Source organism: Malania oleifera, chromosome 2 (assembly GCF_029873635.1).
Source record: "Malania oleifera isolate guangnan ecotype guangnan chromosome 2, ASM2987363v1, whole genome shotgun sequence".
Lineage (NCBI taxonomy): Eukaryota > Viridiplantae > Streptophyta > Magnoliopsida > Santalales > Ximeniaceae > Malania > Malania oleifera.
The window spans coordinates 27,092,405-27,164,493 of NC_080418.1; the positions used below are offsets into that span (position 1 = coordinate 27,092,405).

The window sequence follows — 72,089 nt, forward strand, 5'->3', positions numbered from 1 at the left end:
AGGGTCTTGTCAACGAGGGCATGTTTCGTCGACGAGAAGATACTAAGAGGTTGTTCTCTAAATTCTGAAATTCGTCGATGAGGAGATTGTGTTTTTCGATGAACTTTCTTCGTGACCTCATCAACGAGATGATATGGCTCATCGACGAAGGCCGCAGTATAAATAGTGTTAAACTCAATTTTCTCACAGGAAATCCACCGAACTCACTCTCTCTCTCCTCTCTACATATTCTCCTCCCTCTCTCCTCGATTTCGGCCCCATCGACTGCCAGATTGATGATCTTAGGCCACCACGACGCTCCTAGGGAAGTTCTCCCTAAGTCTGCTAGAACAGATCGTCGGTGGGACGAAGTTGGATTTCATCTTAGATTTAGGGTAAGATCTTTTTGTTGAAATTTGGCTTTTCAGCAGTTGTAGGAAATGCAGTAGATGTAGAAATAGTAATATTTTGTTCTGAGATATATGGTTTTCAGGGTGTTGAGTGGGAAGCCCTTCGGGTGTAGGACCCGATACAGTAGGGGGTTTTAGCCAGAACCAGGTAAGGGAAATAAGTTATGCTAAACTTGTTTTGATTCCGTATAAATTATATGTTTTTCTGCAAATTATTATTCAGATTATTTGTGCGATTTCAGAACTTGATAATATTAATGTTTAATTGTGTGGCATGAGTTTATTATTAGCCAGTACAAGGTTTTCATAATTTTCAAAATACCATGATTTTCAGCACACGCACAGAAACTTGTATTTTACAGCATTTCTGAGAATATTATGATATAGCCATTTCAAAACCATAACATTCAGTTTATACAATTAAACAGAAAATTCAGGTATTCAGTTATGCAGACATATCAGCTATCCAGTTATTATAGTTTATTCAACTCAGTATTAATTGTGTTATGGTTATTTCAGCTGTTACAAAATCATGGTAAAAACAGTATTTTAGAAATATCAGTTATGTATATAGTATCAGACCCTGATGGACCATATTTAGTAGCAGAGCACAGTATCGTAGCTATATTCAGTTTAGAGTGCAACCCCTATTTATATAATAGGTGGTATTCAGAAGTCGGTCATGCCTATGTTGTGGACAGGCTCCCCATCAGATATGGGTTGAGGGGGCACGATCTGACTGTCGGAGTTCAGTTAACTATCCTGGTCGACCAGCCAGGTTAGGTCCCGCCTTCAGGCCACATAACCCTGTTATGGAGGGTTAATTCATGACTTCAATTATCTATCTAGGGAATTTTCTCAGTTATTATATATATATATATATATGAGCAAATTTACAGAAAATAGACATACTTCAGTTTTTGTTAAGCAACATAGGTATGATGTATTTTGCAGCAGGTATACAGGTTTCATTTAGTTATGTTATTTATGGTATTTTTCTAAATCAGATTTTGCAAGCATGCAGCTCATCTGCCACACACTAGCAATAGCATGTTTCTTCTTACTAAGCGTCGCCTCATCCCATTTAACTTATATTTTTCAAATGATCCAGCGAGGCGAGCAGATCAGGCTCGTCGTTAGAGGGTTTCAGTGCTGCCTATTGATAGGGTGAGTATTTTTTTTTTGGGAAAGGTTTTCTTTGTGAAGTTCTAGTATGTCATGAGAGACTGTGGAGATACAACCTTATATGTATATTCAGGGGAGTATTTTAGCACTTTGGTATTGTACATATTTATATATGGTGGTGGTTATGTGATTTTAGCTTCCTGCTGCTTAGGTGGATGGTTAGTTTTATATATGAAGGTATCAGAGCAATGGAATTTCACAGTAATTATTATGAAAAAAAAAAAAGAAATCTAAATTAATTTAGCAAGAAGTTGCATGCATTCCTTTGGATTGATAAGTTATAAAACGTTCCCAACCTACCGTATGGAAAAACGACAAAATGGCGGGAGAGTCATCTCTAAAGAATGTAGTATCTAAGACCTTACCAAAAATGGGTTCAGTAGATCAAAGATGGTCCCAATAAAGTTGCTTGGTATGGAGTGTCATTAGCCATTTCTCGTTATTGGTGTTGTCATCTTTCCCAGAGGTAGAACCATGAATCGTCGTTTGCTTTGTTCTTGGCATGACTTTGGAGAAAATGAACGGTGAAATACTTGAAAATAAAGTGGGAATGAAGTAGGAGGATGTATTTCAAAGATTAATCGGAAGAAATTTCATGTGGGATCACTTGTGGCTGAATGAGAGAGGATTTAGAAGAGAAGAGAAATAGAGTCAGTAGATTGAGTAGTGAAAAATTAGGGTTTTTATGAACATTTCATATTTATACCGCCGCTGGTCAGTCAACTATGCTCGAAGAGTCAGTCACCTGACTTGTGTATTTCTTCGAAATTTCACAAACTAGGAGTGAGTCAATCGACTATGCCTCAAGGAGTCAGTTGACTGATGAGCCTGATCTTGAAGAACTAGTAAGTCAGAGAGTGACTAGTCAACTGAGGGTAAGTTTTCAGTCGCATGTCCTTTAGTATTTTGACTTACTTCCTAATTCAAACACTCATTCTTTTTCCTTTTCAAATTACTTCTCTACTATGCAATAAGCCTAGTTCTCGTCTTATTGAGATGAATCTATCCTCTGAAAGATGTTTTGTAAAAATGTTAGCCCATTGATCATCTGTATTTATGAACTCAAGTATGATATCTTCTTTTTGCACACGATCTCTTAAAAAGTGATGTCTAATATCGATATGCTTGGTCCTAGAATGAGAGATAGGATTTTTAGAAATATTGATGGCGCTGCTATTATCACATTTAATTGTTACGACCGAATATTCCAAATTGAAATCTTTTAACTGTTGTTTCATATAAAAAGTTTGTGCACAACAGCTACTTGCTACCACGTACTTTGCTTTTGTAGTGGATAATGCCATAGAATTCTATTTCTTAGAGAACCAAGATACCAGAGATTGTCCTAGAGAGTGGCAAGTACCACTCGTACTTTTTTTATCAATTTTACATCCTGCATAATTTACATCCAAATAGCTAATCATCTCAAAGCTTGTATCTTTAGGATATCATAGACCTAAGTCAATAATACCTATCAAATATCTTAAGATCCTCTTGACAGCTATTTGGTGAGATTCTTTAGGAGCTGCTTGAAAATGGGGGCACATGTAGACACTAAACATAATGTTCAGTCTACTGGCTGTCAAATAGAGCAGACTACTTATCATGCCTCAGTAGTATTTTATATCTATTGGTTTTCCTTACTTATCTTTATCAAGGCTTATAGAAGTGCTCATAGGGGCCCCAAATGGCTTTTCACCTTCTATATCAAATTTCTTAAGCAAGTCTCTTATATATTTTGACTGATTTATGAAAGTCTCAGTTTTAACTTGCTTGATTTGAAGACCAAGGAAATATGTCAATTCGCCCATCATGCTCATCTCAAACTTGTCTTGCATGCATTTTGCGAAATATTTGCATAAATCTTCATTTGTAGCACCAAAGATGACGTCATCCACATATATATGAATGATGAGCATATCTTTGTATTTAGACTTAATAAACAGAGTGTTATCCATTTTTCCTCTAAAAAAGTCATTTTCTAACAAAAAGCCACTTAGTCGCACATACCAAGCTCTAGGAGCTTGTTTTAGTCAGTATAAGGCTTTTTTCAGTCTAAACACATGATCAAGACAATGAAAATCCTCAAATCCTAGAGGTTGTGCTACATATACTTCTTCCTTTATAAATACATTTAACAATGCACTCTTCACATCCATTTAATAAAGTTTAAAATCTTTGTGAGATGCATAGGCCAGTAGCATTCTTATTGCTTTCATTCTAGCTACGGGAGCGAAGGTTCATCATAATTTATTTCTTCTTCTTGATTGTAACCTTGAACTACTAGTTTAACCTTGTTACGTACTACAGTACCATTCTCATCCTTCTTATTCATAAACACCCATTTGGTGCCGATTATTGAGTGATTAGTGGGTCTAGGAACTAACTTCCAAACTTCATTTCTCTCAAATCGATTGAACTCTTCTTGCATGGCTACTATCCATGAGTCATCATTTAATGCTTCGTTTATGTTCTTGGGTTCATCTTGAGATAAGAATGCACAATGATTACACATATTCTTCAATGAAGACCTAGTGGATACTACTCATGAAGGTTCATCAATGATTTGATCCTTTTGGTGATTCCTTACAAATTTACATTCTTTGGGTAATTCAAATTGATCTAGAGGGCTATCATCTAAAGATGAACTTGATTTCTTACTCTCATCTTTTACTTCTTGAATTTCTAAGTCTTCTAGTCTTTGTTTAATTTCAGTTTCCTCAATATTAGATGGTTTAGAGAATGGATTTGCTTCATCAAAAGCTACATGGTTTGATTCTATGATTGAAAGGGTCCTTTTGTTGTAGACTCTAAAGGCTTTACTATTCAACGCATATCCTAAGAAGATTCCTTCATTTGATTTTGCATCAAATTTTATTAAGTCCTCTTTATCATTCAATACAAAACACTTACATCCAAATACGTGAAAGTAAGATATGTTTGGTATTCTTCCTTTACAAAGTTCATAGGGGGTCTTCTTTAGGCTTGTCCTAAGGGAGACTCTATTCATCACATAACGTGTAGTATTTACCCTTTAGCCCAGAAATACTTAAACAAATTATGTTCATTTAGCATGATTCTAGCCATTTCTTGAAGGAACATATTCTTCCTTTTAACAACTCCATTTTGTTGAGGAGTACAAGGTGCTGAAAAGTTGTGAGTTATTCCATATTCCTCAAAGAATTTCTCAACGTCTTTATTTTTGAATTCTCTATCTCGATCACTTCTGATATTTAGAACTCCGTATCCCTAATCGTTTTGGAGCTTCTTGCATAAGTTGATTAACATCTTACACACCTCGTCTTTGAAGGATAAGAAGAGTACCTAGGTAAACCTAGAGTAGTCATCGACAATGACAAATGCATATTGTTTTCCTCCTAGACTCAGTGTTCTAATGGGGACAAATACTAAGTGAATAAGTTCTAAAGGCCTACTAGTGAAGATATGCTTCTTCTTTTGAAAAATTGTCTTGGTTTGCTTCCCAAGTTGACAAGCATCACATATCTTGCCCTTTACAAACTTAGTGCTCGGTAGACCTTTGACTAAGTTCTATTTAGTTAATTCGGACAATAGATCCATACTAGCGTGTCCTAATCTCCTATGCCACAACCAGCTGACTTCATTTAAGGCTGTGAAGCATGTGACTTCCTGAGATATCAGGTTTTCAAAATTTATGTAGTATACATTGTCAACCCTATTTGCAATGAACAAGGTGTCATGCTTTTCTCTATATTCAACTATGCATTTGTCTTGTTTAAATGTTACATCAAATCCTTTATCACTCAATTGACTAATGTTAAGTAGATTATGTTTTAACCCTTCTACCAATAAAACATCATCAATAATTAATGAGGGTTCTTTACTGAATTTTCTTATGATGATTATTTTGCCTTTAGCATTGTCTCCGAATGTGACATGTCCACCATCTTTTAGCATCAATGAGGTAAACTTGGACTTGTCTCCAATCATATGTCTTGAACATCCATTATCCAAGTACCATTTTTCTTTCAATGGAGTGGACCTAAAACATACCTACAAGAAGGGTTTCAAGGTGTTACGTTTGGTACCCAAGCCTTCGTAGGTCTTTTTGATTCAGTTTTAGTTTCAGTTTTGACTCTTCATACCTTCTTGATTTTGACATTTTTTTCCTCTTATATGGACATTCAAACTTTATGTGTCTTTTTTGCTTACATAAGAAACACGTAGTGTGTTCATATGCATTTATGGAAGATATGCTAGTAAAGTGTTTTGAAGCTTTTACAAAGTATCCCATGTAGAGGTTTTTTTTCTTCTTATTTTCAACCCCATTGAATCCTATTCCTTCATTATACAAGGGAATTCTTTGCGATCCAACCCATTTATCAAAATTTTCCTTCCCTCTAGTGAAATTGTAGATGAATTTGGTTTGATCATCAATTTTACTCTTAAGATCACATATTTCTGAGTCCTTTATATTTTTACCATTCACTTGCAGCTTTACTAGGTCTTGAGACAACTTGTTGATTTTACTCATGAGTTCATCAATAATTGAGTCCTTTTATTTTTCAACTGATGTTGATGTCTCTAGTTGGTTCTTTAGCTTTTCATTCTGTTCTTTCAGTGCTATGTTTTGTTTGGATACTTTTATGAACCTGTTATGTAATGAAAATAATTTAGCTTGCATTTCTCTATATGAAGGCATACTCTCACATGAGTCACTACATGATTCATCACTAGATTCTTCATGTGAGTTAGAGTAGGAATTTACCTTGTCGTCTCTCACCATGAAGCACAAGTTTGCTACGTCTTGATCACTTGATTCATTTTCTGATTTAACTTGAGCTTAAGTCATCCCATGTGGTTGCTTTATCGCTTTCTTTTTCTTCTTCTTGGCATCTTTCTGAAGGAGGTTCATTATTTGTTTCCTTCTTGTTTGTTTCTTCTTTGTCAGTTTTTGAGCCTCTGAGTTTTTGAGCAAATCTCTTGTTATTTTTAAAGAATTTTCCTAATCTTCTAGTGAAGAAAGCTATGTTATCGTTGTCTAATTCATTGTCTTCTTCTTTACTAGAACTTCCTTTTGCTTCTTTTAGAGTTATTGACTTCTTTTGCTTGCTACCTTCAGTGTTTCTTTCATTTATTGCTATCTCATATGTGAGGAGTGATTCTATTAATTCATCTAAGGAGGTATTTTTCAGATTTCTGCCTTCTGTTATGGCAGTGGCCTTAGGTTCCCAAATCAGTGGAAGTCCTCTAAGGATTTTTCAAATCATCTCATAATTAGAATAGTTTTCCCTAATGCATTAAAAAAATTTATTATGTGGGTAAACCTAGTAAATATACTACTGATAGTCTCTTCAGGGTTCATCCTAAATGCCTCATACTCGCTGGTGAGCATGTCAATTCTACTATGTCTCACGTCAACCATTCCTTCATAAGTAACTTCAAGCTTATCCTAGATTTCTTTTTCTGATTTACATCCCATGATCCAATTGAATTCATTTGCATCTAAGGCACAATATAGTGCATTCATTGCACTTGAATTTATTTGCAACATCTTCATAACATTGTCAGTCAATTCTTTTTCTTCCTAAGGTATTTCCTTGTTATCTATATTTTTAGTGGGAATAAGATCACCATGTGTGACTACTTTCCAGAACTTCCAATCCATGGTTTGTAAAAATATTCTCATTCGCTGTTTCTAGAAGGTATAATTAACACCGTAGAAGATAGGTGGTCTAGATGAAGATTGACCTTTGCCAAATAGGGATACACCTACGTGTGCCATAGGGATCTTTATGTAACTTCTAGTTTAAGATTTACTACAGCCCAAGGCTCTGATACTAATTAAGATTTAAAGGTGTACTCCCAAGATGGGGTGAATTGGGTTTTAAAATTTTCTTAATAACTTTAGTTTAGTATAACCCTTTTCAATTTAATTTGATAATCACACAATCACAAATTCTTATCAACCAGCAACAATCCAATGTATATATGATATTACAAATTCAACTCTCAGCATTTCAATAGGTAAATTTCAAGGTCAAATTTTCTTTTCAACGAATATCAAAGACAATATCAATTTCATAAAATTTATCTTAAGTGCCCTGCAATTTTCCTTCAATAAAATAATCTATTTCACAAGATATCCCTCAATTGTGATATTTAGCAATTCAGTATTTAAGCTTTATCTGAATTTTCAATTCAACAAAATCAATATAGTTCCTTTGATCAAAATCAGTATTCCAGCAAATCCCCAATACCCAACTAGTTCTCAACAATTAAATAAGCATACACACAATTTATAAACTTGCAAGAATGTAAAAAGATTAAGGGAAGAAGAGAGGAACACCATATTTTTTATAAGGTTCGACCAGCGGCCTATGTCCTTGCCTCAAGCAACACATTGTGAGTATTCCCTTTCCACTTCATTACCAGGTGAAGTAAGCCTCTCTCCTTTCAAGGTGGATATACCTATTTAACGAGAACAACACTCTCGCTAAGCAATGATTCAACAATCTTGAATCGTCAAAAATAGAAACAAGAAACAAATTTTCTTTGTACAATGAAATACTCTCAAATGAGTTCATTTGTACAATGTTAGAATCAATATACTTCAATCAAAATTAATAAAGAGATTGAAACTTAGAATAATATCACCAGGGTTCTTATTTAAGAGTGAAGAAATAAAGAGATTGAATCAGAATTTTAGTTGGAACTTCAGCAAGGGCACAACAACTATTTCAGAAACTTTTAGCAATATAATTTCAGAAATATGATTTGTATGTGTGTTGTATGTTCTGATAATTTGTGAAAATATCAAGTATATATAAAGTAATAAAGTTTCTTACCGTTTTCCCCAAGTTTTCTCTAAGTTTGGAAGCCAAGAAAGCATTTTTGGAAACTTTAACATAGTTGTTTAAAAGTTATAACATGTGCTTCAGTTGACTAAGGCCCGAGGGTCAGTCACCTGATCTTTTAAAATTTAGCGTATTCTGAAAACCAGTGCTGAGTGAGTCGACTAGATTTTAAGGGGTTAGTCGCCTGTTTCGGTTTTGTTTGCTTATAAACAATTAAAGCAACATGTCAGTCGCCTGATGATAAATTATCAGTCACCTGTCCGTCTTGCTACTTCTTTGTTTTTCAAATTTGATTTCAAAACTTAGCTTTAAATTTGTAAAACTTATTTGAGACTTTATGAAGATATTTTCTAAGTCGATGATATTTCCTAAGAGCTTCAAACGTCTATATTGAAATTGTGAAATACTTACATGAGACTTTTATAAAATAAAACTTTTTAAGCACTAAGTCTTCATACTTTAGCTTCCATTTTTTGTCCATCTTGAACTCTTTCTTCAATATGCTTTAATTTCATCATTACTCATGGCTTCAAGCACAAGCTTCATTCAAGCTCTTTAAACACTCGAACTTGATCTTATGATAACATTTAAGCCCTGAAACTTTACTTAAACAAACGTGTTAAGTATTCTTGATTTGTTATCATAAAAAAGAGATTAAGCCTTGTTAAGCCAACAAAATTTTCAATAATCTCCCTCTCATTTGTGAGTTCGAACCACTTTTCCTAAGTAGGAGTCATTCTTGATCATTCCATGTCATGCAAACAACAAAGAGCCTTTACTCAATCATGGGAAAATCCAAAAATTAACCATGAGAGTTCCTTCTTCTTTGGGATTAACATCCATAAAATTCACCATTCCTTTTCCACGAGATTAACATTCGTTAGAACATAAACATAACACTTGAGCCAAATTCAAACCATAAGCTCTAATCCATTTGTTAGGACCGAAGGAGTCCTCATAGGTGAGCTTAAGTTACATGAGTGAGCACCAACATGACTCAAAACTTTAAGTCATTAGATATTTAGCTCAACTATGTATATGAGTACCCATCATCTTTTCAACTTTTCTAATGTGAGACAAACTGACAAGTGAAGTTTTCAATAATCTTTCCCTCACTTGTAAGTTCCAGCCACCCTCCCTTGAATGGAAGCTCATGTTATGCAATCAAAGTCCAATCATATATGAGGTTATCATTCGTAGGTTCCACTGTTCTTCTTCCACAAGATCAACATCCGTAAGAATACATGCATGAATACTTAAATTAAACTCAAACTTTCTGCTCTGATAACACTTAATAGGGTTAGAGAAGTGGAATTCTTAAAAAAAACTCACAAGTGAAAATTTTAACATATCCACTTATTATGATTATTAGGAGAGATTGCTAGGGTTGCCCAAATGCCTAATATATTATTGCACCATTTTTGCCATGGAAGCTATGCCTTTCTGTTTTATTTTCCTTTGCATCAATAACATTAAAAATAAAATTTATTCTAAAATAATAAAAAATTAAGAAAAAAATGTTAATAATGTGTAAAGTCAAATTTGTACTCATTTCTTTGATACATTTTTTGATTTCTTTCTTAATTCCCTTTGATAAACAAACTGTTGGCTTAAGTGGCAACCCAAAAGAGGAGTAAATTAGGTTTAATAAAATTAATGAGTTTGATGCAAAATTTAAATCAAATTAAAAAAACCAAACAAATCACACAATATTAAAGCAATTTTAAGAGAGAAGAGAAGAGAAATTGCAAACTCTTTTTATAGTGATTTGACTATCCCAATCTATGTCCACTTTCTCATCTTGGGGTTCCACTAATTCCTATTATTTTAATGGAAACCAAGGAAACCAATACAATCTCTTGTTTTTCTGAGACAAAGCAACCAAATTACAACCTCTGTTTCCTACAGAGACAAGGAAGCCAATACAAGAGAACTTACATAACAGATTCCTCATAAGGAATTAGTTTATAAATTAATACTCACAAAAGAAACTCTCAAAGAATATGTAAGATTATGACATAAGAGTTTTCCAAAATTTCCCTTAAGGATTAGCAATTTAGAGCACAAATAGAATAAGAGAGATTAAGAGAAAATTGAAAGGTAGAGTATTTGGATACTCAATATGAGTATGTTCTCTAACATTCTTAAAACTTTAGAGGGCATATGTATAGAGATTGGGAAAAAAAAAAAACACACTTTATTTTCAACCAATTGAAAACCTTTTTAGATCAGGTCGGTCGATTGCTTACTGGGTTCAGAGGACTGCTTATTAGCATTAGAGAGAACGAAATGACCATAATAGACAAAACTTGTTAGACTGATTAGCTGCCTCTAGTTTCTGCTTAAATTGTCCAATCATCCGTGGCTATAATGCTAAGTTTCATCTTTCTTTGTTTCTAATTCTCTAGTTTTAGTTCATTTATGTCATGCCTTTAATATTCTCAAAGTTTTACAAGTTAAAACACATTACAATTGAGAGAATAAAAGTACAAAATAAATCAATTTAAGTCTTTATAATATTTTCTCAATTCTTTAACTTTAATGGACTGATCCTATTGGAAACAACTTAAGCACAAAACTATTAGTACATAATAATTTATTATCATCAAAATCAAGTCAATAAAACTTGGGCTAATTCAAACATGGAAGGTGGATTCCTTCTTAATTTTCTTTTCTTTTTCTTATATTTTCGAAGTACAAAGCATATACTCTTAGGGTTTATGGGTTTGTCTAGTTGTGAAAAGTGGTTTCATTTTTCAATTTTAATTTTCAAAATAATTATAAAAATACCTTATGTTGTGATTTTTCAAAATTTGTATTGCAAAGATGAAAAAAATATGTTTTGTTGTGGAAAATAGTGCCATGTAAGTAGTGTGCTCTACACAAGCTTACATTTTATTAGGTAGATCAGTTATGCTAGCATGTAAAGTTATATTCGATTCACGAAATATTTTTTTTCTAAGAATAAGATTAAATACAATGCGAAGGAATATATTTTTCACATGATAAAATTTATAAATACTTATTTCTTATGGATTTCTTATTATGGATTCATAAATATTTTGAAATGTTATTTGCTTTATGGTAATAAGGAATATATATTTTTGTAATTTGTCAAATTCCTTTATTATAATTATTCAACTCTTAAGAATAGTGATTACACAAAGTGTTGTGAATCAATTTTGAGTTGGATTTGAACCTTTTATTGAATTTAAATACTGAATAATTTTAATTATTCCGTATTTAATATCTAAACATGTATTATTTTTCAATTTTAACCTTTTTTTGTCTCCACTTTTAAAAAATAAATGTTTGATTAAATTAATAAATAATTGTATAAACAAAAAATTTAATTCAATACAAATAATATTTTTCTTATTATATATTTAATTAATAATTAGAAATAAAAATAAGATAATTTATTTTAATAAAAATAGTGATTACTATCTAAATTTAATTAGTAGTCGAGTGTTGAATTTTTTTTTTTTGTCTTTTTTAATTTTTAGAAGAGATAAAATTGAAAAGTGATTTTGTATTTAGGCATATTTTCAAGTATGATTTTGTTAAATAATTTTTTTAAAAGAAGTTAAAATATCACCATTATTTAGAGGCTGTCTAAATTAAATAAACTCTTATATTTAAAATATGAATAAAACACATTTACCTCTTTTGAGATTTGTCAAAAAAATATGAATTTTTGTAAGGTTTCAAAAATTTCATTAATCTCTTTTGAGATTTTAAAATTATTATATATCTCTTTTAAGATTTGTCAAAAAAGAATTTAACAACAATCTTAATAGTGATTCTTAAAATTTTTAAAATCTAAGTAAAATTCAATATTTTTTTTCTTGGTCAAAATCTCGTGTTAACCTTAAAATATAGATTTAGAGAAATGGATCTTTTTAGTTGAGAAAGAGTTGGCTTAGCGTAGGCCATGCGAGTTGCGAGCTCCGTGTCATCGCCGCACAGTGCATCGGAATCCGGGAGTCTCCCTTTCTCTATAGACTTTGCGACGATTCGGCGAGGCTCTCTCCGTCGCGTTGTGCGAACCCTGCTCACAGCCGCAGTTTTATGTGGCATTTCTTCTTCCATAGATCTCTTCAATGTATAGCTTCTAGGGGTTTAAGGAGGCATTTGTTTTGGTCCAATGGGGCTACGGCTTGTCGCATTGCTGAGAGCGGCATGGTTCCCGGGCACGTTGCCCATACTCATAGCTTCGCCTTCTTCTCTGCTTGGTTCCTTTCCCGCCCTTATGCTGGGGTTTGCAAAAAGAGGGAAGATCATTCAATTGTCGTCTCATGTGAGTTAATGATTGTTCAATTCGAGTTTTCTGTTCCTTCCTTGTACTAGTAATTTGATATTTATTGGATTTCGTATGGTTGGTGGCAAATGAAGCTGAAATTGAATATAGTTGTGCATTGCGACTCTCATTACAATTAAGTGGAATTGCTTAATTTTTTCTGAAAGGGAAGAAACGGAGAGGAATTCATTTGAATTTCGTAATATATTATCCAAGAAACTAGGTGTTAGTGCCGGGTTTGAAAGACACATAAAATAAAACCCAGCAGTAGGCAGTATTAATTTACTTTATACTCAGTAGGAAGTAACATCACCAAGGAAAGGAGATCGTGTTGAAAGGTGTTTGAGGTAACAAATAAATATCTTGATCCGCACATCCGCAATCCGTTCACGATCATATGCGAAGAAGGAAAAAGAAAGCTTCGCGGACCACTTTATGGCCTCTAGGGGCCATTAACTTGTAACATATTAAAAGGTAAGTAATAGAGAGTAAAATAATTTTTTTTGAAATGATTACTTGTCAATATGTTATTTTCTAAAATGATTTTGGGAATTACAATTTTTTTTTTTTTTCAGCTAGCTAGGCATTTGGCTGTAGTCCAATTCTTCATTTGGTTGACAGCCCAATTCCATGGTAAACAGCTATTCCCAAGCAAAATTTCTGCAGATCCCATGGAGAACTAAAAATGATAAAATCCAAAATTAATTTAATGAGCATTGGTCAAAGCTTAACACATCAAACACACACGCTAAACATGTCAAACGCATAACCAACACAAGTTGGATAATTGACTAAAATTGTACATTAGGGTGGGATATCTGTGTTTCAATAATTATGTGAAATTTAAATAATGTTTTTTTTCCTATACACACATATGCATGTGCACATGCACATAGCATGGTTGTGCATATATGCACACATGCCGCACACATGTAGACATGCACACTGTCACTTGTGGGGTGTGCATAATTCAGTAAAAATCGAATTAACCGAAATAACCGACCAAATTCGGTTGATTTGGTTTGGTTAATTTTTAATTTGGTTCGGTTTAGTTTTATATTTTGGTAAAATTGGCTATTTGGTTTTTGGTTCGGTTATGGAGAAATTACTTTTCGGTTAACTGATTTAACCAAATTATATAATTAATTAATAATTAAATATAAATTATAAAATTTATAATTAGGGTTCCATAGTTATTATATAATTAATAATTAAATATTAAAAGCATACAATCATATTTTTTTCTCATAATTAATTATAATTTGATTTGGTTAAATTTGGTTAATCAAATTAACCGAAAATTCAGTTCGGTCGGGTAAGGTTCAGGTAAGAAGGGTAGTTCGGTTGATTCGGTTATGATGAATTGTTAATCAAATTTTTTTGGTTAATTGGCCAAATTGGTTGAACTGGCCGATTGCACACCCCTACTCACGTGCATGCACACACACAGATGTGCAAAAGTCATGTACTTATGCACAAAATAAATAAAAAAGTATGATATTTCAAGTGAAAATCTATTATTTTAAAATCAAATATGAATAAAAGGGCAAGAAAAATGTTCTCTTTTCAAAGTCAATCTAGGAGTTCTAAGATATAAACTAACAATGGCCATTTGTTCCTTCTCTTATTAATGAAATCTCTTCTTTTCCTATCCAAGAAAAAAATGAAAAGAAAAGAAACAATGGGGCTTTTGTGTCATCACCATTTTATAGTATAGGTAGTTCTGAGGTATTTTTGAAAAAGAGGAAGTGGAATGTCATTTTCAAAAACCTCAAAGGTGTAATCGAATTTTACTTTCTATGTATATTCTTATTGGACACCCCTTTAACTTGTGTTGAATATTTTTTTGAACATATTGCAACACTTATAGAAGCCAAAGTATGAGCTTCTGTTTGGGTACTTATTTTTGGTTGATAAAAAAAGAAGATATATTAAGACAGGGTGAGAATATACAATTTGGGTGAGGATATGAAATCTGTTTGGGTATGTTTGATGAGTGGAATATTGAATATTGTTTATAGTTTGTGTTATTTCTACCCTGTCTAGGGGTTGTATAGCAATATAACCTCATGGAAAAACACTGCATTTAGGATTTCGTATAGCAACCTAGTACTGTAATAGAAGTTATTAGTAGTAGGTTTTCATGATAAAAGGACTCTGAAATGCATTTGTAAACAAAGATAGTTATTTGAGCAATTCACTTCGAAGACTTTGCAATCTGCGAGCTAGAGGAATTTTTCTTTAGCCGGATGCATTACTTTGTCTTGGCCTTTGTCTTATTTGGGTCTTCCTTTTGGGGACAATCCTAGTTGTGTGCTTTTTGGGATCTGGTGATGAGAGAGTGAGTAGGAGATTAGAAGGTTGAAAGAGGGCTTACTTGTCCTTTAGGAGTTGTAGTACTTTTATTAGTGATGATCGTCACTACTTTTATTAGTGATGATCGTCACTCTAATATACCCATTTTTGTCACTTTTTAGAATCCAAGTTAGTGTTGCTAAGAGATTGAAGAGGCTTATGGAAGATTTTTTGTGGTCTGATATGGGTATAGTAAAAGGAATCATCATGTGATGCAGGGGCAGCATTGACGATGTGCAGCCATGGGAGAAATTAGAAGAAATTGAAGAAAAGAAGGGGAAGATAGGAGAGAGGAGATACAAGGGGAAAACTCACATTCACTTCAATTTCAAATTCAACAATAACTGCCTACAACATGACTTTACGCACTATTTATAAGAAAGCATCTTCACATGAAATTACACATAAACCCCTTAAACTACGTTACATTACAAACATACCCCTAGAATACACAAATACTACAAACAAGCCCCCAAATGCAAATAATACTCTACTAATTAAACTAAACACATAATAAAATACTAAATAAACCCAACAATACCTTGACCTAACTCTTCTTAATTACTCTCTCGCAATGATCTTCCCAAGGTCTTGCTTCTTCTCTTACGTCATCATGTTAGCTGGGATGAGTTAGTTGGGATGTGGTTAGGACTTAGGAGAACTAAGTTAGAAGGGGCTTTTGACCTTGGAAATTTAGTTTCTAAAATTATCTCTCTAGTGGGGAAATGATTGTGGAATTCCATTTAGAAATTGATTTGCTACAAAAGAAGGTTGTAAAATTATGGTATTCATGAGAATGGATGGAGTGTTAGAGGCGGTGGCAATGCTTCTTATACGAGTCTTTGGAATGTTGTTTCCTTGTTGCTTAGTTATTTTTTCATTTTATTTGTTTCAACATTGGTAATGATAATAATATTTGGTTTGGAAAGATCTGTGGATGAGTGAGATTTCTTCGGACCTGATTAATTTGTTGTAGTTACTTCTTTCTCCTTTCTCTCCCTCATCGACCCTTATAGTAGAGATTCTTTTTTATGGTTTGAGAATTGTTTAGGGTTTCTTATCCTTCTCCTCTCAGTTGTGAGCCACTCTTGTGGGTTTTGTGTGGCTCGTGGTAGTTCACTCATGTAAAGACAACATCCCACTATTATGACGTTTCCCTTCTTATTGCTGGTTGTGATGATACCGTTATGATGTTTGGTTGTGGAGTGTCTGCACCACTATTTAATTGTTGGTAGTGCTTCGTTGTGGTCTACCCTTCTTTGTGTGGTCAAAGCGTGGTCTATTTTGCTTGTGTGCTAAGTTTTTTGCTCAAGCTTCTCCTAGTGATAGTTCAGTCATGGTTAACATTGCCTACAACTGTGATAGGGAAGTGTTGGAGGAAGACGGCGAGGTTTGGAAAGCGGTTGTGGCAAAGGTAGTGTATCAGGATGAGGAGGCCGTCTTGGCAATTCTTGCATTTGCACACATTGTGGTGAGGAAAACCTTAGTGTTGATCGTTGCTGGGATCTCTTGATTCCCAATAAGTCTCTTGTCGAGGGTGATTCCATCGATGAAATTTCAAGTGCACTTGGCCACTTATCACATTGTCTAAGTTCACAGCACACAACTTGACACTATGATGGCACCAAGTGACAGACTTGGTTAAGCTAATGCCTCACACACATTGATTCATTAGTTAAGTCATGCAAGTATATAGCAATTGAAACAACATTCACAAAGCAATGGTGTTTATGAGAGCAACACCTCCTAACCTTTTTCTCTTATTCAAGACAAGGAACACACACTCGAATATGTGCAGGAACACAATCCACAAACTCCTCTTGTGACCATGCCACTCACATATTAAATTAATATGCAGTTGACACCCCTAACTCCCTAGGGTTTACAGTTGACAACCCCAACCCCCTAGGTTATGTTGGACACAGCCTTCATTGGCCTACAAGGCTAAAACAAGTTATAATTACAAATAAGTGGCTAAAACACATGCTCAGATGTGAACCCACAAATTTACCCACTAGCTAGGCGTGTCTGCTAGCCATACAAGGAGAAGCTGCCTAGTAAGCGCCCTGCTTGGTCGACATGTCAACACTGCAAGCATTTGACATTTATATTGCATGCTACCATGAATCAAAACTTTGTGTTAAGCATGGTTTCCCCTTAACCATGACTTGTTCTACGTCCCAACAACATCATATGTCATGAGGCACATGACATAATCGAGTTAACCATACAAACCATGTCAACAGAAATCAGCCACCGTAAGCAACCTTGTCAAGGACCATGGCCTCAACCATGTCCATCCCTGGCCATGTCAAGTAGACAACTTAACATCTATGTGCTCCTCCTTTAGCAACCTAGATTGTCCAACCACTGAATGTCAAGACAACCCATGATAGGCCATTTTAAGCTACTGCCTTGGCACTTGAGTTGCCTATGTCGCGTGCGTTGGCAATGTTAAGCTATTCAAGGGTTTGACACCACTCCATTAGGGAGTTGGGTTTGAGTACATCATTTACTGTGTCATTAGAGGAGTATAACGATCTTTTTCACATGGTTCAACAACTCCAAGCTTAGTCTTCTATATTCAATGCTACTATGGCCCATTTTGGTACAATCAGTTTTCTCGCTTCTTCATCCTCTCCACCCTAGGTTATTGATATTGGTGCCTCGTCCCACATGACATGCAATCCTTATTTATTTCAGTCCTTGAAATTCACTGCTTACACCCTAGGGCTACTCTTGCTGATGGCAATTACACTAGTTTCTAGTTGTAGCCATATTCTTTAATTTCCCTTTACGCATCTTTCCTTCGTGTTATATGTGCCTAAATTTCTCTTGAACCTGTTATCAGTTAATAAATTTAAAGCTCATAACTATTATGTGACCTTCTTTCCTTCTTATTGTGTTATTCAGGTTCTTGAAGAGGAGGATTGATGGAGGGCTTTAGTACTGTTTTGATGGTAGTGGTAGTAGATCTAGCTCTTGTCATACTGCTTCCTCAATTTCTATGTATGGTGTTTCTTTTGATCAGTAGCATGCTTGTTTGGGTCATCCATCGTTTCAAAAACTATAATGAGTTTGTCCATGTTCAAGTCTATTTCTCGTTTGAGTATGTGTTAGTTGAAAAGCATTTTAGGACATATTTTCCCTTTGGAACTGAGTCTCACAGCAAATCATTGTGTTTGCTTTTTCATTCAAATAATTGAGGTTTGTGTAGAGTAAAGAATTTGATTGTTCATCTATACTTTGTGTCTTTTGTGGATGACTTTTCATGTATGAACTGGATCTATTTGACAGGTATGAATTTTTGAATGCATTTACTCAGTTCTACTAGGAAATAAAAACTCAGTTTGGCCCTTGCATGGAAATATTTTAACCCTCAACAATTTGCAGAAAAGAGGGCTTATAATCACAAATAGGTGTTTTCTTTGTATGACTGATGCAGAATCAGTTGACCACATTCTTCTCCATTGCCCCTGGAGAAGGAACTAATGGAATTTTGCTCTTTCCTTTACTATATAGCAGTGGGTTACAGCAAATTCAGTTGGAGGGGAGATTTGGGCTTGGAAAGGCTTCAGAGTGACCAAGGAGAAGTGAATGGCTTCGAACCTGATCCCTCCCGCCATCTTTTGGTGTGCTTGGAAAGAAAGAAATAAGAGAGCCTTTAAAGATTCAACTACTTAGCTTTAAACTTGCAAAGACTAATGGATTGCTGCTCGTCTTCAATTGGCTTGGTGGGAAAATTGTTAATGATCATCATGTAATCCTTGATGTTTGCAACACTTTGTAGAGTGGTTGATGTTTTGTACCATGGGTTGGCAGCCCCTTGATGCCTTGCTAATATTATTTACTCTTTGCTGATAAAAAAAATCATGTATAAATACCCCTTAGGATGGAGTAGCGAAAAAAAATAGACATATACTTTAGCATGGTCTCTCCTCCTTTATATGCATGTTCCTAAGACCTTTTGGACCGATGTTCTACTTATAGCCTTTTTTTTGCTTGACAGGATGCCCTTTAATGTTCTAGGAGGACAAATTTCCTCCTCCATCGTGAACCTGGAAACAACTATGTTCTCTGTTGTGTCTCGTGTCTTTGGGTGCACATGTTTTGTTCATGTTTCCGCATAGTGGTCATGACAAGTTCTCTCCTTATGCTATTAGGTGTGTTTATCAGGTACTCCATAACTCAAAAAGGTTATAGATGTTATGAACTTATGATCGCCACACTCGTAGGAAATATGTTAGTGCAGATGTCACTTGTTTTGAGGGGACACCTTATTTTTCCAATGCAAGGTCCTTCTTGGATGAATTTATTTGGAGTCCATCAATGATTTATGATTTTTCTTGTGTGTTAATTCTCTTGTTCCTACTGTTATGCCTTTCTATAAATCTTCTACTCTTCCAAATCCAGCAGTTATTGACCTACAAACCCAATTGAGGGTTTATAAACAAACTACCACCAGACATCCACCTTTTGTGCTCATCACTATTTTGACTTCTAGTTCTAGAGATTCATCCTTGTGTAACTTGGATTTGCCCGTTGCTCACAGGAGAGGTACTTGAACATATACTCAACAGTTCTTAGTTGCTCATTATGTTTTGGTTCTTCACCTTCCTAGTCCTATGTGTTCTTTTGCCTAGTCTATTTCCTTTGTTTCTATCATCCTCACATGTTGAAGCCTTTGTTAACTCTAGGTTGAAGCATGCAATGAACGTAAAAATGGATGCCTTGACCACTCGAGGGACATGGGACTTGGTGGTTTCTCCTAGTAAGGAGTTGGTTAGGTGCTGTTGGGTCTACACAATCCAATATCTTCTTGACGACTCTATTGAGTGGCTTAAGGTATTGCAAAGGGGTGCATAAACAAATTGTATTGATTATTTTGTGACCTCCTCTCCCGTTGCTTGACTAAATTCTATTCGTGTATTGATTTTGTTGGCAGTTAATTTTGATTGGACCTTACACTGATGTGAAGAATGCTTTTTTGTTTGGAGATTTGCAGGAAGAGGTAAACTTGGAGCAACCTCCTAATTATGTTGCTCAGGGGGAGGATGGTAAAAAGTATGTAGGTTGCATACGGCTATTTAATGTCTTAAGCAGCCTCTTGGAGCCTGATTTGACAAGTTTAGTGTGGTGTTCTCTACATTTGGCTTTATCCAATGCTACTCAGACCATTCGGTCTTCTTCCTAAAAAAGTAGACATTAGTGGTACTTCTAGTAGTTTATGTTGGCCTTACAAGGCTTAAAATCTTGTTTTGATGATAACAAATTAGAGGAACTTAACATATTTGGTTAAGTGATGATATTTTAGGACTCAAGTATGTGAATAGAAGATCAAGTGCACATAAGGATTATTGAAAGCTTATACTCTAAAGAAAGAAGATCTCATAAAGTTTATACTATTAAAGCATGGATTCAAAGATGATTTGATAAAGCTTAAAGTAAATTGAAGTTGGAAGTCAAGATAGACTTAAGAGATGGAAAAGCATGAAGACTTAATTGCTTAGAATGTATAAGTCTTAAGGGAGTCTCTATGTAAGTACTTCATTCAAATGATAATTTGATTGAATTTGAAGCTGATTAGGAAACTCATTGACTTAGAGACCATGTTTTGAAAAACCTCGAAAAATATTTTTCAAAAGTCTTAAATTTTTTGGGGAAAGCAAAAGAGCAAAAAGAAATTGGAAACAAAATGAAAAATAAGATTTGTGGTCTTTCCAGGCGATTGACAAAGTTAATCGAGGCGACTGACAAATAAATAAACTGATTTTGAGACAACTCGAGAGGACCCAGGCAACTGACTGGTGATGACCTAGTCAACTGACTTCTTTGCTGAGTTTGAAATTTTTAGTGTTTTAATGAATCCTGTCGACTGACTCTTTATTCCTAGTCGACCGACTCTTCGAGATTTCAAATTTTACATATGACGGGAAGTTTCCAAATTTGATTTTTTGAATTCTAAATGTTATGAAAACTTGGGAAACACTCCAAGTCACTTGGGGAACACGAAATACTCTTGTTTAAACATCTATAAATACTTCCCAAGGCTAAGGATTCAATAAACCAAGCAAATACATAGCATTCAAAGCTCTCTTGCTCTCAAACTCTCTGAAGTTCCTTGTTGAGTTTTGCTGTAAATCTCTCACAAAAGTTTTGAGCCTACTCTGAATTCTTTCAATCTGGAAAGAAAGCTCATGGTGATATACTTCTAAGGCTTCAAATTCTTTCAATTGTTATTTGATTGAAGTATATTGTTTTCAATTGTATTAATCTGCTCTTGAAGAGAGTGTCTTTGTACACCAAATTTGTTTCTTGTTTTTCTTGACGGCTCAGGATTGTTGAATGGTTGTACCAAGCGTGGGGTATCGCTTGGAGAGGGGGCTCTACCCTAGTTGAAAGAGGGATTGTAAAAGGCTGCTCCTGCCCACAAAGGAGTGTGTAAGGTTACTCCTACCTGTAAAGGAGTGGTATAGTGGAATCCTTAGGTGTGTTGCCTAAGGCGAGGACGTAGGCGGGGATTGCCGAACCTCATAAAATATTGGTATCGCTCTCTCTTTCCCTAAATCTCTTTAATTTCCTGCACATATATAAATTGCGTGGAAGAATGTTTAATTTGTGAAATTAACTTGTGATTGGGAATTGTAACGGGAGTACGTTGATTGATCTTTTGTGGAAACCTCAAAGGGAGTACGTTGATTAATCTTTTGCGGAAACCTTGATTAAAGGAAGTGTGTTGATTGATAGATATCAAGGACTGAATTTTGAAAGACTGCTGAATTTCTAAGTGGTTCTTTATCAGTATATTAATTTGTTTATTGGATTGACATATTCAAAAGCAAAACTAAAATATGATATTGGTTGTGTATTCACATCAAGGTTTGAACTTGAAATTGATATATTGAAGTTCTGAATGTTTAAAGCTGAGACTTATTTATTTGATATTTTGAAACTCAGTTTGATGTCGTCTTCATTCATTAATTAAAGAAAATCTGACCTTTTGCTCAAGCTGGTCTTTAACATAAAAGATTGATTGGATTGAATTTTCAGAGAAAGTCTTGAAAGCTGATATGAATCTTGTGAAATAAATTATTCTATTGAAACAAAATTATAAGATACTCAAGATAACTTTTAGATATCAATATTGTCTTTGAAGTATACTGAAAAGAGAATCTGATCTGAATATTCATCTATTAAAATTCTGAAAGTTGAGATTAGCAATATCATCTTTTGTTGGTTACTTTAATTAAAGTGGTTAAAAAGAATTGTGTTGATTGGTTTGAGAGAGTGATTGTAATCAACTCAATCTTAACAAGGGGTTAATACTTAACTAAAGGAACTTAAAGTTTGCAAAGAAATTTTTAAATCCCAATTCACCCCCCCTCTTGGGAGTACACCTTCCCTTTTCAGTTTACGTTGATGATATCATCACTACTGGCAGTTACTACTGCGGGGATTAAATATATTAAGTTGTGGCTTTGAGTTAAATTTCAAATCAAGGACTTGGGTATTTTGCATTACTTTCTTGGGATTGAGATTATACGGTGTAGGAAAAGGTTCAATCTATATCAACAAAATATACCTTGGACTTGCTAGGTGAGTTTGGTTTTCTGTTGGGAGCGAAACAATTGATACTCCTATTGACTTGAACATGAAGTTGTCCAAGGACGTTGGACTGGACTTAGAAGACAAATTAAAATTTGCTTGGTAAGCTGATTAACTATGTCAGTGGACCTGACTTATCTTTTGCAATGGCGTTGGTGAGTCAGCCGATATTTTCTCTTCTTTGAGATCATAGGTACTCTGATGCTGATTGATCCAAGTTCTACTATTGGAAAATGTACATTTGTGGAAGGTAATCTTTTTACAAGGTGTAACAAGAAACAAACTACTGTAGCAAGATCTAGTGCTGAAGCAAAATACCATATAGCTCATATTGTGAGTCAGCTTATGTTGCCGAAGTCTCTTATGTCATGATGAAATTCTTGGTAACAAAGCCAATATATATGTTTTATGATAATCAAGCTGCCCTTTATATCATGAGCAATCCAGTATTTCATGAGAGGACAAAGCACATTGAAGGTTACCCTCATTTCGTGAGGGATGCTGGGTTGAAGAAGGTAGTGAGAACTCCATTTGTGAAATCTATGGCTCAGTTAGGCGCGATGTTTTCCCAAAGCCTTTACTTAAGCTTGATTTGTCTAGTAGTTGTAACAGGCTGGGTTAGGTGATTTATACACCTTTAGCTTGAGAGGGGGAGTGTTAGAAGAAAATAGTTATTTTAGTAATTAAGTTGTGTGAGTGGGGGTATTTTTGCCCTTCAATCTTTTTTAGTCTTATTAACATATAAGATGGCTATTACTGGAGCTGTGCACTGAATTCCAAGAAACTGCCGAATGTCTTTTTTTTTCATCTTCTCTTCATCTCTAACCCTAAGTGCTGTGTTTCCTCATTCTTCAATTTATTTCAGATTTACAACAGTTTTTATATTAGTGACACAAATGCTCGTTTATTTTTGGATTGCATTTTTTTTTCTTGGGATATTTAATGCAGGATTTTTGGTGTGCTTGGGGATTATTGGTGTGCCTTGCATCTTTGGAAGGATTTTTCCTTCAAAGATCCAGGGGATTTAGATTTTCTAAGGAAGCAAAAATACTTAGATGTGCTACTTTTTCTGTTTCGTGGAGTATTTTCTTGGAGTGTAGCTCTAGAATTTTTTAGGGAAGGGTGATGGGAATAGAGTTGGTGTGGAGTAGAGTACTTTTTTCAGGCTTCTTAATTGTGTTCTAATATTTTGGTGTGTTTGTGGGGTATTACTTGTTTTTTGCGATATTGTGGCCCAACTCCTTGCATTGGCACCCTAGTAAACAATTTCAGAAATAATTTTTTGGAAAATGTCGCATGAAATCTACTAAGAGAGAATCATCTGCATTTTGATGTAGGTGCATATAATTAATTTGAAAGCACCAGGATTGTCAAAGCATCTTGGGGTAGTTTTTGAACGTCATCCGATTGGGTTCCCAAATAGGATGTATAGTTTTGCTTCATTCTACTCTTCACTCTTTTCAGCTTTGACGAATCTTTGGGAAAACAACTATAACTTCCATATGTGGATTGTGATCATGACTGACTTGTATTTCATATATTTCATTGGTGAAGGCTTAAATTAGGATTTTATTAATATTTTTTGGATTCTATTTTGTAATATTTAGTTATTTAGTGATTTAATATTAAGTTCTATAGGATTTGATGCTACACTAGGTATATGAATGGTGTCAATGGGAGAGGCTATGTAAAATAGTTTGACAATTTCAAGCTTTCACTAGTTTGATGGAAAATATCCATGGGACCACTGGAGCGCTCGTATATTTGAGGAAATTGGGGATGGTTTTCCCCTAGGTTATCAAAGTGGGTAGGAAATTAATCAATTTTGAACTGCTGGGGGGTGGGCAAATATGTATTAAGGAACAGTTGGTGGAAGGTATTGTCCTCTGTATTCTTGTGGCATCATGAGTTAAATTGGGTTCAGGAGCAGATGTAATGTTTTTGGATGACAAGGTCAGAATACCCTTGGGTTATAGAACTAGTGGGGGATTCATTTTATTTGGGTTTGTTCTGAATGCTTGGGGCTATCTCCTTTCCATTGAGAGAGATGGTGGAATTTCCACAGAGCATTGATGCAGGTAGATGCTTGGAAACTCAAGGGAAAAGGGAAGAAGAGGATGAAGGCACAAGGGATTCAAGGGGAAAAAGAATTGGTGTGGAAGGACTGTGGTTCCTTTATCTTGGTTGAGGTGGATGAGGCTGTGAGAAAATCGGTGTTTCTTTAGCTCTCCCAAAAGATAAATTATGCCAATGAAGGAAATAACCAGCCATGGAGTTCTCTTTTTAACCTAACCTGAACATCCAGATTTCTGATCAGGCTTGTTGGAATGATCAGGGAAAGGATGCAGGTGTCTCCTTCGGAAAGCAGGTGCAAGATATGAGATTTTGTTGACTCAATTTCTGTGGAGAATCTTGGGTACATCCCAGCTTCATGAGATTTAAAATGTGGGCCTCAAATTGGGCTGCCAGGTCAGAATTAGGCAGTGGACATGTGAATGAAGTTGGGATTCCAAATGTGCTTAGTAGGGACAGGATAGGGACATCTAATGCTCTGGAGGTGCCTCTGGGTAATGGGCTTAAAATACAAAAGGTGTGGGTTAATGAGCTGAAGGGAACTTGAGACAATTGGACCACTGGAAGAGATTTGGGGCTGCTAATAAAGGGGGTGGGCTGAAGGGTAATTGGCTTATGAAATCTCAGCTCAACAGTGTTAATACCTTGGTTGGAATCACAAATATGAAGCTTTAGGAGGAAAGAGTTTTGGAGTTTGATGATGGTCAAGCTGGAGCTCGCAGAATGGATGAGGCTGCAGGGGGGCTTTGGAGGGTTACGTGACTTTGGGAACTGAACATCCAACATCCTGCTCAGGCTTTAAGTTTGTAAAAATCAAGATTTTCTGTTTTGAAGCTGACAGAGGATGATGGACATAGGAGCAGCTCTAAGGGAGGGGGCGGGTTTGTTATTTGGGGCTTCGAAGACCCTGTGCTGGTAATTTCCAATGGGGATATTGTTAAGGCAAGGGAAGTAGTCGGGAAGGGATAGATGAATTAAAGATTGAGGGCAAAAAACCTGGACTGAAAGGCGAACCAGATGGCCATCCGGTTTCCAGTTCAGGTGGTCCAACTAGTTCAACTGCTTTGGATCAATATATATTAATATATTTTTCACGCCTATTTCATGTTCAGTGCTGTGGGTTGATGGTCAAAACCATTTTTTTTACCCCTTGTACCTCGGGTTCAATACTCAAAGAACCTTCTGCAGTACTTTATATTTAAATCTTACATTTTAATTATATTATTTATTTAGTTTCTATCTCAAGTGGCCTTTCTTTTTCCAAAGAACCTTTCATACCTTTAATTAGAAAACCACAACCAGTGACCTCAAGTCCCAAGACTCCAAAAAAAAAGGGCAGCCTGGTGCACAAAATTCCCGCGTAGGCGGAGTCCAGGAAAGTGGCAAATCACGATGGGTCTATAGTATGCAGCCTTACCTTGCACTTTTGTAACAGGCTGTTTGCATTCCTCAAACCTGTGACCAGGTCACGTAATGACAACTTTACCGTTGCGCCTTGGCTCCCCTTCCCAAAAGCCTTTATTATTACAATTGTTTATTTCCCAAGTTCCAACAACCCTTTGTTATTATAATAGTATATATTTATGATAGTTTGTTTAATTTTTAATCCTTATTTTGGGTGTTGTTCAATTTCCTTCCCCTCACTTCTGTTCTTTCAAGCCAGAGCTCACTGCTCTCTCTCTCTCTCTCTGTCACTCTCCCTCCCTCCCTCATTGCAGATTTTACAGTGATAATTATTTGCAAGTTAGTTGCTGCAGGAACCAAAATTTCAGCCGAGCACGATGAAAATTGATGGATTATTTGCTGTCATTTGCTGCTACTCTCTCTCTTCTCTCTCTCTCTACAAATTTGTTCTCAACATATCATGATCTTGAAAAAAATGAAGTCTCTCATGATCCCAATCTATCTGGTTTGTCAGGTTCATCTGGCTTTGCTGGTTTTTCTGGTTTTGATCAGGTTTTGACTTAGTTAAAATTTTGATAAGAATCAAACCAGAGGGTGAGCTGGGTCCCCATTTAACCGGTCTGACCAATCGGTCCAGTCTGGTTTTCAAATCAATGATTAGGGGTAAGGGAATGATGATTGGGGCTGCTGGCTGTGGATCTAACTCTTTGGTTTCTGAGGCATTCGGAGAGGAGGATGATGACTCTGAAAGTTTGTGCAACTTAGAGAGAGGGTTTGGGCTGGTTGATGGAAGTTAAAATGGTTATTATGTTGAGCTTGAGCCTCATTAAATTATCAGAGGTATTACAAATTCTTGTTTGGCTTATGCGGATTTGGGGGAATGCTTTATTTTGAGGGGGATATTGGACCTAGGGAGGCCTTTCAAGAATGTACTAATTGGTTTTTGCAGTTGAAGGAAGCTGATCTTTCAAATGCTGGAGTTCAGGGACTTTGGCTATTATCTTATATAATGAAGATATATCCTATACTGGGAATGCTGTTAATTAATTCTCACAGTTTCTTGGAAATCCTATTAATTCTATTAGTGTCTTGTGGAATCCTCATCTGACTTTTGTAAAGATAGATTAGTGGTCTTCTAAGCCCTGAAATTTCCAGTTCTGGTAGAATACATCTTTGTGCCACATGGAGTGAGCTGATGGGGGAGAAGGTGATACCATTTGTCCTGTGTGGTCTGAGTTCAATGGGGAATTCGGGGCCCTCAAGCCTTCTTGAAGGGGATGGGTATTAAATTGTTTAATTCTTTAGGGAAGGTGGTTAGAGTATGTGTTCTCCTAAGATCCATGAGAGGAAGATAAAGAGTTCAAAGAGAGGTTGAGAAATTTAGAATCTTCAATCAATGAGGGATTTGAATTCTTTTTTTTGGTCGGGGGGGGGGGGGGGGGGGGGGGGGGGGGGGGGAAGGGAAGGTGGGGAAAGGGACGGAAAAGCAGGGGCAAGATTTCAAAATAAATATATGGTTGATAAGTAGGAATATTAGAGGGTAGGGCAATTAAGTAAAGGGCCCTCGTTGGAAAATTTGTCTTAAAATTAAGTTGGGAAAGAGTAGAGTTGGGGCTGTTAATCTTAGTTCTGATGCGGTTTTGGACTTGATTTCCTTGATGAGATATGGTGTCTTAGGGGTCGTTTGTTTTATTTGAATAAGTTCTACAGGTCATGTTTGAATTGGTTCACAAAATTAGTGAAATGGTGACTAATGTGTTTGGTACAGCTCTATTTTCTTGAAATTGGTATTGACCAATATCTTTCCATGTCTGATTTGGCAAATGAAAAATTCAGAGGTTACTTCTACATTTTTACCCTTTATTAAAAAAAAAAAAAAAGTGAAAAAATAACCATCACCAGATTAACCCTCTATGGTGATAATCCTATTACTGTGCACAGAAGCATGAGAAGCTGCTACAGCCACTGCCTTGATGAAGAAGCTCCTCTGCCTTGCACAGCTACCCCTCTCTGGCCATCTTCTCCAGCAATGCTACGTTTATGGCCGTTCCCCTCTATGCTAGGTGCTTTTTCTTCTTCTCCATCATGGCGGTGCGCATGAGTTCATGATTTTTAGAATTTGCAGATCCATAGACTATGACATAGAAAGTGTGTACTTCTAAGATATGCAGATTTGTGATTTGGCATGGGTCATAGTCACTGTTTAAGGTTGTGAGCACTGCATTAACTCTGGCTGAGGGGCTGGGATTGAATAAGCAGATTCATGTGCTGACCCTTGGATTCATGGTCTTTAATTCCTCCTGCAGTGTGCTAACACAGGGGGTTTATGGTCTTTAACATAGGCAGATCCTTCATGATATCAACAACAAAAACAACAACAACAACATCAAACAGCCTCAAGTCCCACTAGGTGGGGTCGGCTATATGAATCCTTTCCCGCCAATTCACTTGATACAGAGTGTTTTCCTCTATTAGATAAGGGCTATTAAATCCTGTCCTCACTATCAATTTCCAAGTTATTTAGCCTACCCCTATCCTTTTTTTCATGCCAGAAACACTAACTCACTCCTCACGGGTGCTTACTAGCGACTTGCATTTCAAATGCCCGAACCATCTAAGCTTGCCCCTCCCAGATCTTGTTTTTCAGTTGGTGTTATACCTAAATTATTGTGTATATGCTCATTTCTTACTTTATATTTTAATGTTGAACCCTCATCCATCTGTCATCTTAACATACGATATCTCAGGCAACTTTCATTTGTTTGTACATGTTCTTAGTTACCCAACATTTTGAACCATAAAACATAGTGGACGTTGGCCCTATAGCATCTTATAAAACATTTCTTTTAATTTTAAGGGTATTCTATGATCACATAACACACTTCACGCACTCTGCGATTTTAACCAACCTGTCTTAATTCTATGTACTACATCTTCAATTTCCCCTTCAGCTTGCTTAATAGATCCAAGATATCTAAATCTATCAATGCCATTAATCTCTTGGTTATCCAGTTCAATCTTCTCTCTATTGATACTCCTTACATTACTAAACTTACATTTCATATATTTTGTCTTATTCCTACTTGTCCTAAACTCTTTAGACTCTAATGTGGCTCTCCAAAGTTCTAGCTTAGATTCCACTCCGCTTCTACTATCATCAATTGAGATGATATTATTTGCCAACAATATACACTAAGGGATCTCATTTTGGAATATTCCTAGTTAGTTTATCAATTATTAAAGAAAAAAGATAAGGACTTAAAGTGGAACCTTGTTGTACACCTACTGTGATTGGGAACTCTCTAGAATTTCCTCCTATAGTCCTAACGCTAGTCATTACTCTATCATACATATCCTTAATGACCTCCATATATCTATTGCAAACTCCCTTCTTCTCTAATACTCAGCAAAGAACTCCCTAGGTACTATATAATAAGCTTTCTCTAGGTAAAAAAAAAACCATATGTAAGTCCTTTTTGCTAAACTTTCCATTAAAACTTCTAAAAAGATAAATAGCTTCTGGTGTTGATTCCAAAGCATAATAAAACCAAATTGATTTTCTGAAACTTACGTTTAATCTATTTTCTAATTTTCAATTATCCTTTCGCATAATTTAATCATATGACTCATAATTTTAATTCACGATAGTTCTTTACAATTTTGAATATCGCCTTTGTTTTGTACAAAGGTATTAACGTACTTTTCCTCCATTCTTTTGGCATTTCTTGGTTTTATGATAGTGTTGAATAGATAGTTAACCAAATAATTCCTTTATCCCTTAAACCATTTCCAAAATTCAATTGATGTTTTATCTAGTCCTATAGATTTTCCACACTTCATATTTTTTAATGCTATCTTAACTTCAAGGACTTAATTTTGCGAATAAAAAATCTCCTATTTTTAGTCTTCTCCTCATTTGTCACTTCCAAGTTCAATATTTCATTTTAATTCTGTGCTCTTTATGTCTTCTTCTGTAATGAAGACATTATCATTCTCATCCTTTGTATATTTAACATCACCTAAATTTTTGCAATTTCTTTCTTCTAGCTTAAGCAAGTTTATAAATGTGACTTGTTCTCCTTCTTTTGTATTAGTGTAGTATATAAAGCATCATAAGCTCTATGTTATCTTCATTGATAGTTATTTTGCATTTTCTTGCTTCTTTATATTTCAGTATTCCTATATTTCTACCAATTTTTGCCATATTTTATACCAATTTCTTTTTGAATTCAACGGCTTGTTGGAATTCTGGATCCCCCACCAACTTATTTAATAACTTAGATCTTCCTGGACTCACCTTAAACCGTTTTTGCTATCATCTATGATTGAATTTGCCATTTTATTAGACAGTATTTCAATGAACCTTATCCTCAACTGTCCAATCCAGCTCTTTGTTCATTTATCTTGAATTTTACCTATATTATCTCATTCAAGTTCACCACCATCTAGTACGCTTGTGTTTTAATTTATACTACCCTTCTCTTCCATTTGGAATATGTAGATTCTAGTACTAGACTCTCTGTTGTGTAGCCAAAATTCACCGGAATAACATTAAAATCTTGCCAAGATCGGACGTTCCTTGGTCTTAGTAAGAAGAAATCTATTTGACTTTTATTATAACACTCTTGAAAGTTATTAAGTGTTCTTATCTCTTTATAAAAGAAAAGTATTCAATATCAACCCAAAATCGTAAGACATGGCAAAATCTAAAGATTTGTATCATAACCTCATTTTATCGCCATATTCATGACCTCCATGATCCTCTCTATCCTATATTCCTTGCCAATGAGATCATTTAAATCACCCTCTATGAATATCTTTTCAGGACAGTGGTTCCTTGTAAAATTCATCATATCTTCTCAAAAATTGTCTTTTCATATTTCTGTAGCAGCCTATTTTTGGGAGCATATGCCACTAATGACATTCACTATCTCCCGGGCTAAAGCTTATCCTGATTTTATTGTTCCCTCTCCCTTATTCTTTTTTGAAAATCTACTAAAATTATATTTAGGTCTTTATCTACAATAATACCCACCCCGTTTTCATGTTTCTCTTTGCCAGTGTTCCAAAGTTTAAATCTTGATTTTTTAATTTCTCTAGTTTTCTCTTCTACCCATTTTGTCTCTTGAAGGCAGATTAAGTTAATTTTTCTTCTAATCATTATTTCCACTATTTCCATACTTTTTCCTGTAAGAATCCCTATATTCCAAGTTTCGAATCTTATCTTTAGTTTCTTGTGTTAACTTATTAACCCTCTCCCTTTTACACTGACCCAGTTTATTCCCTTGACCTAGGTGGATTTGAATTCATGATAATAAGATTTGACAAAGTTTTACACTGACTGTTAGGTACCTAACACAATCCTACTCCTTTGTTTGGGCTTGGGACTGGCTGTGTATAAAGAAATTGTGTAACATAGGCGAAGTACACGTTGCGTTTTTTTAAAACTTAATTCACATAGACACTTTTCTAAGTCACACCCTACAACTAATAGAAACTGCACACAATACAATGCATTAAAAAAATTTTAAAGCATACAATTTTGGGTGTATAGCCAAATTCTCATGGCATGCGTGTGTTCAACTTTATTCATGACTGGAAGCTACAGATTCTTCAGCTTTATTCACAACCAGAAGCTACTAAACTAATTTGAGTTTCAACCAAGGCTAATCTGCAAATTATATATATTCTTCAGTTTTATTCACAGCTAGAAGCTACTATCCGTATGGTTCGGAATTAAACCAAATAAAACTCAACCAAAGCTAACTCATGGTTATATGTATGTGTGTGCACAGGACAAACAATTTGTGAGTGCTTTGCGCAAAAAAATTGTACTTCCATTAAAATAAAACAGGAACAAAGTTATGTTAAATGGTACTTTTGGCACATGTGCCCATTATTTTTCGTATGATATTTTATGGAGGATACATTTTTTATATTACCATTGCCTTAAGTTTGGTGAACTTGATTTGGTTTTAATGATTAAAATTAGAATAATGAGTTTTACTTTTTTTTCCCTGACAATATATTATATTATTATTCATTTATAAATATTAAATAAATATCTGACCGGAAAAATATTGTTGTATAAGTTAAAAACTTTAATTTCTGCAATTGCCTTATTAGATCTTTTCGTCTGCATCAGTGCACATGGTATGCTTAATTCCCTTCTAAGATAAAGGTTTTTGTTTGGCTGGTTGCCTTTAATAGAGTTAACAACAACAATTTCTGTAAAGTTGGAGGCCTTCTATAGCTTTATCTCTATATGTGGGTATTTTTGTGTGGGCATATTTCAGAATATGTTCCACATTGTTTCTTAACTGTTCATTTGCTTGGAGTCTGGAGAAGATTATCTGGAGTTCATGTTGAAGTTTGGGCGTAAGTGAAGTTGCTAGAGGAGCTTTTGAGTATTTCTTTTGTTGGTTTTAGGAAGGGCAAGGATGTTGGGAGGTGTGCTCTTTTTGCTGTTTTATGGGGAATTTAGTTGGAACAGACTGCTGTTTTAGGTTTAATTTGGAACTGGATGCAGTATTTGGCATCTCTTTGGTCTTTTGATGTGGGTTGTTTCAAGGACTGCTGCTTTGAGGATGTCAACTGTGATTAGGTGGCTTTTGAGCTGATTGTCTTTTATTATTTTCTTCTTTCTGTTTGAGGACCCTTTGTCTCCTTTGTTATTTTTTCTCCTTGCTGTTCTAATAAAGTTTCTTTTTCTATAAATAATTCCATGTATTTGTCCTTTCATAGGTTTTTAGGCTTTTCCCTGTGAAAAGGGCTTCAGTGTATACCTGAAGCTGTTTGCATCATTTAGAATTAGACCCTAGTTGAGATTTTGTCTGTCGTTTTTCCCTTTTGTTTTTCTTTTAAATTTCTTTCATTTTCCTTTTGGTGGAAGTATATAACTAGCTGTGGGCATGCACTATGGGCGCTCCACTGCTCCTAAAAAATTATATTTTTTAATTTAAAGAATAACTGTATTGTTAATTTTACTATTATAAGCTTTTTAATTACTAGAAAAGACGAGCAATTGTGGGGGGGTGTTAGGAATCCAAAAGCCTATCCAAATGTAACTGCCAGATGGAGAATCCCCTTTTGATGAGCAATATGTTCGTATTGCACTTTCTAAGACTACTGCTGGCACTAGCTTGTTGGCTTGTAAAACCTAATGTGGGTGCACATGATGGTGCGTATCTGTCTCCTAGTGCTAATTGGTTGAGGACAAATTATCAGTCCTGTTGTGTGACTTCCTGGGAAGTCCGGATTACGTCCTGTATGAATCCTGCATCACTTCCTTTAGAGAAGTCCAAAGTAGACACTGTTTGATTTGTTAGAAATGTGAAGCCTTCTGATGGCAATTAATTGCATGGAGTAGCTATGTGCTTATTCAAAATTATTCGTGAAGCTATCTTGAATTTTTTTTTGCAGAGTTGTTATTATTCTTATGTCTTGTGTTGTATTACTGTATATTGAAATAATTGTGTCTCAGTAATAATAGACAAGTGGTTGTGCTTGGCCCTTATTTTCTATGACTCATTGTTATTGTGACTTTGAAATCTCCACCTCCTCTCTTTCTAAGTTCTGTCCTGCATAATTTAGATGCGTATCAAATCATTTATAGTGTCGGTAATTTGATCTAGGATTTAGACCTGTATTTCTTCTTTAGTTTATTTGGTTATTTATATGATTTATTTTATCATTTGGTTATTTATGTGACTGATTCTATGTTCAATGTTTTTTGTTTCCTTAAGTTACAGTGCATATGCATGTGTTTATTTATTTTTTATTTTCTTTGGGACCTCTGCCACTTTGCTGCATATAGGTACGAGAGGTGTGTAAGATTATGACTTTACCTAAAAGGTGAAGCCATTAGGCTGTGGGCCAACAATGTATATCAAGCTTTAATACGCTTCCACACTTGCAGCCTGATTGCATGTGGAGAGAGAAACAAATAGGACTAGAACTCAGGTGCCTCTGGCAACTATGGCTCTGATACCATGTCAGATTATGACTTTGTTGTTAAAAAGCTTAAGCTGTCAGGTTGTGGGACAACAAAGTATATCAAACCTTAAAAAGCTGTTTAATTTGCAGCAAAGGAAGTGCCGGAGTTCATTCTTGAAGGCAAGAATCAGGTGCATGTCATTGCATTGAATTTGATTGGTGGGGATTTTTGAATCCAGTGGACTGGTGCTGCTATATCTTTTTGGAATTGGATTCATCAGCATTGTTGTGGTACTGTTCTTGACTTCTTGTAAGTGTTGTCTTCCACGGTCAATTGCTTGATTTCGGTATTTGCATTGTAAGTTGAAACTCTTTGATGACTATTGTTAGATGGCAGTGGCAGGCAAAGAAATTGATTACAAATGGAAGCATGTTGATTGATTAACCTGCTCCTCCTTATACTGGACAAAGTTTCTGAAAACATCTGATTCATTTTCTCAAAGGAAATAATTTCTTTTAAGACTGACAAATTGAATAGTTTATACTTTATAGTGTAGAAAAATAGTTTGATGAATGGTGAAGTATTTTTCTATTTTCCTCAAGCAAACCATTTTAAAAGGGGTCTGTAGTGGGAATGCTCTTCACCTGGAAATGATTTTCATGTCAAATAAAATGGTCAGCAAGATGTAGTTTTCAGGTGAGGGTGCGGAATTTCTATTTGTAGTTTTGTACATTCATGAGTAACTGTGGCAGATGGACTTTAGTTAGTTCATATGTTGCCTGTTTCTGTGATTGATATACCATTTGGTTAAAAGAGAACAGATAAAAAACCATGAAAATATTCAGTTGAAGACTTAAAGGTACTTTATTACATTATTTAACCTATGCTTTTGCATCTTGACTCTGTGCATGCTGTTGTTTTGACTGATCCTCTACAACACTCAGGTCAGGTTATCCCAACCTGTTATTTACATATTTGGCTGACTCTGATGCAGCCTACAAACAAGATCTATTTCAATTTCTTAACTTCTATCGTATTTTTGTTTGTTTTGGTTAGGTTAATTTTATTAGGGTCATATCTTCAAGATTCTAGAATATTATTATTTAGGAAGCATGATTTTCTAGGGTATTATTTAAGAAACTAGTTTTTCAGTTTATTTGAGTTTCTTAAATTAGTTTGCTCATCTCCCAAGCATTGTAAGCCTATAAAGAGGCCCTTTAAAATAGGTTTAGACAGATTGGTATTGAGAATTGAAAGTTGTTGGACTTTGGTCCTTCATCTAGTGGTATTAGAGCAGACTCTGATCCAACGAGGCTACGAATTTTAACTCAATTGTTTGGTTTTGTGATTTTGACTCAAATTGCCTTGCATGAGCTCCACGTCCACCACCATCTCATTAGGGACGACACTTGTTCCACCCTTTTTCATTTCCAGATTAAAACAAAAAAAAAAATTGTGTGGCCCCAGACGCCTCCAGCCATAAGTGAACCAAAGGCATCAAAGCCTTGAAGCAATCGAAACCTTCATTGTTTCTTAACAGAAGTTCATTGTTGCCTACCTCCATTGTGGACCTTGCCGTTTCTTGTAAAGACTCTGCAGGTCGAAGACTGTCTTAGCCAGCAAATTGCAACAGCTTGTCGTCGTCAACTCACAGCAGTTTTGTAACCATCAACCTTACTTCATGGGCTTTTTGGAGCCAGCTTAATTCACACTGGCGCCTGCGACTTGGTGAGCATCAGGGTAGACCAGGCTACAACTCTGCATGTCATTGGTGATTCATCATGGTTGTACACTGCTGCCTTGTTGATTAAGATTATTTTTCGCTTGCTCTGCGACAAGTTAGCAGCCATTTATACAGCTTTGCTATCGACAGGAAAATATATATATAAATTAACTAATAAAACGAAATACATTATATACCGATTTAATCTATTAGGCACATAAGATGAACATATAATACAATAAATTAAACAAGTTCTTTTATTTGTTCAAGTAACAAAAATTTTAAAAATTTAGAACAATTTCTCGCGAATCCCTATTGGACTCAAAACTGAGACAAGAATAACAAAGGGGAAAGGAAAATTAATTAATAAAAGTTTATTACCTTATCTTGGTCATTCTCTTTCAACTCTGCACGAAGCTGTTTTAGGTAGTCTTTCGTATCCCACTATTATGCTTGGTGTCTAAATGGAATCTCTACGAACGCTCCTTCTAACGAGCTTCCTTGGGCTTCGTTAGAGCTTCGTGAGAAATTGGTATCAGAGCCTGTGTCCTAATATCAGTGTTTCTTAGGAGGAGAAATATGGTCTTATGATCAGCAGAAGAGACAGAGAACAAGGGTCTCTTTTTTATCAGAAGGCTTCAATAAGATCTAATATAAGATTTTATGAGAACTTAATAGAAGAGATTTGGAGAGAAAAATATTTCAAACTGTCTTCTTCTAAAGCCAACTTTGAATTAGATCATATTGTGATAGACCTAAAAGAGTTAAGAAAGGTCTAGAATCACAACTAATAGAGATTGAGAGACAGATTAGTCTTTATCAATCTAGAATTTGGCAGTGTGAGTGGTAGTTAGAACAACTCCATAGGATTCTAGGATTAGAATCAGACGGCCAAGATCTCATTAATCTTCAAAAATGAAGGAAAATCAGTCCATCGCGAATAAAGTTAGAGAAATAATGAAAAGTTATAAGGACAAAATTCAATCTCTCAGTAGGGGAGAAGAGCCTCAATCGTCTCAAGTCAGAAGCAGTATATCAGGAAGATATGTTGCTAAAGACTATGAAGATGCACAGGAATAGGAGGTTCAGAGTGCTCTCAGAGACATTGATGAAATAAAAGTTTTGTCAAACATAAGAGAAGATATCCAGAATGCTCAGGATGAGTTGGATAAACTTCTACATCGTGAAAAATGAACAGAGAATGAAGTCTCATAAATTCAAAAGAGAATCAATAAAAGGCTTAATGAGGTAGAAGGTCTCAAGGCTAAGAAACTAGCTAGTGCTGAAAAAATTCTTGCAAGAACCAGTAAGGGATCTGCAAGGGGTGGATCTGCAAGAGCAGGACCATCAAATTATCAGGAAACAGGGCAAGTGAGCTTTCCAGAAGTTTCATCTTGGGATGTAAAGCCAGTATGGGAGCCCCTAAGAATGGAACCACAACCGTGGGAACAAAAGAAGTTATCTTTCAAAGAAATGCTCCATACCATGGCAAAACAACAGGAGTCTATTTTAAATTATCCAGGCAGAATTCAAGAGGAATTCAGGCCAAGAAAAAGTGTTTCAGAGGGAGTACCCCAGAATGGAACAATCCTTAGGCTCAATTGCGAAAAGGATCTCGCAGTTGCAATTGATGATTGGGCTATGGATATTAGATATCATATCCTTAGCAGAGGAATCGAATCTTGGTCAGTGGAGCAAGCATATAAATTTGTAGTAGCCACACTAAGAGGAAATGCTGGAGATTTTTGGGAAATACTTCAAAGTAACTCAGATGTGAGTACCATTATCTTAAACACCATCAAAACTCCAGATGAAGTAATTGCTATCATTGCAGATTTCCTCAAACAGGAGTTTGTAGGATATTCACTAGTTGATAGAGGTGACGAGCTAGTTGAAAAGGCCAGAATAACTCTCACTAAGATTCAGATCTGTGATATGTGTTACTTTGAAGGGTTTCTTTGTGAATTTCAATATTGGTATTATAAGCTCCGACCACAAGATCAACCATACGCGAAAGAAGTTTTCATTAATAAATTACCCGGTAGTTGGCCAGAGGTGGTAAAACAGGCTATTAAGCAGAAACTTGAGAGAGATACGAAAGTATCAGATACTCTTGGAGTTAGAGCAGAAACTGTAAGACAAATGATAAGGCTTTACTGTATGCAGCGGCATATGTTTCAAGATGTAAGAAACATAACTTATATGAATCCAGATTGTTGTCTCAAGACAAGTGGGGTAGCAGGGAGATATGGTTGTAACTAGAGACCAACTAGATACTCAGAATGAGTAGAAACTGGTTGCGCCGGAGGAGTTTGCCATAAGAAGATTAAATCATCCAAAGTCAAAGGAAAGACTTGGAAGAAATTTGGAAAAAGAAAGATCTCTAAAAAAGGGCAGAAAAACCTAGAGAAAAGATATCTTAGACCTAGTAGGGTTAGAGAAGATGTCAAAGAATTGTTCAAGAAGAAATATGGACGATATCCTAAGTGTCTGCAAGGAAAATCTCTGGAGAATTGTGACTGTTGTTGGTTTGTGGCAAGAAGGGCCATAAAGCTAATAATTGTCCAGAAGCTGAGAAGAAGAAAGGTAGCCTCAAGAGTATCTTGATGGAGAACTCTTCAGAACTTCTTTATGAACCAATTTGGGGAGAGGAGATAGACTTAGATGATGAAAGCATTTATTCTATTTTCTCAGAATACTTTGAATCTAGAAATGAAGAAAAAGATTCTGAAGATGAATCTCCTTATCATCTTAAGCTAAGTCAGTTGAAACTAGCTATGATGAGAGCAGTAGACAAAGCACCAGAACTAGTTTCTCTAGCAGGAGAAGAGGAAGATCTAGTGCAAGCTGCAGAAACTGAAATTCCTTCAGAAAGTAGGGATTGTCAGGAATGGAGGATGCCTCGAGCCAGTTGGGCTGAAGCATATCAAACCTCATGGATACCTTACAAAGAGATAGTAAAGGTAATCGAGATAGAGGTAACAGCGGAAGTGTCCAGTACGGATGCAGGAACATTTATAGTTCCATTACTCACCACACAGGAAGTTCAGAGAGCAATGGATAAGAAAGCAAGATATGTCCACTATGGAATTATCCAAGTTGGGATAGATCCATTAGTAAGAAAAGGACAAGATCTCCTTATCCTTATTGCAGTTATGGACAGAAGTATCGGTAATTTTGGTAGGTCCTTACTAGGGGGAGTAAAGGCTAACTTACATTCAGGAGCAGCCTAGATAAAAGTAATACCAGATTTACATGTTGACCTTGAGGATAAAAGTGTGGAAAAAACTCTACAAATTAGAGTTAATATGAGAGACTGACAGAATATGTTAAAATGTAGCTCAGATAGAAGATGCATTAGACTCATTGCCAGATTATTTTTGAAATTTTATAACACGGGGAAACCAGCCCTCAGAAGGGGAGTTAGTAGATTTACTCAACTCTTCAAAACAAATCAAACCGACTCAGTCAGAGGATTACAACCAGAAGTCATAAATCTAAGAGCACTAAGTTGGCCACAGATTTGGATAACCCCAAGAACAAAAGAGAGATTGAAAAATCTTTTCCCAGAGTCAGTACAACAAGAGGCAAATAGATTAATTATAACAGGACCAGTGATTATACTCCTAGTAGAGTGAGTGTATCTAAAGAGGAAGATATTAATTCAGAAACTAGGTCAGAAGGATCTGGACCATATGAATTAAGACTTTCAAGTAGTAGAAGGATAGTTGATCAGAGAACCATAAGAATCCCTATCTACGTAGATGAAGAAGAAGACCAATCTCATATGACATATATGGGAACATCAATTTTAAGTGCCAAAATCGAAGAATGGGCAACACTGGTAAACATTTCTATCAATAAGATAGAATGTACAACTCTTATTGATACTGGATGAACATGGTCTTGTACGCGAATCAGATTTCTAGAAGTAACTTGGGAATCAGAAAATCTTCAGGTTATAATTGGTAATAGTACATTACTTCAGATAGGAGAAATTGCCAAAAATGTGAAGATAAGGATGAATGGCAAAGATTATGATGAGCAAATTCTTTGCTTAATTATAGAATTACTAGATGATTTTCTTTTGGGAAGTAAATTCCTTAGGAAATATCAACCATTTATGATATTTTCATAAGGAATAATCTTAGATAACCATTTCATTCCATAGTCTTCAGGTACTATTATAAAGAATTATATGATAGTCGAGGAAGGAAGATCTGATTATCAGGAGAAACTTGATAATCGGAAGGAACTGGTATCAGGAAGTATCCTAAAGGTAAATTAGTCAGAAGGAGAAAGTAATCTTGAAGAAATCAAGAAGATGCTTTTAGAAAACTAGTCGGAGAATCTGCATGCATTATGGCAGAAAGCCATGCCAGAAGCAGATATTGTGCTAAAAAATCCCGATACAATTATCAGAAGTAAAGGGATTAGTTATCCAAATGAAATGATAAGGGAATTTGAGAAACAAATTCTAGAATTATTAAATTTGGGACTCATTAAACACAATAAAAGTGAGCACATGAGTGCTGCATTTATGGTAACAAATCATGCCAAACAAGTACGTGGGAAAGCCAGGATGGTAATTGATTATAGAGATTTGAATAAGGAAACAAGAGATGATGAGTATAATTTACCTAATTAGGAGTCTCTCAAAAATATAATAAGAAGGGAGAAACCCTCAGTTTATTCTAAATTCGATCTCAAATAAGGATATTGGCAGATAAAGGTCAGAAAAAACAGTAACTCTTACATCCTTCACTACGCCGATTAGGCTTTTTGAATGGCTAATTATGTCATTTGGATTGAAGAATGCCCTAGGAATTTTCCAGAGAAGGATGGATAAGGCTTTTGAAGGAATGACTGGATTTGTTGCAGTATACATTAATGATGTTTTGGTATTTAGTAAAAATACTAAGAACCATTTAGAACATTTGAGGCAAGTGGCACAAGTGTTCATAAAAGAAGGAATGGTTCTTTCAGAAAGAAAAACCGTATGGATGCAACCTCAGATTGAATTTTTAGGTTTAAAACTTCGAGGAAGTGAAGAGGAACTTTAGCCACATATAGCAGAAAGGTTATGTGAATTTCCTAATGAATTCAAAGATAGAAGACAGTGTCAATGCTTTCTAGGAGTATTGAATTACATTAGAAAATTTATTAAAAATTTGGCGGAAAAGGCAACACCAATTCAGAAAAAGTTTCAGTAAAGAATCCTTGGAATTGGACTTTAGAGGATGTTGAAGTAGTAAAAGTCTTAAAGAAAGAAGCTCAAAATTTGCCAAAGTTAGAATATCCAGACGGTACAGAGTTAGATGTAATTCCGGAAAACGATGCTTCAAATATAGCATGGGGATGTGTTTTAAAAAGATAGATAAAACAGAACACCTCAGCAGATATTGGAGTGGATGTTTTAATGGAGTAGAACTTAATTATCTAGTTCATGAAAAGGAGGTGTTGGCAGTCCTTAAAGGAATTAGGACTAATGAACTTTTCTTGGGTAAACAATTCATCGTTAGAACAGATAGTTCCTATGTAAAACACTTTATTAGAATTAAGTTAAAACGATGCATTCAAACAAGATTGGTTAGATGAAGAAATGAGTTACAATATTACTCCTTTAATGTAAAACATATTAGAGGAATAAATAATATTATTGCTGATACTCTAACCAGATATTTGAATTCTTGCAGATCTAATGGCAAGTAGTAGCAGTAGCAGTAGCAGTAGCAGCCATTACAAATGTCCAATTTTTCAAGAAAGGCATAAGGTGGCAGATTGCCCAGTTGCCAGATTTGTTAACAAACAAAGACAGATAACTTTCAACTCCAGAAAGGGAGAAGGAAGTAGCAAAGAAAGAAGAAACGTTTCTCAAAAGAGAGAACGTTCAGTTCTAGTTCTGGAACAAAGACAGATGAAGAAAGGAAGCTCATCTAGGAAAGATGAAAATTCCAATGACAAGAGTCATATTCAGTGTTCATTTGCAGCCAGTATGGACATTACAACACCCAGTGTGTCCAGAATCCTAGAACCAGGAGGTTAATGGGAGAAAGCATATAGAAAAATGACTCAGTTGCTATCAACAAGAATGTTTTAGGATCCAGTAAGGATAGAGAAACAGTCGAAGTTGATTTGGTTATCGAAGACTTTCTGAGAAGGACTCTAGAAATCATAAAGGAAAAGAGAAACTTGCTAGAAAGGATAGTTAATAATCCAGTGATTCCAGCAAATATATCTTTTTCAGTTTGCCTAAAAGAAGTAGTCGAAATATTGGAAGAATTTGAAAGCCATTATTTCAGAAAACTTCAGGACTGTAAACAGGGAAAGTACAACGGAACTCATTCATCAACAAATCAAACTTAAAGTTGAAATGGATATCCAGCTTAAAAAATACAACTTCACTACTAGAGCGATAATGAGTATTTCGGAGTATCTAGAATTAAAACAGTTTTGGATGAGGAGTGGTTTGTGTGTTCCGAAATTACACATTCCTAGAAATATAAACCCTGAATTGTTAATTACAGTACAAAAGGCCTTAAGATTAGGAGAAGTCTAGTTTTTTGGATTCAGCAAAACAGGACAAACTTTTGATTTCTTGCCATCAATGGTAAGATGTGTTAAATTTCGCTAATCCAGGACAGTTGTGGTGGATTGGATACATTGAACCAATTGAGCTGAAATTAAGAAGAGTTTTGTTTTGGAATCTTTTTCCAGAAGATTGGAACGATGGAGCAGTTTTATAATTTCATGAAGAAGAACCAGATTGGGAGGATTTTCAGAAACATAGGAAGTTCTATGAATTGGTTCATAATTTGTGGGGAATTTATCTTCTTGAAGTAAGGATGACTTTGGATTGTATGTTCTTCACAGATCATGAAACTTTGATTGCTATTGAAGGAAAGTTCCTTCAGAAATTTGAAGAAGCAAATTTAGTAGAATTTGCAATTGGAGAAAAAAGAATAATAAATCAAATTAAAAATTGGGAGCATCATCTTCCTTCAACCCAGGCCATAAAGAGTGATCTACAGATTATACTTGTAGAATTAGTAAGAGAAGATCACGATGAAGAAATCATTAGAGCTTTGAAAGATCTCTGAAGAAGGATGAGATCTTTTCCCGATATATGATTCAGATGATCGTCCAGGTGTCATCATATCCTAGGTCAGACTGAGCGGACTACTCAGAAGGGTCATATCAGACATTTGTCCAAAACCATGTCATATCCTAGGTCTAGTTGAAAGGACAATTCTTCGGGTCATATCAATTGCTTTTGTATTTGTATTCTTATGTTTTAGTCAAAAGTTGCTTTAATAAAAGTTATCAGTATTTTGTTATTTTGTCAAAAGAGTTAGCAGGATTTGATGTGCTGTCCTTTTGCTTTTATTTAAAGTAGCTTTTACTTTTTCTTTATGTCGACATCGGTTTGGCATCTACTTTTGAGAAAGCAACTTGTGCTTATCCATTTGTAGTTGCTTGCCTATATAAAGGGAGCTCCGACCCTTTGTGTTCGGAGAGGAAAAATTAAGATACATTAATAGAAGTCTATTCTGTTCTAAACCTCTCTCTCTTTGAGTTTTTCTTTCTATTCCAAAGATTATTGTGTGAAGGTTGAAGCTCTAAGGAAGCCCAAGGACGCTCGTTAGAAGGAGCGTTCGTAGAGGTTCCATTTAGACAACAAGCATAATAGTGGGATACGAAAGACTATCTGATACAGTTTCGTACAAGGTTGAAAGAGAATGACCAGATATGGTAATAAACTTTTATTAATTTATTTTCCTTTCCCTTTTGTTATTCTTGTCTCAGTTTTGAGTCTAGTAAGGATTCGCGAGAAATTGGGGTTGTGTTGTATAAGTATAGCCTAATTTTTAAAATTATAATATAGAAATTTATAAAATTTATGATTAAATAAATAAAAACTAACAATTTGAACACGACAAAACTAGAAAGAAAAGAAGGTTGAGGTTGAAAAATATAGAAAAGAAATATCAAATCACTAATATTATCAAAATAAATATGTTTTTTTATAAAAATGTTGTTCATATCAAATAGTTTATCAATGCATCTCTTGTGAATGTTAATAAAAAATAAATAATTTTTGTATCATCATCATATAATCTTCTTCATCCCCTCTTTACATAGTTTGTCGAGAATAACTTATGAAAGGGAAAAAAGAAAAAAAAGAAGAAGTAAAAACAAAAATACTCTTTTTTTCCCCATAATAGTTCCGTAGCGGTTGTAGGGGCCATTATATAATAGTAATTCATAATGACTTACGGTTTTCCTCCCACCAATTTAGTGGTTTGCAATGGTATTGGGAACTCAACAGATTGTTATATAATGGCATAATGTGATGGTTGCAGCTGCTATTTAAAGCCATCGATGATAGAGCTCATATGAAGAATCTAGCCATTGCAGGGAACATTTTCCCTTTTTACTGGTCTTTGATTCCATTTAGTGATGCAATCTTGTTGCTTGGTGTCCTTCCAACTATCAAGTTTGTGGAATGACAAAGAAAACCCTTCCTCTCATTTAGTTTTGATTTATGGAGGAGAATTTTAGAGAACAGGATGGAGCTGGTTCTTTGACTAGTTAGACCGAACCGGACCAGGCTAAACCAGCTGGAGAGAAATTTTTAAAGAAAAGGATGCTACCTTTACCTCTATATTTTACAAGATTGATGCTAGATTGATTCAATGCTTTGCACCTTTATTTTTTGTTCTCCCAATCATTGCAAATAAGAAGAGATGACTTCTTTTCTACCCATTAAGAAAAGAGGTAGTCCAAAAAGAAGAGGTAGTTGAGGATGCTCCTATTGAGATCGAAGAACCAATGCAGGAAATAGTGGATGCCTCGAAATCAGAGCCAGATTCCTGACCATCGTCATCTCAAAATTGGAGCCTGATTTCCAACCAGTTGATTTCATCATCCCACATAAATTTTGCAACCAGTTGATTTCATCATCCCCCATAAATTTGTTAGTTGTACCCATGGTTTTAAATAACAGCCGTTACGTAGCATAACGGCCGATATGTAACGGAAATCGGAGGCCCCGAAACTGATATGGGCCGATAATGCGGTTTGAAAAAAATTCACGGCTGTAACGGCCGTTACGGAGATGTAACGGCACGTAAAGGCCGATACCCCAACGTTACACGTCGTAACGGTCTGTTATAGACCGTTACATGGCCGACAGGTCGTAGATTCGCTGAAGGTTTTCTGCTGTAGGCAGCAGCGCTGCTTTGCCCCTCTCCCCAGTCCCTACACCCATCTGCCATTCAAAGGGTAAAATGGAAAGTTAAAAACTGACCTTGAAAATTTGTTGGTCGAAGCGATAAGAAGGCTTCGAAGCCTAAGAGTGAGCACACCAAGCAGATCTACTCATCTTCGCACTTCGCAGCCTTCCAGGACTCAGGAATTGCAGACTTGCAGTTGCAGCAGCTTGGCGAGTCACCGGCGACAGGTTTGCAGCAGCTCCGCCGCCCCTGCGAGTCGCCGATAGCCCGTCGGCACCTTCCTCCGCCAGTCGTCGCAGTTGCCACCAGCTAGCCTCTTGATTTCAGCTTCGGAGCTTGGAGTCATCGCTGCTTTGTGCTTCGCAGCCTTCGTTCCTTCGAGGCTCCTCTGAGTTCCCTCAAATCCTTCCCCTCTCTCGGTCTGACTCGACTCCCAGCATATGAGACACTCTAACACTCAACACTCAACACTCATCACCCACAACACTTATCATTATGTTTTTTTTTTTTTAAAATTAGATTTTGTTGTAAAATAGGTTTGTTAAATTGAATTAAAAAAAAAAAAGTAATTTAATAGAGTAAAAAATTAGAAATCATTAATAATTATGTAAAATAAAATTTTCTTAATATATAAATATTTTAATTGTATTATATTTTTTGAAAGATAATTATGAAAATTAATTCCATGACATAGCAAGCAATTATTAATAGTATATATTTAATATTTTTTAAGGTTAGTAAATAATTAATATTTACCAATAATAATTGAAGCCTTTTTTATAATAATATTTGAATATCCACTACTGCATTCACCATGTAAACAAAGCATTAAAATAATGTATGTACACAAGACATCCATGTGATGGCATTTTATATTATCTAGGCTTAATTGAGCTCTATTTTTCACCATTCTTAAAGAATTCCAAGGAATACTCTGCACAATTATTTTAATATTTAGTCTTAGGATTTGCCAAACTTATAGAAATAAAATTAATTCATGGCACCAATTGGCTAACATACTATTATGTCAGCAGGACAAGTGGTCATTTTGATAAAGAAGATATCATAGTCACTCCCATCTATTGAAAAAATATTAAATAATATTCATATTATAAAAGAAAAAAAAAATTAAATAACATCTGTCACCCATTTTATGTTACATGTGTATCTACTTGCCATTTCTTGAGTAGGGTGACCCTGTTTATTAATATTTTTTAAGTTTTAAAACATCATTTTGACCTTAAATTTAAAATTAGGTAAAATAAATGTTTACATCTTTTTTTTGTTTTTAGTTATCAAATAAAGTAAAAATTGATAACTTAATAAAAAAAAAATTAACCTAATAGTTAATACATTAATAAATCTGATTTTTACTAATTACTACTGGAATTTGTAGAAAGATTTAATTTTAATTCATATACTGAGAAAATGCTTAAAAAATTAAATAGTCAATTTGTAATGTATGGATCTCTATTTGTGATGCTGTGATGTATATGAAAGTAGAGCAAAAGTCTTTTTCACCTTTAAAATTACAATGTTAATTTCTTATAGTTATAAATGAAAATAAAATCAAGCTATCAAAAATAATGAAAATATCTTTTTAAAGATAAAGGAATATATTTTTTTTGTAATAAAATATCTAATATTTTATAATTTTGTTTATTTAAATATAAAAATAATAAACATTACTTATTATTTTTAATCAAATATTATACTTTATTTTTACGTAATAAGTATTTAAAATTAGGACTATTTAGTACTTATTATTTAATATTTACTAAATTACTAATTATATTATTCCTGTCATTGTAGAAAGGTTGTAACTTTGTATTTTCTTTATGTTTTGTGTAGAGATCATCAAATTAAGTCTATCAATATGTCACGTGATAGAGGAAATGAAAACTTACCTAGTGAGGATATTGGATGGCATTTTGGTACTGTGGTGGACGGTAATAGACATGTTATTATGTGTAAATTATGTGGGAAGATAATCAAAGGGGGCATTACACGCTTGAAACAACACTTGGCACATAAAAAGGGTCAAATAGCTGGATGCTCAAATGTGACCACACAAGTAAGAGAACAAATGATGAAACATCTACAACAGTATGCTGAGAAGAAAAGAGATAAACAATAAAGGCAAGAAGAAGCAGAAGCCCAAATTAGAGGAGATTTTGAGAATTTGAGCGATCAAGAAGGGTTGGAAGAAAAAAGTATGAGATTTTCTCGACAAGAAAGCATACAATCACAACAACAATGGGAAGAGAGACAAAGATTTCGAGTAAGAACAACTGGAAGGGGTAATATTTATGAAGAGGGAGGTGGCTCTGGCAGTGGTGCTACCAGTGGTTTCAATAGAGCAGGAGCTCGATCTTATAGTGGTCGAGAAGCTGGAGATAGTGGACGACAATGGATCAATCCTGATGCCCTTGAAGCTAGACTAAAGGCAATGGATCCTATTTTAGAAAGAAGCAAGAGTGCGAAACAACCAAAAATCAACACAAAGTTATTGAAAGGTTTAAGAAGTAAATTAGGAAAAGCAGTTAGAAAATTCCTAATTTATAATCGGATTCCAGCGAATATAGCTGACTCTCCATTTATGCAGCCTATGCTTGATATTGCTGCAGAGGTTGGAAAGGGGGTGAAGGGTCCATCACCTTATGAGATATCTGAAATTTATTTGGAGCAAGAGTATCAAGAAATGAAAAATTATATAGCTTCTTTTGCTGGAATTTGGAAGGAGAGAGGTATAACACTTATGTGTGATGGTTGGTCACGACTAATTTGAAAACACATTATAAACTTTTTAGTTTATTGCGATAGAGGCACCGTATTTCATAAATCAGTTGATGCCTCTGATGTGCCAAGCAGAACAGCTGAATATTATTTCAGGTAATTTTTTAATTTTAATTGTATATGCAAATAGTATTATGTACTTGCATGTTTTTAATTAAATAGTAGTAATTATTGAATCTATAATTTCATTTCAGATTAATGAACGAGGTGGTTGAAGAAATTGGAGAGGAGAATGTTGTCCAAGTAGTGACTGATAATGAAGCTGCAATGAAGGCAGGAGGAAAATTATTAATGCAGAAGAGGCCCAATCTTTATTGGACAGCATGTGCAGCTCATTGCATAGACCTTATTCTTGAAAATATTGGTAAGAAAAGTAACGTGAAGAAGGTCTTAGAAGATGCAAGAACAATAACCTCATTTATTTACAACCACACATGGACAATGAATTTCATGAAGAAATTCACAAATAATAGAGAGTTACTTCGTCTTGCCATCACTCGATTTGCCACAAATTTCATTGCTTTGAAGACTATTGTTAGGCATAAACAAGCATTAAGGGAAATGTTTACATCTGATGCTTGGAAAAACTCAAGGTTTGGAATGGCAAAATCAGGCCTAGTATATGATTTAAAGAAAATTATCTCAGGCAAAGAGTTTTGGCAAAAGACCTCTAATATAATTAAAGTGCAAGAATCCTTGGTGAAAGTTTTTAAATTGGTTGATGGTGATGAAAAACCAACCATAGGCTTCATATACAAGGCAATTGATAGGGCGAAGTTGGCCATTCAAAAAGATTGTCGGTTTTACAAAGACTATTGGAAAATTATTGACAACCGGTGGAGTTTTTAGTTGCACCAAGATTTGCACGCTGCTGGTAAGTGTAAATCAAATACAATTTCTTATTATTTTAACTTTTAAATTATGCATAGTTGCATTAGAAAACTATTGATTAATATGTTTCTAAATTTAATTGTAGGGTATTTTTTGAACCCACAATTTCTTTATGGTGCCCCACCCTCTCCTTAAGTTGTTAGAGAAGTCATGGATGGAGTTAAAAAAGTGATAACCAAGTTGGTACCCGATATAAATACTCAAATTCGGGCTATTAATCAAGTAAGTATTGGTTCCATTAAATTGAATAATGAATTGTTCTAGTATTCTGTAATACTTTCAAGAATAATTATTAATACATCTAATTAATTAATTATATTTCACAATCATCCTTTTTTAGTTGTTGTTATATCGAGATAGGCAGGAGACTTTTGGAATTCTGTTGGTTCAAAGGGCAATGAAACAAACAAATCCTAGTAAATATGGCTATATAGCTAAATAATGGAGAATGACTCTATTTTCACTCTTTGTGTTCAAATTTGACTTTTGAAATATACGCTATAGTAACATAAAACTCTTTTTAATTATTCATGCAGCTGAATGGTGGATTCATTATGGCTTGTGTGCTCCTGAGCTCCAAAGAATAGCAATTAGAGTTCTTAGCCAGACTACATCAGCTTCGAACTGTGAGCGTAATTGGAGCACCTTTAGCCTCATCCATACGAAAATAAAAAATAGATTAAAGTACATGAGACTACAAAAACTTGTTTTCGTACATTACAACATGAGGTTAAAGTTAAGACGTACAATGAGAAGAAGCCAACGAGAAATTGAAGAGAGTTTCAATCCTATCAATTTGGACTACATTTTCGAAGAAGATGATCCTTTAAGTCAATGGTTAGAGGAGAGAGAGACACCACTACTCGACGGTCAGGACAATCCAAATTGGTTGAATGAAGAAGTTGGTGGTACTATAGAAGGAGGTGATCAACTACCAATAAACGCGCATGATGATTCAAGTTCAAGCCCTGAACGTATACAAAGTGATGACAATCTTGGTTTGAGCCCACCAAGTGATGATGATGGTAATAGTGGTGCTGGAGCTGGGGTTGGGGGGGGGGTGGCAGTGGTGGTGGTGGAGGCGGCGGTGTAGAATATAATTGTGGATATGATACAGGGACATCATTTGGAAGGGATATATATCCTTCTGATCCTTATGGACTACATGACATATTTGAAAATTATGACTTGGGTATTCCTCCAGGGAACTAATCTTCACAACCTAGGAGAAGGAGTGCTCGTGGTGACCCTAGCGATTCTACTGAAGATTCATATGGTGTGGTTCGTAGTTTTGGCGACTTTGGTTTAGATGGTTCATCATCACAATCATATGGATCTCATCTAGCATATCCACATTATGCATCTTGTGACTCACATTTTTATTCCAGTGGATCAGGAATCTCAGGATCTAGTGAGTCTTCTTCTATACACTACCCAGAGCCAGCCCCTGCCCCAACTTATAGACATTATTCATTAGAATTTTCATCACCAGTACATTTTCAAGAGCAACAACAAAATGACGCAAACTTGGGTTCATTTAACTATGTATTTCCACAAGGATGGGGAGATAATTTCCCATCCCGATCTCAAGATACAGATCCACGTCATTCTTTTTGGTGGTGACATGTGTTATGTTATAAATTTGTAATATTGTATTCATGTATTTTCAACTATTTATTGATATTTGATATTAACCACTTTTTAAATTCATGTATGTGTAATGTGTATATTGAGTATTAAGTCTATTGAGTATTGATTCATTTTTAGTAACTTTATGACTTTAATTAATTGATTCTTACATTTCTATATCTTTTTACTCATTAAAGAAATGTAAATTATAAAAAAATATGCTTTTTTTTATAAACAGCGCACTAAAATTAATATAAAAATCATAATGCCTATTAAAAAGCATTTGTAGGTTGAATGAAAGCCTTCAAAATTCATTAAAAATCATGTATTAATGGATTTCATGCTTATTTTTTAATTTTGGCATGGTTGTGCATGCGTGAAAAAAATTCACGACTGTTACGCCCGCTTCCCGTTACGTAACACCCGCGTCTCCCGCGACACCCGCGACCTTTTCGCGACGTTACTCGCGACCGCGATTTCGAACCATGGTTGTACCTCCACGGGCTGTTCACTCAAAAAATCTTATTTCATTTTGATGCCAGCACTTTACACTAGCCTCCTTCAGGCATGGTCACAATATGGATTCTTCATCCTTTAGATTTTAAAAATTTGAGGCCAAATTTTTTCTAGTTGAGGGATAATGATGCAACATGCAAACAAGATCTATTTTGATTTCCTAATTTTATTGTATTTTCATTTGTTTTATTTAGGGTAATTTTATTTGTAGTTAGTACGATATCTTCAACATTATAGGATATTATTGTTTAGGAAGCAAGATTCTAGGGTATTATTTTTAGGAAATAGGATTTTAGTTTATTTAACTCTGTCTGTGATGCACTTAATGTCCTAATTTTTTCACACACAGACGATCCCAAACCCGGGCAAAGGAGGAGAGTTGCTTTAGGTAGTTGACAGCCAGTGTAAAATTTGTGAGATCACTATGATATGAATCCTTACCGAGATAAGATAAGGGAGGGACGACTCAGATAGTCTGGACATTTGCAACGTAGGTCACATAGTGCACCAGTGAGGAAGAGTGAGTTAGTTACTGTGGGGGGTAGTAGAAGGGGTACGACTAGACCTAAAATAACTTGGGAGGAGATAATGAGTAAGGATTTAATATCCCTGAATCTGTCAAAAGAAATGGTCCATGATCGCATAAATTGATGAAATATGATTCATATAGCCGACCTCACCTAGTGGGAATTAAGACTTGGTTTTTTTGTTGTTGTAAAATTTTAGTTTATTTAGGCTTGTCCAACCATTGTAATCCTACAAAGAGGACCTTACGCAATACGTTTAGACAGACTGGAATTGAGAGTCCAAATTTTTAGAACTTGGTCCTGCATCAGACTGTATAGACAAACTGCAAAAGGCTATATTTTGAAGCGCTTCTGAAATTTGGGTTACCAACATCTATTTTACTGAAGTTCTATATTTCCTTATTATGGTTTTTCAGTGATTCTATTATAATAGCCATCTGGTAAATGTGAAATAAGATTCTTGAATTGTACTCTTTAAAAATGGATATCTTGATGCACTCGGCTATCTGATGGAAGCAAACTAATTCCACTCAATTTTCTATTGAAATTTGATGGCAGAATTCATTACTGCAATTAATATTAAAATGCTGGAACGATGTTTTCCATAGAAATCTTTGTGATTTCTTTCTCTGCAATTAAAAAAAACATTTTAAATGCAACGAGAAACCATTCTGAACTATATATATTTTTTTTAAATTTCTTTATTTATTTATTTTTTTAACGAGGAACACTGGATTGAATTTATTTCCTTGGTGCATTGTCATGATTCTCATTCTCCACCTATTATCTCATGTTTATGGGAAGAGGGTTGATAATGTTGATTGGCATATTGAGGAGTCCCATTTGAATTATTTGAGCATTTGGCATGCTATTATTCACTGACATTTGTAAATGTTGATCTGGGCTCTGTACTAGAACATACAACACAAAATCTATGAATATGCAATCATGATGATTGGTCTGATACTGCTTCACCTCCATTCTACTTGGCTGACATTGTGACTCTCTCTCACTCAACACACGGACACACCCCCATCCACCCACCCACGTGCCTACCACCACACGTGTACTCTGATGAGGGTGGGCATACTCACCATTTGTTCTGGAATGAAATTATAGGAAATCTTGTATTGTGGATTATTTAAGTCTATTGCCTAGGGCTAATATTTTCATGTTTTTAAGTTTTAATTGCTTCTTTTTTTCTTTAGTTTCTTTTATCCATTGGCTAACGGTTGAAATTGGTTTTCTGCTAATACTGAAGGTTATATGGCTGGTCTTGTGGTTGCTAGTGGAGGTGCAAACCTCATAGTCAGTTACTTTTTGGAGGGCAGGTCTGAGGTGGCAAATCTGGTTTTTTTGGCAGCAGAAACACATAGGTTGTAGATCCATAAATTTGTCTACTACCCAAGAGGTAGATTTGCAATAATTATTTCATTTGTTCATGTCAAGTTTACAGCGCAAGTTCATTTGAGTGTGTATTGTTTCGTGCAATAACATGAAGTGGAGTGGAAGAACGTTCTGGTTTTATGCATATTAAATCTCATCGAGCTAGGGAGTTAACTGCTCTTGTATTAAGCTGGGAATTTGTTTATTTGGGGAAAAAATAAGAGGAGTGTGTCATCTGTTGCTAAATATGAAACATGAAACCTAGTGAAGTATCGTAATCCTTTTTTGAGTGAAAGAACAAGAAAACATAAAGGCTTGTGATGCTGGCAGATTGTGTTGTTTAATTGGCTAAAAAATGCTATGCTGACAGGTAGTTCAGATTTCAAGTTTATGCCTAAAACTTCTTTTCCCCCATTTTCTTTTTCATTTATTTATTTTAGGTTTGATGCAGTTGGAAACATGGGTAGCATGCTAAACTCTGCTGTCAGCTCTGCATTGAAGCTTATCAGGAATTCAGGATCTCAAAAACACAATAATATGGAAAATCTCTATGCCATTACAACAGATTCTTCAAATACTGGCAGGTTAGAACAGCATAATGACTATTTATTTGTTAAATTGGAGCATTTGCATTGGACTTGTCCTCATTCAACTCAACGAGGGTTGAATCTAACTCTATCCACTAATTAAATTGCAGCAAACACGATCCTGACATTCTATGGGCTCATTCTGTTTTCAGAGGTGCTGCCTATTTGGGCAGTTTCAGAAATTCATATTTGTTTCAGTAAAGCTATTCATGGCTGCTCTCATTCATGGGATCATGTTTGACTTGCTTTTTTCTTTGACTGAAAAAAAGATGTTTTGAATTAGTTTGCATCTTAACCCAAAAAGCCTCCTGTTTCTCATCATCCTTCCCACCCTAGTTCTGCCAAGGGCTGCAAATAAACTGAACTGTTCATGAAGAGCTTGTTAACTCAGGATCGTCCATTTGCATAAATGAGCGATTTTCAAGCTTACTTTTCAATCTTGTTGAACAAGGCTGCGATTGGCTGTTTAGGGTTGTGAACAGTTAACAGGGTTGTTTTGATCTCGCTTATAAGTTATTATAAGCCCTTTTAGAAGCTTGCTGGTATGCTCTCATTTAAAGGCCCAAGTAGGAGTAACTGTAAAGATGTCAATTTGTAACCCATTTAATTTTGCTCTTTTTTGGCCTGTCTTTCACTCTTTCTCTGTTTCGCATATTTCCCATTGAACAAGCATAAGCCTAACTACACTTAACATCTAGGGTTGAGGTAAGAGTTGTGAGCTTATTTTGGATAAAAAAAAAATCAGTGTAATGACCGCTACAGATGTTATGTAACAGTCTTGGTGGCTTTTGAGACCGTTATGGAGCAATATCTTGGAGGTGCTCCAATTTACAACTGTAATGGCTGTTAGGTTCTGTTATGGGCCGTTCTAGCTGTTACAAGCTGTTAGGAGTGCTAGATTAGCTGTGAATGACTAAAACAGGTTGAGCCCTTTTTTTGCATTATCCCTTTCCCTTTTCCCTTTATTGAAGTTTAGAAACTCAATATTAAGTTAGTTTATTTAGTTGGTGATATTATTATTATTATTATTATTGTAAAAACTTTATTTTTGGGTTTATTTTCCTTGACATTTAGTGTGCATTTTTTTTTAATAACTTCCATTAAAATAAGCCCAAGTTTTTCTCTCATTAACTTATGTGTTTGTATTCTAAGTTCTTTCAGTTTTATTATTTTATTTTATTTTTACACCTAGTTTGGTGACAAATACTTCTATTGTTTGCATTTTTGTTCTTGTTTAACATATGAACATTATATGCTCTATTTTTTTCAAGCAAACGTACCATTAGAGACTAAGAGTACAAAAGATGGTGTTTTATATATATTATATTTAAGATTTCTCAGTTTTGACTTCGCTTATAATCAATAAAGTAGTAAAAAGTTGCAAATGCTTACACCACCACCGGTATTGTGACAAGAACCGATACCATTATTTAGAACCATGTTTAGCATTAACACAACTCTTCATGTTTATTTCAGATATTCACTTCATGTTTATTTCAGATATTCATTCTTGTTTCAATTAAGCTATTCATGGCAGCTCTTATCCATCGTAGTATGTGTGTGTGTGTGTGTGTTTTAACTGAAAAATATGTTTTGAATTGGCTCGACTCCTAACCTAAAAAAGCATCCTATTTCTCATCATACTTCCCAGGTTAGCCCTGTTGAGCGCTGCAAATAAACTGAGTTCATGAAGAGCTTGGTAATTCAGGTTGTCCATTTGCATAAATAAGCAATTATCAAGCTTGTTGAACAAGGCTGTGATTGGCGGTGTAGGCTTGTGAACAGTTAACATGCTTGTTTTGAACTTGTTCATAAGTTTTGATTAAGCCCTTTTAGAAGCTTGCTGGCATGCTCATTCAAAGGCCCAAATAGGAGTAATTGTAAAGATGTCAATTTGTTACCCACTTAATATTGCTTTATTTATTTATTTATTATTATTATTTTTTATCTTTCACTCTTTCTCCATTTTGCATATTTTCAGATGAGCAAACGTAAACCTAACTCTCTACTTTTAGTATCAGGAATTAAAGAGGTAAATAGTTGTGAGCTCATTTAGGAAAGAAGGATATCGATATGGTAGCATTACCAAAACACTCCATTTTTGCTTTAGTGGTTGATCGACCAACTTGGAGTATACAAAATGAGAATCCGTGGTCTTTGTTGATTTCAAATGATTTTGTCTTGAATGATGAAAGTAAACTTGGAGTGGAGTTTAAGTTAGAATTATTGAGAGAAGTTCTAATCTAGAGACTTTAGGGTAGGTAGGAATAAGACAAAATATTGAAATGTAATTTTAGTAATGGTAGGAAGAATATTGGAGATGAAGTTAAGCTTGATGATGAAGAAATCAATAATACTAGTAGATTTCAATATCTTAAATCTATTATGCAAGTTAAAGAAGAAATTGAAGAGGATGTAAAGTATATAGTTAAAGCAGGTTGGGTAAAATGGAGAAGTGTTTCAAGTGCGCTTTGTGATCATAGAATACCCTTAAAAATAAAAGGGAAGTTTTATAGGATGACTATAAGATCAGCTATGCTATATGGATCAAAATATTATGTAACTCAAAAACAATATAGTCAAAATGTAAAAGTTGGCGAGATGAGAATGTTTAGATGGACGAGTGTTATAACATTGAAAGATAAATTAAGAAATGAGTATATTTGTGGTAAGTTGGGTGTAGCTCCTGTAGAAGATAAGGAAGGGATGACTTAGATGGTTTGGATACTTGTAATGCAGATCACATAGTGTGCGCTAGTAAGGAAGAGTGAGTTAGTTTAGTGTGAGAGATAGTAAAAGAACTAGGGATAGACCTAAAATAACTTGAAATGAGATAATAAAGATTTAATAGCACCGAATTTGTTAAAGAAAATGGTTTATGATCGCATAAATTGGTGTAAAAGGATTCATATAGCTGACTCCACTTAGTGGGACTTGAGGCTTGCTTTTGGTTTGGTTGTTTGACAAATTTATTGAATAAACTTGTCTTTAAATGAGGTAAGGAATAGTGGTCAAATTTGACGAACCCCCTGTGGTATCTTGTTGAACCAAATGCCAAATTGCTAATCTAATCATACTTTTTTACTGTCAAGTTTTGAAGGGGATAAAAATAATATGTGAACCAAAACTCGGTCAAAGGAGACAAACGGTTATTCCTATGTAAATGATATAACATAATAGGCGATTGTGGAGGACATTATAAATGGGAAGGCCTATGTTTAAAAGGAGGGTCTTAGTTGAGGTAAGGATATCCTATAATAATCTAAGAAATACTATGATTACATATACTCGCTATTGACTTGAGCATCAGAGAACATTCCACCGTAGGGGTCTTTGAAGTTCTTTCTTTTCTCTTGGTTGTGGTGATCACCATGATATGTGGATGCAGAAATCAGGGTATGATTTTTGAGGTTAACATATTGGTGTGTCAGGTAGGAGAAGTTTGCTTAAAGTGACAATCCTTGTATTTGGAGAAAAAAAGGGAAAAAAAGACAAAATAAAAAAGAAAAAAGAAAAAAGAAAAAAGAAGGAAGCATGGGGCACCTGGATTGGCCCTTAGACCAACGAACATCTTGAGAAAAAAAAATCTTGATGGTTGGTGGGAAGCTTCTACAATCAACCAATTTTGCATTAGGTGATTAAGCACATTTGTAAAGAGTTCCTATAGAAGAGAAGACTTTTTATATTATTCGTAGCCAAAAGATTTATTGATGATTAAACACAGAGGAAATATTTGCTTTGATTTGATGAAGACCTTGAATCCTCTTTTAGATGTTTCTAATTTGATTGTGAGAGGATTTTAGTAAGCATTTGACAGATTATGCATGAGAAGGATTCACTAGTAGAGTTTGATATCGTGAACTTCCAGTGATGACTAAATTATCTAACATGTGGATGAGTTTTGAAAGCCCTTGAATATGATTAAGCAATAAGGCTCCAAGATGAGTTTAGGGTTAGATGATACATAGTATAAGATTAATTTCCTAAAGTTCAAACTTGTGCAATGGACAAAATATGTTTTTACTTTAGATATTCACATTTAAGCATGAATAAAGCATTAAGACTCATTTAACAAATAAAGACACATTTGTCCATTGGAAGTGGATTTACTCGAGCATGTTTCTGAGATTTTATTTTAGGAGTAGATAATCTATGTTATTTATTTCAGAAATATAAGGTTCCAGAAAAAAAATATTTCTATTGTAACTAGTTAAGCCCTTAACCTTTACTTTGAACATTTCGAAGGAATGATATGGATTTATGTGGAGACTAATGTTCCATTTAGACAAATATTATTTCATTCCTTTTCAGTTCAAAGTTAGCATGCTATAGCCAATATTTTCATACTTTAACCAATCATTATGATATATACGTTAAGCAATCAAATTAGATATATCACTTGAATTTTCATATTGACTTGATTATCTAAGATTCTTAGTATATCAACAGTGTATACTAGGATTTGAAATTTTTAAGAGCAAACCACTTCCCAAGCATTTAGTTATATATCACTATCCCTTTTTCATTTAGGGATGGTTAAATCTACTTAGTTCTTAATCCTAAGGAAGAATCATTTTGTGGTTCGTTTGGGTACCCATTCTCCTTTGAGTTTCGACGAGTTAAAACCCGGTGGTTCTTTGACTCTCCAAACCTCTTTGGTTTTCACACATTTCCTTTTAAGTGGGCAACCAAATTTGATGTGACTCTTTTTTTTTTACACAAGAAGCACGTAGTGTGAGCATATGCATTTGATGAGGTGCTAGCATAGAATTTTGATTATTTTGTAAAATATCCTAAATAAAGACTTTATTTTTCTTATTTTCTTTGCTATTAAATCCTATGCCTTCCTTGTCTGAAGTCATCTTTTGTGAGCCTATTAGCTTATCAAAGTTTTCTTTACCTCTTGTAAATGTATAGATGATAGGATAGTCTTTGACCTTGTTTTCTAATCTTGTTATTTCCAAATCCTTCTTATTTTCAATAATGGTTTGGGATCTTAGGTCCTCTAGTTCTTTCGTTACTTTTTCAACCTTACTCTCTAACTTCTTAATTTTTAAGTCCTTTTCTTTTTTAACAAAAGTTTGAGATTCAAAATTTTTCACTAAAACTTTATTCTCATTTTTCAATGAAGTGTATCGTTTGGTTATCTTAATTAGAACATTATGAGTCTTAATAAATTCCTTTTGAAGTTCCTCATAAGATAACATGATTTCATCACAAGATTCATCACATGATTTATCATAGGATTCATCACAAGAATCATTACATGAATCATTAAATGAAGTGGAAGGAGAAGAATGTACCTCTTCATCGGTTAATGCTATAAAGGAACGACTTTCTCCTTCTTGATCACTTGAGCTCGAATCATCCCACGTGGTAGCCTTCTTTTCCTTGGTTTCTCCATATCTCTTATCAAGTTCTTCCCAAAATTCCTTAGCACTTGTACAAGTCATGATCCTATTAAATTCGTTAGTATCTAAAACACAATACAATATGTTCATAGCACTAAAATTGATTTGCATTAAACCAATGTCATTTTCATTCATCTCATTTTCTAGTTTGGGAAATTCTTTATTATTAATAATTTTCATAGGAACATAGTTCCCTTGAACAATCACAAAACATTGGAGGCTTTGTAAATGATTGATCTTCACAAAACGGGGATACACCAATATGAGCCATAAAATCTTTATACAAATACAGTTAAGTTTATATTAATTGGGCTTTGATACCAATTGTTAGGATTGGTGTTATTCCAAGAGGGGGGAGGGGTGAATTGTGTATTTAAAAATTTAACAACTATTTAGTTGATTCCCTATCAATACTAACAACAAATCTAAATCATGTACAATAATTACAAGAATATAAATATAAACATGCACGTGCGAAATTTAAAAAGTGTAGGGATAAAGAGAATGACACCGTGATTTACAAGGTTTGGCTATACCTGCCTACATCCTTGCCTCAAGAGAACCACTTGAGAATTTCCACTATCTTACTCCTTTAAACTAGGGTGGATTTGTCACTACAATCCCTCCTTTTAGGTGGAGAAGCTTCTCCAAGCGATATACCCTTACTCAGTACACTTCACACCCGTAATCCCTTCTTATAGGCAGAGATACCTCTCCAAGTGATATACCCTCACTTGGCACGGTTCAAAATCCGAACCATAAAGAAATGAATGGAAATAAAGTTTGGTGTACAATGGATGCTCCTTTAAGAGCTGATAAGTACAAATACAAATATTTCTAATGCACTCTTAAATGATTTGAAGATGAAGCTCAATAGATTATGGAAATGATTTTCTCAAAATAGACTTTTGAAATATGAAAAGTGAGATAGCTTTGATGTAATGAATGTGAGTATAAAAGATGCTCAAAGTTTTAAATAGTACTTCAAAATATTTTCTTCAAAAGTGTTTTCAAAACAAGAGTAGGATAAATTTTAAAATGAAGTGAAAAAGTGTGTCAATGAAGCTCAATAATAAAAGAATATTCATATATGCTCTCAAGATGGATTATCATTCTTCTCCAAGTCTTAAAGCTTTGTATTTATAGGCAAAATCAAGATATAGCCGTTATATGATTGTTGGGAGATAAAATAATGTTTAATTTCAAAATTTATGGCCGTTTTCTGACCGTTATTAGCGAAACCCAAGAGGTTTGGTCGATTGAACTAAGGTTCGGTCGACTGAATCCAAGACAATTTTATAATTTAGCTCGACTTGGTCGACTAACCTAATGATCTAGTCGACCGGATCATACCAGGATGAACTTCGGTTGACTGAACTGAGGTTCGGTCGACTGAATCTAGGATTTTTGCCGCAGACACCCTTCAGTATTTCAGACGTAACTTTTTGTAGAAAACTCTAAATGGGACGTTCTTGGTATCAAAAGAAAGTTAAGGAAAAATACCATAGCTTTTATGTTGACATATGTTAAGATGAGAATTGATTGATTGAGAAAATGACTCATCAATGCCATGAAAGAAACATAAAGGGAATTTTTTTGTTGTAGACAACTTTTAGTATTTTGGGCTTTACTTTTTATAGAAACTCAAATGGGACGTTTTTGGTATCACAAAAATCTAAGAGAAAATCTCACAACTTTCATGTTAAACATTTTTTAAGATGAGAATTGATTTGTTGAAATTGGTGTATTCCCAAGAGGGGGAGGGGGTGAATTGGGTATTAAAATTTTTGTCCTAGGTTCAATGTCCAATAGTAGTATAACACAACCTAGTAGTATAACACAACCTAGGGTCTATTTATGCAATTCAAAATGCGCAAATAACTATAATATACTAAAATTAAATCATGCGCAGTATTCATAGTCTAATGAAAATAACATACATGTGAAGTAAATAAATTGCGGAATTATAAAGTACATACATGATATGTTATCGGGGTTCGGCCAATACTAGCCTATGTCCCCGCCTCAGCTCGCAAGCCTGAGGATTACCACTATTGCTCACTTAACAAGTGGAGCGGCATCGTTTACAATCAGGTCAAATTAACAGGGCTGACCTCAACCTTTATAAGTTCTCCTTACGGGGCGGAGAAGGCACTAGGTCAAATTCATAGGGCTGACCCTGACCTTTACAACACACTCCTTAACAGGGCAGAGTATACCCTCTTCAGGGCCATGCCTGAAATACAATCAATCAGCTCAAATTTTGCATACAAATAAAGTTGTTTCTAATACAAGTAGATTTGTACCGATATGCACAAGCAATAACTAATGCACTTCAGTATGATATGAATGTATAAGCTCAGTGAAGTTAGTATTGCAACTCTCAAGTTGTGAGAGTGTGATATGATAATATATTTGAAACAATATGTATAAGTATATTAATCACAAATAGGGTTTCAAAGATTTCAACAGTATAAGCAAATATCTCAAAAAGATTTGTAAAAAATTAAACTCAAAAGATATTTAACATAAGCTTGTAAAAAATTATTTTCTTCAAAGAAAACACAAGACAAGCTCAAGAGTCTTGCAATAAATATGCAAAGACCCACAAGCAAATAGAAGTTTCTCCATGGAATGGATTTATGAATTAAATCTATGGGAAAAACCTTTTGAGCTTAACTCTCTTAAAAAATCAACAAACAATCATGCACTAGAGAGTATAAGCTTGTGGGATATCTCATAATACTCTCACTAAATATTATTTTTCAAAAAAATGAGCAAAGGAAGAGTATTTGAAGCTGTACGTGAAAGAGGAGCACTTGAAATTTTTTTTTTCTTAATCAAATTGCTAATCCCTACTTAATCTTGCAAATGAAAACCTATATATAGAGTTGTCCAAAATTTTGACCGTTGGGGACATCAAGGGAATTATTAAAATTGTTTTAAATGAGTTTAATAAAAATACCCCTATTTTACCCCCATTAACCCGCGGTAAAATTAAGCCAACCTGAGAGTTTCGGTACGGCTCGGTCGCCCAAACACTCACAACAGGAAAAGGAGTTGACCTTATAGGTCATAATCAGTTTTGATTATGACAAATACTCAGGTATTTAATGTCCATCTAGTCTGTGTGCAGGTTCATAGTAGTAAGATCTTTTGATGGCATATGAAGACTTGAAGAATAAAGATCCAGAAGATTCATTCGTTATAATTTATATTATGTTTAATTCGGGTCTATAATAGTAAAATAGGAAAGATCTGTAATATTTACTGCATATCATGCATGTAGAAGCAATAAGCTCAAAGACCTTAGAATGACCTAGGTCCTTGCACTTATACGTAATATTGTTCCCAAAATCATATATACTATCTGGGGAATCAGTTAAATTGAATTAGGACCTAAAGGGCTAAATTAGTTAGGTTTTGGGCGACCAAACCTTGGTGTTCAAATCACCTCGATCGACTGAACCATTGAAAGGTCAAATAGTTGACCTGACTTTGGGCAACTGAACCAAAAAGGACTTCACCGTCCTTGGTCAACCGAACTCGCACGCTTACCTTTTCCACCAACTCGGTAGCCCGAACTTACACGTTCAAAACTGCCTTGGGCTACTGAAAATATAAGTTCGGTAAACTGAACTTAGGACTAGGCGACCGAACCTCGGATAAAATGGAAATTCGCCTTGGTCAGCAAACCCAACCCTTATTCAAGCACCCGAATGTTGAAAAATTACTTTTTCTGTTGTGTCTGTTCAGGCAACCAAACCAAGGATTAGACACTTGAAACTCTTGGGTTGTTTTAATTTTTACCATGGTTAAGAGGGGTTAAACATGGTTAATTTTCCTAAACAGTTTTAAAACAAATTTAATAATACCCCATATATCCCTAACGATTATAAAATTGGGCAAGTCTATATATAGGAGTTCATTTGCTTGGATTAGCACCTAATTAGCACACTGATTAAGCAAAAAATTCTCTGAAATTTCCTAAGCCCTAATTTTTCTTACAAACCCTATACACTCATATATTATCATTCTGTTGAGAAATCAAGCCTTGTGAGTGCTTATTAATTGTTCTAATGTGCTAAAAACCCTCATTGGTTTATTGCATATTTGATTTTCGGATTGAAGATTTAGCTAGGTTTTTCCACCGATTTTTTTTAATAAATCTGTGTGTGGGAAAACTTTATAGCTAAGTGGGTCTTTGCATTATTATTGGAAGACACATTGTGCTTGTATTTTTTATGTGTGCAAAAATATTTTTACAAGCCTATTTTTAAATATCTCTCTGTGCTTTGATATTGAGAAATTATTTTTGAGATATTCTGATTACTCTTGGTACAAATCTTTGAAATCCTAAACTGTGATTGAAATTTTCATCTTTACATAGTTTTAAAGATTAGCTTATTGATACACTCTTGTGCTTAATTTGAGATAGCTATTACCTTGAGTATTGATTGCACATATACACCATTGAGCTTATTGTTCTTACATTACTGGTGTGCTTTGATTATTACTGGTGCAAATTTGCTTGATTGAGAAGCGTAATATTTGTACGCAAATTGAATTGTGATTCTGTCGTATTCTAGGTGTGGCCTGAGGGGGTGGTAATCCAGTTCGGAAGGATTGGTTGTAAAGGTTGAGGTCAACCCTATGCTAATTGACCTGGGTTTATTTAGGTGCCGCTCCATCCGTTAAGTGAGCTTTAGTGTAATCCTTGTGCTTGTGAGCCAAGGCCGGGACGTAGACAGTTTGTCGAACCTCGATAACATATCTGTTGTCATCTCTCCTTACAAATTTATTGTGCTTGCTTAATTAGATTACTTGCGCAGTTTAATTTCTGCTGAATATACATTGATTTATTTTATCCGCACTAGATTGACCTTAAGTTTGTGTAATACTACCACTCATTGATTGACCTAGGGGATTAATTTTTTAATTACCAATTCACCTCCCCTCTTGGGATTACAATAAAGCTAACAATTGGTGTGAGAGCCTAGTAGTTTAGACTTAATAGTTATTTTTCAAAAGATCTAGATGGCTCATAACACTGTAACCCCTTTCCTTGAGGGACCCTCTTCCACACGCCCTTCAATTTTCAATTGTGTCAATTATACCTTCTGGAAACAGAGGATGCGCATCTATCTTCAGAATATTGATTGAAAGGTGTGGAGAGTTGTCTCTAAGGGAAACTATGTTCCTATGAAAATTGAAGGTCAAACTAAAGTTCGTAAGACTGAAAATGAATATACTGATGATGACATGAATGATGTTAGTTTAAATGTTACTGCCATGAATAATCTTTACTGTGGACTTGATGTCAATGAATTTAATAGAGTTATGACATGTTATTCCGCCAAAGAAATATGGGATAAGTTATAGGTCACCTATGAGGGCACTAAAGATGTAAAAGATAGTAGGATTGATATGTTGACTAGTGAGTATGAAACATTTAAGACGAACACTGGTGAGTCCATTCAAAGCATGTGCACTAGATTCACACACATCATTAATTCACTGCATGCATTAAGTAAGACTTATCCTACGTATGAGATGATTTAAGAAAGTCCTTAGGGGTTTGCCTCCTATTTGGGAAGTAAAGGCTACGACCATATATGAGGGTAGAGATTTTAAGGCTATGTAACTTGATGAATTGATAAGTTCACTTATCACCTATGAGTTAGCTATTAATGAGAGACTAAATAAGCATAATAGAATGAAGAAAGTGACTGCCTTAAAAACATCTACTAATACTTCTAGTGAGTGTAGTGAACCCGAACCTAGATGTTAACCTTATGGGTCATTCCCAGTTTTGATAATGACAAATACTCTTCGTATTTAATGTTTTCCAAGTTTGTGCGCAGGTTCATATTGGCGAAATTAGTTGATGATACATAAAGACTTGAAGAAAAAAAGACCCTGAAGTTTTCTCATTATTGTACTTTATATTATTGCCTTATTCGGGTCTGTAATAGTAACATAGGGCAAAGGTCTGTAATAATCTGCATTGCATGCATGTAGGAACTTATAAGCTCAAGACCTTAGAGAGACCTTAGGGAACATCCTTCGGTGGATCGACAACGAATTTTTTCAGTAGGATAGAAAGACCTTAGGTCCCTAATCAAATGCACAAACAGTCCCCAATATCACTTATTATATTAGGAAAATTAATTGAAGAAAAAATTGGACCTAATTGAAAATGTTGAGTGTTCGGGCGACCAAACCCATTGCGTTTAAAACGCTTTAGGCGACCAAACTGTGGACAAGTCAACATGTTGACTTGGAATCAGGTGACCAAACATATTTGACCGCATCGTCCACGGGCGACGTAATCCCTAACCTGACACCTTTTCACCAACTCGGGCGCTCGAATATTACGTTCAAATATGCATCAGGCGACCGAATTGGCAAGTTTGGGCTACTGAACTTAGCTTTAGGCACCCGAATTGCGGACATAAACATTTTGTCTTTCGTTCAGCCAACCGATCCCAGACTCGGGCACCCAAACTTTGAAAAAAACACTTTTTTTGTTGAGTTTGTTCGGCCGACCGAACCTTGAGTCGGGCACCCGAATCTCTCGGGTTAAGTTAATTTTAACTAGGGTTAAAATTAAGTAAACAATGTTAATTTTCTTAATGATTTTTAGAACAAATTTAATAATACCCTTGGTGTTCCTAACTGTCATAATTTTGCCTATACCTAAATATATCTCTCCATTTTCAAAATTAAGGCAAGATTAGAAAATAGGATTAAGCCAAAATTATTTGAAAAATTTCAAATCCTATTTCTCCTACTAAGTCCATAATACTCAAACACCTTCATTCCTTTGAGAAATCTTACCTTGTGAATGTTTATTGCTTGTTATATTGTGCTAGAAACCCTCACTTGTATATTACACATTTGATTTTCATATTGAAGCTTGAGCTAGATTTTTCCCTGATTTCATTTAATAAATCTTTGGTTGGGAAAAATCATATAGCTAAGTGAGTTTGCATTATCATTGCAATACTCATTTGGGCTTATTCTTTTGTGTGCAAAAATATTTTACAAAACTAGATTTCAAACAACTCTTGTACTAGACACATTTGAGAAAATATTTTTGAGATTGTTTGAATACTCTGATTGGCATCTTTGAAACCCTAAGCCTGCATTGAGATATTTTATATTGTGTTTCAAAGAAAACCTTGTTTATACACTCTTGTGCAAATTTGAGATTATTCATAATATTGAGTGTTGATTGCACACGTAGAGCATCGAGTTTATAGTTCATACATCATTGAGGTGCATTGATTATATTGTGTATAGTAGTACATATCATCTTATATAAGAAGCGTTTGTTTGTACGTAAAATTTTAAATCTGTTGTATTCTAGGCACGGGTCTGAAGAGGGTGACTAGCCCTATTGAATAGTCATAAACTGGCTTAGACTCGGTTAGAAAAGGTAGGTGCGCCATCTGATAAGGCGTGTTGGTTGAGGTCAGCCCCTTGAATTGTCCTAATTGTAACCGGTGCCGCTCCATCCGTTAAGTGAGCATTAGTGGAATCATTAGGTTTGCGAGCTAGAGTCGGGGACGTAGGCAGTATTGGACGAACCTTGATAACATATCATATGTTTGTTTATATTTTCGCACTTTATATTTACCGCACGTGTATGTTATAGTTTGAATGATGCGCATGATTTAAATTTTCGCATATTATATTTATCTGCGCATTTGGGATTGCATAGAAAGACCCTAAGTTGTGATATTCTGCTAACATCTAGTTTAACCTAGGAATAAGTTTTAAAATTCCAATTCACCACCCCCTCTTGGGAATACACCAAAGCTAACACTAGAGATGACATGACTATGCTTACTAGGAAGTTCAGCAGGTTCTTTAGGAAGAACAGTAGGCCATACAACAAGTTTAAAGATTTAGTATTTGAGAAGGGAGAGTCTACGAAAAGAAAAGAAAAATTGAACACTCCAATGTGCTACAATTGCAACAAGGTTGAGCATATCAAATCCGATTTCCCGTTGCTAAAAAAGGAGTCTAAGAAAAAAAGAAAGCCATGAAAGGTACCTTATGGGATAAACAAAACAACAGCGATTCAGATTTAGATTGCAACGACTCTGATATTGCTAACTTGTGCCTGATGGCACAAGATGATGAGGTATTGTCTTCTTATTCCTTATCTTCATATTATTTTGATGATGATTGTGACTCTTTACTTTTAAAGAATTGTAATATGAATATATTCGTGTATCTAAATTGTTAAACAAAATGACTAAGGAGAATAATGTTTTGAAAAATAAATGTGAAAATTGGTCAAAACTATTTGAAATTGTAAAGAACTCTCATGCCTAAATTCTTAAAGAAAAAGATTTGAAAATTGTCGAGCTTGAGAGAAAATTGGAGGATAGCTCCAAAATTGTTTTCAAATTTACTGAAGGCCAACGCAATTTTGAAAAACTACTTGTAACCCAAAGAAACTCTCTTAGCAAATAAGGTCTTGGATTTAATGGTGTTGAAAATGTAAGACGACATAATCTTTATTTGAGACATTTTACTTGAGAATCAAAATCCCAAATTCCACTTAAAGATCCTCGATGTCGAATTATATGTTTTAAATGTAAACAAATTGGTCATATTCAGTTTGATTGTCCACTTAGAAATAGACATGTAAAAATTAATAGGACGTGGAGAGTCAAAGGTGATCCAGGCACTAACCCCTGTAGACCCCACAAAATTTGGGGACTAGTGTCAGTTACTTAGATTTTCTTGTAGGTGTGCTTAAGATCGTCCTCTTCTAAGGGGTACCTAGATAGCGGATGCTCACGACATATGACTGGCGACAAGGCTAAGTTCGCATCCATCTCTCCCAAAGATGAAGGATACGTTACATTCAGAGACAATACAAAGGGGCGAATCATCGGTGTAGGTAAGGTTGGTAAGGAACCTTCCCTGGTTATTGATAATGTACTGCTTGTTGATAGTTTGAAACATAATTTGTTGAGTATTAACCAAATGTATGATAAATGATATAAAGTATCTTTTGAAATTGATAAATGCATTGTTGAGAATAAATCTGATAACAAAGTACTTTTTACTGTTGAACATTATGAAAATGTGTATATAACTAGTTTTGATAATTTAGCCTTTCAACAAGTTACATGTTTTTCTGCAATAAATGAAACTAGCTAGTTATGACATACATGTTTAGGATATGCAAGCATGGATTTGTTGTCAAAACTTGTGAAAAAGGATTTGGTTAAAGGCTTACCTAAAACACATTTTGTGAAAGATAAGATTTGTGATGCATGTTAAATGGGTAAGTAAACAAAATCAAGTTTTAAGAAAAAAAAATTCATATCTACCACCAGACCACTTGAAATGTTACACTTAAAATTTATTTGGCCCTAATCAAGTTCAATGTCTCGGTGGAAAATTGTATGCCTTTGTTATTGTGGATGATTATACTAGGTTCACATGGGTGTTGTTTCTCTCTCATAAAGATGAATCATGTGAACAATTCACTTAACTGTGTAGAAGAATTTAGAATGAAAAATGCTACAAAATCACACACGTAAGAAGTGGTAGGGGAATTGAATTAAAAAATGACGGTATAGAAAACTATTGTGACCTAGAGGTCATTTTACATAATTTTTCTGCACCTAGGACCCCACGACAAAACAGAGTTGTAGAAAGAAAGAATAGGTCCTTGCAAGAGATGGGTAGGACAATGTTAAATGAACACAAACACAAATTATCAAAATATTTTTGGGCATAAGCTGTGAATACTGCATGTTATGTCATGAATAAAGTGTTAATCAGACCTTCACTTAATAAGACTCCATATGAATTGTAGAACAACCATATACCTAATATTTCTTATTTTCATGTTTTTGATTGTAAATGTTTTGTACTTAGAGATAATGAGCACCTAGGAAAATTTGACTCTAAATTGATGAAGGTATTTTTCTAGGTTATTCACTTAACAGTAAAGCATATAGAGTTTTTAATAAAAGAACATTAAGTGTTGTTGAATCTATTCATGTTGTGTTTGATGAATCTAATCCGTTTTATAAAAGAGATGATGAAGATGATATTGATATTAGAAAATGTTTAGATAAGTTATCTATTGAAAATAATGTGGATATCAATTTAGAAGCAAATGATGAATCAATTGAAAATGATAAAGTTGAAAGTGAGGTTCAAGAGCTGCTTAAGGATTGGAAATTCATTAGGAACCACCCTTTAGATCAAATCATAGGTGAACCTTCACGTGGTATAACTACCCAATCTTCCTTAAGAAATTTAGTTAGTCATTTTGCATTCTTTTCTCAGGAAGAGCCCAAAAACATTAAGAAAGCCATAGAGGATGAGTCTTGGGTAATGTTTATATAGGAAGAGCTTAACCAATTTGAAAGAAGTAAAGTCTGGACCCTAGTTCCCAGGCCTAACGATCATATTGTTATTGGAACTAAATGGGTATATAGAAATAAAAAGAATAAAATTGGGGTAGTAACTAGAAACAAAGTTAGACTAGTTGGCCAGGGATATAATCAGGAAGAAGGGATAGATTTTGAGGAAACCTATGCTCCCCTAGTTAGAATGAAGGCCATTCGTATGTTGCTTGCTTATGCTGCTTTTAAGAACTTTAAATTGTATCGAATTGATATTAAAAGCGTCTTCTTAAATGGCTGTATAAATGAGGAAGTGTATGTAAAACAAACTTCTGATTTTGAAAATCATAAATATCCTTATCATGTATATCGATTGTCCAAAGCCTTGTACGGATTGAAACAAGCTCCTAAAGTTTGGTATGAGAGGTTTAGTGGTTTTCTATTGGAAAATGGGTTTACCTAGGAAAAATTGACCCTACAATTTTCATTAAATCTAAAAATGATGATATGCTCATTGTTCAAATTTATATTGATGATATTATTTTTGGAGCAACTAATGATGATTTGTGTAATGAGTTTGCCAAATGCATGCAATGTAAATTCGAAATGAGCATGATGGGTGAATTGAGTTTCTTCTTAGGATTGCAAATTAAACAAGCTAAACATGGAACCTTTATATGCCAATCTAAATATGTTAGGGACTTACTCAAGAAATTTAATATGGAAGACGATAAATATCTTGGTACTCCTATGAGTTCTTCCACAAAACTTGATAAAGATAAGCAAGGAATCCATGTTGATGTGAAACTATATTGTGGCATGATTGGTAGCCTCCTACCTTATTGCTAATCGCCCTAATATTTTGTTTAGTGTATGTATATGTGCTAGGTTTTAGGCTGTACCTAAGGAGTCTCATCTATTAGCAGTCAAACAAATTCTTAGGTACCTTGTTGGAACTGTTGAGTTAGGTTTATGGTATCCTAAGCATACAACATTTAAGATTGTTAGTTATACTGATATCGACTTTGCTGGTAGTAAGGTTGATAGGAAGAGTACTAGCAGCACTTGTCACTATTTAGGACAATCTCTGGTTCCTTGGTTCTCCAAGAAATAAAATTCAGTTGCCTTATCCACAACCGAAGTAGAATATATTGCGGCTGGAAGTTGTTATGCTCAAACGATCTATATGAAACAACAGCTTATGGATTTTGAATTGCACTATAATACGGTTCCAATTAAATGTAATAATACTAGTGCAATCACCATCTCTAAAAATCCTATCTCACATTCACGAACAAAACACATTGAAATTAGACATCATTTCATTTGTGATCATGTGCAGAAAGGGGATGTTGCACTTGAGTTTGTGTGCACAAATGAGCAGTGAGCTGATATTTTCACCAAACTACTTTAGGAAGATATGTTCATACAAATTAAATGTAAGTTAGATTTAATGCATAGTAGAGATGCCTCCTTGATTTTTGATAGAGTGCACAAACTTAGGGGGAGCTTTTTAATATAGAAAACATACGGCTATGAACTTTAATTCTATCATTGCTTTATACTTTATGTGTTTGTGGAATGCATGATTGTTATATTTCTTACATGTTGATAGTTATATTTATGTTTTCCCTCTTGATCATACTGAACTGTTTAAGTTGGTAGTTGTGGATAAATTTTTAATTTAAAACTCAATCAGGTCATTTCTATGCAAGTATTTTAGGAAGATACTCTATTTTTAAACGACATGCTACCTAAATTTCTAAAAACTTTCTCAATCATATCCTACGTATAAATGATTCATACTCAATGCCTTGCTTACGCGCCTTATACTTACAGTGGCTTTTTTTGCTGTTGCCAAAAGGGGGAGAAGGGGCAAAATTGGGTACTTTTTGAACAATGTTTTTGAACTTTAAATATTTAAACTTCTCATTATACATATTGACAAGGGGAGCCTTTCAAGATTGTACCCACTTTTGCATAATGTATTTGTCATCATCAAAAAAGGGGGGAATGTTGACCTTATAGGTCATATCCGATTTTGATTATGACAAATACTCAGGTATTTAATGTCTATCAAGTCTGTGTGCAAGTTCATATTAGTAAGATCTTTTGATGGCATATGAAGACTTGAAGAATAAAGACCCAGAAGATTCATTCATTGTAATTTATATTATGTTCAATTCAGGTCTATAATAGTAAAATAGGAAAGGTCTGTAATATTCACTGTATATCATGCATGTAGAAACAATAAGCTCAAAGACTTTAGAATGACCCTAGGTCTTGCACTTGCACATAAGATTGTCCCCAAAATCACATATACTATCTAGGGGAATCAATTAAATTGAATCAGGACTTAAAGGGCTAAATTAGTTAAGTTTCGGGTGACCGAACCTTGGTGTTCAAAACACCTTGGTTGACCGAATCGTTGAAAGGTCAAATAGTTGACTTGACTTTAGGTGATCGAACCAAAGAAGGACTTCACCGTCCTCGGTCAATCAAACTCGCAAACTTACCTTTTCAACCAACACGGCAGCCCGAACTTACAAGTTCAAAACAGCCTCGGGCTACTGAACATATGAGTTCGATAAATCGAACTTAGGACCAGGCAACCGAACCTCGGACATAATGGAAATTCGCCTTGGTCAGCAAACCGAACCCTTATTCAGGCATCCGAATGTTGAAAAATTTCCTGTTTTGTTGTGTCTGTTCAGGCAAGTAAACCAAGGGTCAGGTGGCTGAAACTCTCGGGTTGTTTTAATTTTTACCATGGTTAAGAGGGGTTAAATAGGGTTAATTTTCCTAAACAGTTTTAAAACAAATTTAATAATATCCTATGTATCCCCAACAGTTATAAAATTGGGCAAGTCTATATATAGGGATCCATTTGCTTGGATTAGCACCCAATTAGCACATTGA

At 34.8% G+C, this 72,089-nt stretch overlaps 1 protein-coding gene across 1 annotated transcript; it reads left to right on the plus strand.

Annotated features, from left to right (window-relative positions):
- Positions 1-35,711: 35,711 nt before the first annotated feature.
- Positions 35,712-53,908, plus strand: LOC131149377 (uncharacterized). The gene is made up of 4 exons (XM_058099776.1): positions 35,712-35,811; positions 52,663-52,777; positions 53,228-53,371; positions 53,485-53,908. The coding sequence occupies exons 2-4, from the start codon at positions 52,668-52,670 to the stop codon at positions 53,573-53,575; spliced, it is 345 nt and encodes a 114-aa protein (XP_057955759.1). The 5' UTR covers positions 35,712-35,811; positions 52,663-52,667; the 3' UTR covers positions 53,576-53,908.
- The last annotated feature ends 18,181 nt before the right edge of the window (positions 53,909-72,089 follow it).

Coding starts and splice junctions, on each gene's coding strand:
- LOC131149377 (XM_058099776.1), top strand. CDS start 52,668: ATGGCTGGTCTTGTGGTTGCTAGTGGAGGTGCAAACCTCATAGTCAGT. Junction 52,778..53,227: donor TTGGCAGCAGAAACACATAG/GTTGTAGATCCA, acceptor TATTTATTTTAG/GTTTGATGCAGTTGGAAACA. Junction 53,372..53,484: donor GATTCTTCAAATACTGGCAG/GTTAGAACAGCA, acceptor ATTAAATTGCAG/CAAACACGATCCTGACATTC.